At 45.0% G+C, this 72,089-nt stretch overlaps 3 protein-coding genes and 1 pseudogene across 7 annotated transcripts; 3 read left to right on the top strand and 1 right to left on the bottom strand.

Moving 5' to 3' along the window:
* The first annotated feature begins 18,482 nt into the window (after positions 1-18,482).
* Positions 18,483-21,173, top strand: LOC136546123 (putative F-box protein At2g02030). 4 transcript variants are annotated; one of them, XM_066538097.1, is made up of 4 exons: positions 18,483-18,763; positions 18,906-18,952; positions 19,045-19,109; positions 19,231-21,173. In XM_066538097.1, the coding sequence occupies exon 4, from the start codon at positions 19,267-19,269 to the stop codon at positions 20,377-20,379; it is 1,113 nt and encodes a 370-aa protein (XP_066394194.1). In that variant the 5' UTR covers positions 18,483-18,763; positions 18,906-18,952; positions 19,045-19,109; positions 19,231-19,266; the 3' UTR covers positions 20,380-21,173. The 4 variants fall into 4 exon arrangements, with proteins under 4 accessions (XP_066394194.1, XP_066394197.1, XP_066394193.1 ...); XM_066538100.1 differs by having other exon boundaries at positions 18,483-18,767; XM_066538096.1 differs by having other exon boundaries at positions 19,198-21,172.
* A 9,828-nt stretch (positions 21,174-31,001) lies between these two features.
* Positions 31,002-34,373, top strand: LOC136546121 (uncharacterized). Of its 2 annotated transcripts, none has more exons than XM_066538095.1 (6): positions 31,002-31,343; positions 31,629-31,771; positions 32,143-32,274; positions 32,847-33,032; positions 33,319-33,443; positions 33,920-34,373. In XM_066538095.1, exons 1-6 carry the CDS (start codon positions 31,148-31,150, stop codon positions 34,143-34,145), a joined length of 1,008 nt encoding a protein of 335 aa, XP_066394192.1. In that variant the 5' UTR covers positions 31,002-31,147; the 3' UTR covers positions 34,146-34,373. The 2 variants fall into 2 exon arrangements, with proteins under 2 accessions (XP_066394192.1, XP_066394191.1); XM_066538094.1 differs by having other exon boundaries at positions 32,134-32,274.
* A 174-nt stretch (positions 34,374-34,547) lies between these two features.
* LOC136546120 (ASC1-like protein 1) lies at positions 34,548-37,670 on the bottom strand. Its single transcript, XM_066538092.1, has 6 exons — positions 37,248-37,670; positions 35,961-36,187; positions 35,718-35,873; positions 35,429-35,614; positions 35,094-35,278; positions 34,548-34,995 (listed from the first exon to the last, which is right to left on the bottom strand). The coding sequence occupies exons 1-6, from the start codon at positions 37,401-37,403 to the stop codon at positions 34,964-34,966; spliced, it is 942 nt and encodes a 313-aa protein (XP_066394189.1). The 5' UTR covers positions 37,404-37,670; the 3' UTR covers positions 34,548-34,963.
* Positions 37,671-54,104: 16,434 nt separating this feature from the next.
* Positions 54,105-59,911, top strand: LOC136544044 (uncharacterized; annotated as a pseudogene).
* Positions 59,912-72,089: the final 12,178 nt, after the last annotated feature.

The raw sequence follows: 72,089 nt of genomic DNA, 5'->3' as shown, positions 1-72,089 counted from the left end.
AAGAACCCAAGCAGTGTTGTAGGCGCCGATATTTTCCCCTACAGTGTTGTGGGCACCGTCAACTCTCATACCAGACAAATACAGTAAGGCTCTCCCACGTGCCTCTGAGGCATCAACAGTGTTGTGGGCATCGGTATTTACCATACCAAGTGAACAAGGTAAAACCCCTTGCATGCCTCTATGTATCAACAGTGTGGCAGGCACCGACATCTGCCATACCTAAAGAAGACGACACAACCTCCCACGTGCATTTGACACTAAACAGTATTGTGGGTGTCTACCATCATCTTGTACCCACCGGTGTGGGCAGTAAGACTTAGCAGCATACGTACTCTCTCCCTCTCACTTGTAAGGCCATCCCCTTCATCTATAAAAGGGAATACACTCTCTTCCAACAGATAGATCGATCAGTTCACCTACATTGATTCACCCTCTATAACTTTAGACACTCCAAAGTTATATCGAGCACACGCTCGAACACTTAGCACATAGCGGGGCTCCCGTCACTCTTGGCCCTTCAAACCAGAGTCTGACCAGACCTCTTGTACCCCCCATCTTTCTCCCTTCTATTTGTAACCCCACTGCAAACTTAGAGCACCTGGGCTCAGGAATAAAGTCACCAACCGACTCAAACTAGACGTAGGGCATGTTGCCTGAACCAGTATAAACCCTATATCATTGAGTGCTAGGCCACCTCTGATAACAACGTATGGCAAGACTACAAATATTTACGTGTTGGTCACTTTCTGCATCGACAGTTGGCGCCGTCCGTGGGAAGACGCTGTACGTTCAACACTTTTTGGTCATCGGATGGCCCACTTTTCCACCACCTTCGCCATGGCGGGCTCAAGCGATACGACTCGCTTTAGCTCACTAGAGTTTCCCGTACTCCCACCTGTTGGGATGTGGGTCCCACCTATCTTTGAGCCATTCTAGGCCTTCCTCTTTGGAAGCCTCGACTTCATCGCCGACCAGGTCGGCGTACTACACCTCCACGAGGAGGCAACCATCTCAGTGCTCGTCGGAGGGGCGCCCTCCGTCGACTCTAGGACACCCAACGACTTCAACGACGAGGCACATGCACTTCATTTTGAGCAAACGCTCTGCTCAAACCCCGCTGTGAGTAATGTACATGCTGTTATTTACTCACTATTTGCTATCTTCTGCCAATTATCCAGAGGGACCCCGTTGTCCCCACCGTGACCACCATGCGACCGGCTCCCCTAAGGCCTAGCATCCCCCATGGATGCGTATGCCCAGGGGCTCCAAAGGATGCCGGCACCGCCCCCTCTCACGTACGTATTCGTGGGGATGGTGAGCTATGCTCCCACCTGTTTCCTCGACCTCATGGATGACGATGTTGAGAGTGACGGCTCTAGCATCAGTGATGTGGCATGAAGCCACCGTCTGTTCTAGGAGTGCGCTATGGCGGATGCTCTGGGATAGCTGTCGGTGGTAGCAGATTCCTTGCAGACTCACACCCCTTCGGACCCTTGTGCGGGGACCCTCACAGTCACACGAGAGCACGACGAGGAGCTACAATAGCGACGGCAGAACCAGCCGCCACCTGCACCAGCACGCTCGGCGCACCACACTACACCCCATGCACATAAACCAGCGAGCGACGCTTGGGGTCGCGCTTGCCAGCTCCAGTGCAACATCATGGATGGGGGAATGATCCCCCACAATTCGCTCGGGCTGACCAGAATATCACCGCTGCGGCAATGCTTCTATGCAGCCTTCCTAAGCCGAATCACCCCTAGGAACAGGTGACCCACTAGAACCTCTGTGCACTGGTGGAAACCACCGCTGTTCAACAAGAGGAGAGCTCTGCATCATGACACCGACTCGCGGCCTATCTCCCCACAAGGGGAGTGGGGATACACCAGACAAATCACTCCACCCACTCACTGCTACAGCCGCCGAGCATGGCACAGGAGGGCGCATCTGCTCCTTGGTTTGACCTAGCACCCGCTCCGCACCGACCACCTGTACGTGAGCGGCTCGATCCGAACCAAGACGCTTGTAGCGTCATTAGCAACCGGCGTCAGTCCTGATAGGATGATGACATCCATTAGCGGTAGTGATGGTAGGTGACATAGACCCCGACCGAACCATCGTGAGGAGTGGTGAAACACACCCAGACATGGTCGCTGACCGGACGACCGGAGTCCCAGCTCGGATGGCCCTGGACCACGGGCCTTTGCCCGACGCATCTAGAGAGCGCCGCTCCCACCATGCTTCAATGGAGGCTAAGGCAAAGGCAAGGCCAAGCATGAGGATCAGGACAAGGGCCCCTCCACGCAGAGGGGCAAAAAGAACAGAAAAGATCACTGCCGACCGGCCAACTCCGCGTTGGTCACCACGACTGATCACATGAGCAAGTCGCCCCAGTAGGGCCTTCTAGACCACTTCAATGAGCTTATGGAGAGCCCATGCACCATCCATGCCTACCCCGTCAAACACCTCTACAAGGACTGCAAGCTTCTCAAGCGCCTTCTGCGATAGGCCAGTGGGCAGAAGGAAGAAAAAGGCGAAGAAGCAGCGACCAAGAAAGGGGGCATAGCAGGCAAGGATCTGGATGACTGAAGGTTGAGGTGATCTGACCGGATGCCTATCGACTAAAGGACGACAATGATAACGTTCTCACCAATGCTTGGAATAGCTATGTCATTTCTTCCCCTAAAAATTCAGTCTTACCATTGTTTACTTAATGTTTGCTCCTATAAAAGCGTCCCGACCCGAACACTTTTGGCCTGGGTCGCTTGGGGGCTCCATGGGGGTGCACTACCACCTCTCTTTTCATTTACTATCATATGGTAAAACTCCTTCCTACCTGAGCAAAAGGGTAGTTCGTTCCTTTAAATTACCTTACGTAGCTTTGCTTTAAATATTCCGACCGATCGCACCCCACCTCTACCTACGGTTACGAGCAACTGAGCCTCGCGGGCCATGCTTGGGCTCCTAAGGTTGCAGCCTATGGGACGAATAGGCAAGTGTGAAAAAGAAAGAATAGAAAACAAAATTATGCTAAGGTAAAACTAAGAAACGAATGGGACAAGCTTCCTCGAACGGAGTGATTCCATCACATAAAACGAAACTAATTGTATTCATTGAGTACACAAGAACATTTACATGGGGGCTCCCCCACAAACATAACTTTTTACATCTGCTAAACTACTTATACTTTACAAGCTATTGGGGCTACCTGGCGGCATCTGTTGTTGGTGCGACCGGCAAAGGCATGGGCTGCTCGCTCCCCGGCTGGATGACATTCGGCTCTATCACAGGCAGGGCGACGTTCATCTCCATCCTAGGCTCCATGCCATCCGCAGGTTGGGTGACGTCCTCCTGACACATGCTTCCAACCATGTCCACTGGCGAGCATCCATCACCCACTGCGCGGAGACTTGCTCGACCAACAACTTTGCGTGTGGCAGCAAGCTCTCCCTGAGTGACTAGATGTTCTTCGTGCTATAGCCGTCGGTATACCCATTGCAGATGGCGGTAAAGTCTAGGTCAGGGTGGTACATCACCACTGAAGTCAACACTCCCGACGCTCTGTAGAACAGCCTATGGGTGATGAGGGCCCGGACGTCATCTAGAACCTCTAGCAGCCGGATGGCGGGCGTACTAGTACTTGTTGCCGACCCAAAGATCTCTGAGACGATGAGCTGGGCAACATTGTGTATCTAGTCAAGTTCACCCTCAAGAGCACGTTGTTCTTCAAGGGACTTAGCCAGCGCCTCCGCATTCCATCCAAACGTCGCCTTGGCCATCTCCAGGTCCCGCTCCAACGATTCCACCTTTCCAGCCAGCTCTGGAAAAAGGATGACAAGCTCAAAATCAAGCTAAAGGAAGAAACCAACAAGTCAAAAGTAGAAAAAGTACTTACCGAGGCGAGTGTTCTCGAGGATAGAGAGTCACTCCACCTGTCGGGTCACCTGCTCACGTAGCCAAGCATTCACCTCCTCTGTCCCCATCGCCTAGCCCTAAAGCGCGAGCACTTCCTGGTCTGCCTCCGACCGGGCCTTTCTCTCTAACTCCAGGGCATTCTGCTCTGACTCCAGGGTCTCCAGGGATCTTTGGAGCGCCGCCTCGGTGTCCGCCAGGGACTTCCATAGCTCCACCTTGGTCTTTGCCTAGCGGACCTTGGCCGCCTCAAGGCCCCTCTCGGTGGCGGTCGCCCAAGCCTCATTCACCTCTGTCGCTCGGTCTCGGGACTCATGGTGGGTGGACTCTAGCTCATGCTCGAGCTTGCCCATCCGGGCATGCTCCTCCTAGAGGAAAAGGGACTTATGGCATGACATCCCCTCCAAGCCCTCCAAAGCAAGGAGCTAACACACTGAAGCAACCAGCAGGGAACCAACAAATCAAGGACAAATCACAGAGGACTTAACTCTATGACATGGGGCAAGTTGACCATAACCATCCGATGGAAGGACTTGACCTGCTCTAAGACCTCCTCAAGCCTCACCCTAGTTTGGGTGAGATCAAACTCCATCAATACTCCACTCTCTGTCAGGAAGTGCCAGAGTGCCACCTCCTCCTCATCACGGAGGATGAACCGAGCCTTCCTCGGGTCACCAGGGTAGGGCCCCACCATATTATGGCTCACCTCGAACCCACTGGGAGGCCTAGCCAATGATCCAACCACCGCCAGCTCCCACGATGGAGCCGGTGGCTCCACCACGTCATCTGCTTCAACGTCGAAGGGGATCTCCACCACCTCGTCTTCGCAGGCCACCGGCTGATGTTCCAGTTCTAGTCTGGCCGCATCTCCTAACACCTTCGGCTCCGACCAGGAGCGTGAATCGTGCGGCCCTTCACCCGGTGAGGCAGGGAACCTGATCTCCCTCTCCTCTTCCATCGTAGCTGGAGGAGGAAGGGCCGCAAGGGTTACCTCTGACGTGACCTCCGCCGTCACCACCGGGATCACCGCCGATGCCGACGCCATCGCTGTTGCTATACTAGCGACCAATCCGAGGGGCGCCACCCCCAAAAGGGAAGGATCCGCCGCCGCCACCCTGCTCTCCCCGCCGCTCACCACGGTGCGCTATAAGGTGGGCCTCCAAACCTCCTGCACAGGAGTTGGGTGTGATGCTCAGCCCCGTCAGCATCTGGCCATTGTCGAAAACACACAGGCCAGTCATACTCCAAAAAAACTCAACAGCAAGATCGAAAAGAAACAAAAAAGGCATACTGGGATGTAAGCGGTACGAGTCTGAAGCCTTGACCCGATGACAATGGGCCCATAGGGCGAGGACCGCTCCTAGGCTGTGACCCATGCCCCCTCGCTTCAACTAGGGGAGTCGACCAAACCGGCTCCTACACAACCTATGAAACACCATGACCTTCGGCTCAAGGCACGCTGACTAGAGCAGCTAGTGGGGCATCCTCCTGTTGCAGGTCGCATGCTGGCGTTGGCCCCAACAACATGCGGGTACGAGCCTGCTCCTCCAATCATCAGGCTTGTCCCGTCGCGTCCACAATAGGTGAGGACAAGGCCGGCGATGCCGCCGAAGGGTGTGGTGACCGTGTCCGCTTCACCTCCCATTCACCAATGGCGTCCAAGCTCACAACACGCTTCCTCAGTGTGGGAACATCGTCGCACCTCTCTACCCCCTGCTCAACGCCAGCTGGCGCAGCCATAGGATTACGATGCTCCACCGAGGTCGCAACGACCTCCTGGCTTTCCTCCTCCTTGGAGAAAATCATGTCATCCCCCACCTCTATGGGGTCCTCTGACTTGAGATCTGACTTGATGTCACTCCTATTTTCCCTAGCCTTCTCACGCCGAGCGATCTCCTTCTCCTTCTCATACTTCCGCCGAGCCTCCTCGGCTTTCTTCTTCTTCTTGGCATCTGCAGCCTCCTTCTAGGCGACCTGTCGAGCTGCGCCCACCGGCCCCTTCGGAAGGTGCGGCCAGGACTTGTAAGCTTCAAGTCCCTACAAAACAGGCAACTCAAAATAAAAAAACAGGAAAGCAAAGGGGAAAAGAACACATAGTAAAGAAACGGGAGCATACCAGTTTGGACACCATCATGGCATTGAGAGGTGCAGGCTTTCCATCGACCTTCTCTTTGGGCTTCAGCAGCAGCACCCGGTCAGGGCAACTCTAGACCTCATCATTTGGTAACTCCTCTAGCAACACACGGTCAGGGTCTGTCGGGCCATTGTACTTCCACATCGGTCACGTCCTCTCCACCAGCGGAGCAACCCGACGGTGAAAGAGGGTGTGGAACACCCACACCCCATCAAGGCCGCACCGCATGAGCTTCTGGAGCTCTGCCTTGATGATCTCCACCTTCTTCTTCTACCAACTGGTGGGGCCCCATGACCAGTTATCCATTCTCTCTGGCCTCCTGCCGATGAAAGGATGGAATGATGCCTCCACTGGGTTCCTAATGTAGAACCATTTTCCATGCCACCCCTGATTAGAATCACAGGGGGTATACACGGGGTACGAGCCCCTTGTGCTCGGTTTCTTCTGTAGCTCAAAGCCCCCCATCGGCGCGACCTCAGGTGGATTCCCCACCGACAAAGTTTGCCCAGAGAACATCCGTCGAAAGAAATCCACGTGTGGCTCCATCTCAAGGAAGGCCTCGCACATGGTGACAAAGTCGACGATATGCAGCACCCTAGTCGGATTGAGGTGCTGCAGCTCCAAACCCTAATCATTGAGGAGCCCATGCAGGAACCAGTGCGCGGGGTATCCTAACCCATGCTCATGGAAGGCAAGGAAGGAAACAGCCTCATCGGCCTGAGGTTGCGGGAAATCCTCCCTCATAGGAGCCCTCCAGTGCGCCACCTCCTTCGGTAGCAGAAGCCCCATCTCGGTGAAGGCCTCCAGCACCAACTCCCTCACAACGAATGACCTCTAGCCCAACATTTCACTCCGGATTCGTGAATGGATTTGTGAGTTTTCCCCTCTCCCTCGCTCTCCCCTTTTTCTCTCCCAGGAACCACCATGGCACTTAGACACCCTTGGCAAGAAGGAAGAAAGAGAAGAGATGGCAGATGAGGAATAGGCGAAGGAACGGGGTGAAAGCCCTCTCCCTTCTCCTACTTAAAGAAAGGGGCACAATAGTTGGGAAAGGCGTGGTGATCGTGGAAAGGCAAAACGACAGGGGCAAAAAACACTCTCCCTTCCACATTTAATGCAGATGGGATACGATGGGACGTGCCCTAACCGATAAGATAGACCCTGCCTGACGGAACGGCGCCTAGTCAGATGGGACGTGGCCTAGTATGGCCCACCACTACCGCACACCGGGCACGAGAAACAAGGCGCCACTACACGCAGGCGGCCCTCTACCTTCCCAGGTGGGACTTGGAAAGGCCCAAGCGATGGGATCTCCGCTAGGAGAGACCAACGGGCTTCCTGAGTCGATCGGATGGCTCCTCAAACCCCATCACTCGAGTCATCAAGGTAACATTACCGACCCCCACTCTTTCTTTATATAAATCATTCATACATCCATACATGCATTCATTCCATACACCCACGCCCCCCCTAACGATTCTACCCCAAATCGCCTGGGGGCTCGGGGGCTAAAGCATTGCATATGCAGTCAAATGCATCACAACGGTCCGTGTTGCATCATAAAGCGGCAGTTGCCTTATTCAACATGAGCAATGACCGATCGAGGTTCAAAGGCCAGCCCATCAAGGGCTCGAGGCCGCCTCGCATCAAATAGAGCCAGGGGAGAAAATGCATATGAGACCTGTGCGACCCTCGCCAAGTGTCATCTCAACCTTCTCGTTTGATCCTAAACACAGCCAAACACATAGAATCTCCATCGAGGGGAGGCCAGTAGGCCACCCGGGTCGGTCTCCAGAATGACCCAGGCATCTACCGGGTTGCAGGTTAAGGAGCAGTGGAATGTCACAAGAGGGCTATGCCGACCCCATCATGAACAACAAACCTAGATTTCACTCAATCAAACCCATTAGCGAGCTCATCAAGCACATCACTCGAGCCCGAGCGATCGAGGCAAGCGACGTTAGCTCAGCCCCTCCGGTTGTGAGAAACCGAGGATAGGGTAACGCACAAAACTCAAAACTGACCCCTACCAAAGGCCAACAGGGCTCAGGGGCTCAAGACACCAAAAATGCCTCGGCTACACCTAAGACCATGACTCTGACTCGCCCAGACCCCTCGGCACGCTCGACGCCTGGATCCACGAGTCTGTTTCGATCCCTCGGCTGCGCCCGATGCCAGGATCCATGAGCTATGCCTCGCATGATCCCTAAACTAACTGCCTCGACTGCGTGAGCTACACCGATGCTAGGATCTACGAGCTCCACCTTGTCGAATCCCTAAACTAACTGCCTTAGCTACGTGGGCTGCACCGACGCCAGGATCCATGAGCTCCGCCTCGCCCGATCCCTAAACTAACTACCTCAACTACGTGGGCTGCACCGACGCTAGGATCCATGAGCTCCATCTCGCCTGATCCCTAAAACTAACTGCCTCAGCTACGTGGGCTGCACCGACGCTAGGATCCACAAGCTTTGTCTTGCCCGACCCCTAAACTAACTGCCTCGGCTATGCACGACACCTTGGTTCATGACTTTGTCTCGACTAAAATGCATGCACACACGCCCACTAACAAAATACCCCCTAGATGATTCTACCTGAATCACCCGAGAGCTCGGGGGCTACAGCCGTGGGTGCGCTCACGCGCACCCGCCGTCAAGATAAAAATTCCCTAGACGATTCTACCCAAATCGCCCAGGGGCTCGGGGGCTCCTATCGGGTTCATAAACACGAGGGCCCTTATGGACTGGCTTCCCAGCAAAGGCTCGCCCTAGCAGACAACATTGTGAAACCAACACGCAACTCTTGGGCCGGCCCAAGTACCTAAAACGATAGGCCAGAAGGGCGATCCAATCTTCGACCGAAGGCCTGGCCGAGGAGGAACGATGTCCGCTTCTAACTTTGGCCTGCCTCTCCAACCAGAGCGCTCTCTTCAATCTCTAGCCCACCTCCGGATGGCCTCTCCGACTGGAAGGCCTGGCCAAAACACCACTTCCGACTTCGACCCGCTTCTCCGACCAAGAATGTGCCAAACCTCTGCTTACAGCTCCTCTCTGACTGGCGCAATCAGAGACGACTTGGACCAACCGACCAGGGACGCCCACTCAGTAAGGACCAGGAAACAAACAGAGAAAGTAAGGCATGGCACATAAGTCAAACCGCAATATCAGGGACCATACCCTGTGCACCTGCTAGACAGAACCCTGCGACCTCCCTAGCATGACAAACCCCAAGCAGTGTTGTAGGCATCAACATTTTCCCCTACAGTGTTGTGGGTGCCGTCAACTCCCATACCAGACAAATACGGTAAGGCTCCCCCATGTGCCTCCAAGGCATCAATAGTGTTGTGGGCGCCGGTATTTACCGTAGCAGGCGAACATGGTAAAACCCCTTGCATGCCTCTATGTATCAATAGGGTGGCAGGCACCGACATCTGCCATACCTAAAGAAGACGACGCAACCTCCCATGTGCATCTGACACTAAATAGCATTGTGGGCACCTACCATCATCTTTTACCCGCTAGCGTGGGCAGCAAGACTTAGCAGCATATGTACTCTCTCCCTCTCACTTGTAAGGCCATCCTCTTCATCTATAAAAGGGAATGCGCTCACTTCCAATAGATAGATCGATCAGTTCACCTACATTGATTCACCCTCTGTAACTTTAGACACTCTAAAGTTATATCGAGCACACACTCGAACACTTAGCACATAGCGGGGCTCCCGTCACTCTCGGCCCTTTAGACCAGAGTCCGACTGGACCTCTTGTACCCCCCATCTTTCTCCCTTCCATTTGTAACCCCACTGCAAACTTCGAGCAACTAGGCTTAGGAATAAAGTCACCGACCAACTCAAACTGGACGTAGGGCACGTTGCTTGAACCAGTATAAACCCTGTGTCATTGAGTGCTAGGCCACCTCTGATCACAACGTACGACAAAACTATAAATATTTACATGTTGGTCACTTTCTGCACCGACAGGGTTCATGTGTTCTGACCCTTCCATTTGTTAAGACCGTAGGACCCAAGGTGTTGGAGAGAAACTCTTATTATGCTGGTAAGTAAGACTGCCATAGCCGCTGGGGCGTAGGTCTCTTGTAGTCCGACCAGCCTTGCTCAGTCATTCATTTCAGTAGACCTTGCCACTAGGCTTAACGTGAGGAAGAGGTCGGGTGTGGAGACTATTTTAGAAAGGGTGTATTTATACCCTTATCAGCCCCCGAGTGAGATCCAACCCCTTACCGTTGCTGGTGTCAAGTGTCACTAAAGATCGAGGAGAGGATAGCAAAATTAGTAGGAGAAAGCGTCTCTTGTTTTCGTGCGTACCCCCTCCCTAGGATCTGAGCCATCGTTTTGCGACCGCACGTTCGGTCTCCTTATGAGTCCAATCTTTCCTCAAGCCCCTACGCATAGCAAGGGTCCGATCGAGGGTCAGCTCATCTTTGTGATCGTCACCCTGTCCGTGGTTTCCATAACAGGAGGGGTTGAGCTAACATCACTTGCATCGATGGCTCAAGTGACGCGCTTGGTGAGCTCGCTAACGGGCATGTTCGAGTGGAATCCGGGTCCGTCTTTTGTGACGGGGTCGGCATAGCCCTCATATGACATTCCACTGCTCCTTAACCCACCTCCTAGCAAATGGCCGAGCTATTCTAGAGGGCAACTCAGGTGGCCCGATGGCCTCACCTTAATGGGGATTCTATGAGCTTGGCTCGAGGTTAGGATTGAACTAGAAGGTCGAGATGACCCTATCCACCTCTAAGCGGGTCAGGCAAAGGCTGCTGGGGCTCATCTATGTTTTCTCCCCTGGCTCTATTCAACGCGAGGCGGCCTCGGGTCCTTCACGGGCCGGCCTTCGAACCTTGGTCTCCCGATTTTGGGTCAGGCAACTCGAGCCCCCGAGCCCTATGGGGGTCAGTAAGGGTCGGCCAGATTTCATGCGTCACCCTGTCCTTGTTTTCCACAACTAGAGGGGCTGAGCTAATGACACTTGCCTCGATGGCTCGAGTGTCGCGCTCGATGAGCTCGCTAATGAGCACGTTCGAGTGGAATCCGGGTCCGTCATTTGCTGACAGGGTCAGCATAGCCCTCATGTGGCATTCCATTGCTTCTTAACCTACCTCCCGGCAGATGCCCTTAGCCATTCGATTGGCTTGGGTGGACCGCTGGCCTCTCCTCGATGGAGATTCTGTGGGCTTAGCTCGAGGTTAGGATCGAACGAGAAAGGTCTAGATGTCCCTATCCACTTCTAAGCAGGGTCGGGCAAGGCCACTAGGGCTCATCTAAGTTTTTTCCCCTGGCTCTGTTTGACGTGAGGTGGCCTCAAGCCCTTTGCGGGCTGGCCTTCGAACCTCGGTCGATCGTCACTCATGTCGAATGAGACGAGTACCTCTTCGTGACACAATGCGAAGCGTTGTGATGCAATAACTATATATGCAATGCTTGGATGTATGAGATGAATGTATGGATGAATGTATGAATGAATGTATGAATGCATGCATGAGAATGGATGAATGAATGTTAATGTATTGGAAAAGTAAAGTGGGGGTTGGTAAAGTTACCTCGATGGCTCAGGTGACGGGTTCGAGGAGCTCTTAACAAAATATCCTCATGCAGGGTCCGGGTCCGTCGTTCATGATGGCGTTGGCGTAACTGGCATGGACCATCCTATTTTTCCCTACCCATCTCTTGGCAATGGCCCAAGTCGTTCGATTGACTTGGGTGACATGCGGGCCTCTCCTCGATGGAGATTCCACAGGTAGGCCCCTCCAAACCCTTTTGGGGGAGAAGGAGGCTAAAGCTCAAGGTGTGCGGACAAAAACTCTGATTACGCTAGTGAGCAGAAACACCGTAGCTGCTGGGGCGTAGGTTTCTAGTGGTCTGACCAGTTTTTCTCAGAGTTTGTTTTCGCACACCTTGCTTCTAGTTTTTTAACGTGAGAAGGGGTCAGGCAAAAAGAATGTCTGGCAAATAGATATTCTTGCCAGCCCTTGAGCGAGTCTCGACCCCTTGCCGTTGCTAGGGTTGAGAGCTCGATAGCGAAATTAATGTGCGTAAAGTAAGGGTGACTCGCTGGCACAGGAATTACCTCGATGGCACGCGTGATGGGTTCAGGGAGCGCTTACCGGATATGTTTGAGCGGAATCCGGGCCCATCGTTCGCAATGGGGTCAGCATAACCTGTGTGGGGCATCCTACTGCTCCCTGCCCATCCCTTGGTAGCGGCTAAGCCGTCTGGTTGACTTGTATTGCCCCGTTGGGATAGGACTTACCTGCGGAGATAGGGGATGAGAACATCTCGTGCAAGATTTTAGGCAGATAAGCCAGGCGGCGAACTTGTAATAAATGGACAAGCTCTTAAATTTTGTTATAGCTAAATAGTTTTTTAGCCCTTCTCACCTTTTTATATATGGTCGTATTGCTCAAATGTGCCAACCACTAAGTATATCACCTTGTGCACGCGTGTTAGCATATTTTCACAAATATTTTCAAGGGTGTTAGCTTTCTGCTAGATCCTAAATGCATATGCAATGAGTTAGAGCATCTAGTGGCACTTTCATAACCGCATTTCTATATGAGTTTCACCCCTCTTAATAGTATGACTATCGATCCTAAATGTGATCACACTCGCTAAGTGTCTCGATCACTAAACCGAAAAGCTCCTATAAATTTCACCTTTGCCTTGAGCTTTTTGTTTTTCTCTTTCTTCTTTTCCAAGTCCAAGTACTTGATCATTATCATGGCATCACCATTATCATGTCATGATCTTCATTTGCTTTAGCACTTGGAATGTGCCACCTATCTCATAATCACTTTGATAAACTAGGTTAGCACTTAGGGTTTCATCAATTCACCAAAACCAAAGTAGAGCTTTTAGTGGTACACTTCCTTGATGAAACTAGCCGCCAAAAACTTCACGATCTCCTTGCCAATGGCTTTGTGTTTCCCCTCGTCAAAGCAACATAGGTGCTATTTCAACGGCTTGGAGCCCAGCTTGATCTTCAAGGTATGCTCAACGACTTCTCTCAGAATGCCTGGCATGTCCGAGGGTTTCCACACAAAGATGTCTTTGTTGGCATGGAGGAAGTCGACGAGTGCTCTTTCCTATTCGAAGGAAAGGGTGGTGCGAATGCGTACCACTTTGCTTTTTGAGCCGCTAGGGTCTCTGAGGACCTCCTTAGCGCCCTCCCTTGGCTTGAAAGACCTAGCCAACCTTTGGTGGTCGGGTGTTTCTTTGGCGACCTCCTTCCTAATGGTTGCAAGTTCCTTGGAGGCGATGATTGTCGTGGCGTGATCACGGCATTCGACCTCGCACTCGTAGGCGCGCTGAAATGAGGTGCCGATGGTGATGACCCTGCCTAGGCCAGCATCTTCAGCTTTAGGTAGGTGTAGTTGGGAATGGCCATAAACTTCGCGTAGCATGGACGTCCTAGGATGGCGTGGTAGGTTCCATGGAACCCCACCACCTCAAAGGTGAGGGTCTCCATCCTATAATTGGATGGATCCCCAAAGGTGATGGGCAGATTGATCTACTGAGTGGCACGGCCTGCTTTCTAGGCACGATGCCGTGGAAAGGCGCTTCGATCGATCAGATGTGGGATTGGCTGATGCCCATGGCATCGAGCGTCTCGGCGTACATGATGTTGAGGTCGCTACCTCCATCCATCAGTACCTTAGAGAGCTGCTTCGTGCCGATGATCGAGTTGACCATGAGCGGATACCTCCCCAGTTATAGGATGATCTCTGGGTGGTTGGTCTGATCAAAGGTTATGACGGACTATGACCACCGAAGGAAGGTAGGCTCGGCCATATAGACCTCGTGGCACGCGAGCTTCTGGCGACGATTGGAGTCATAGGCTGCTGACCCTCCAAAGATCATGAGGCAGCATCCGGCGTTAGAAAGTCATCGTCTGTCCCCTTGGCGATGTCCACGGTCGGCTTGGGGTCCTTCCCATGCTCCCTCCTGTTGAAGCCTCCGGACAAGAACCACTTCATGAGACTGCAGTCCTTGTATAGATGCTTGATAGGGAAGGAATGGTTCAGGCATGGCCCTTCGAGTAGCTTCTCAAAGTTGACCGAAGTACCCTCCGTGGGCTTCTAGCCCCCCTTACGGTCGGCAGTGGCCATGGCTACTTGTTCTTCTTCTTGATGGGACGGTTGGAGGCGCCTTCACCGGCGTCCTCGTCCTGCTTCTCCTTGCCTTTTAGGCGGTCAAAGATCGCTTTGACCGCCTCCTTGCCCAAGGCATGGCTGGTGGCCATATCAAGGAGCCCCTTGGTGGTTCATGGGCCCTTACGTCCCAGCTTGTGAACCAGGGACTCGTAGGTGGTCCCAGACAAGAAAGCTCCTATAACGTCGACGTCGATGGCGTTAGGTAGCTCGTTGCACTGCTGGGAGAAGCGTCGGATGTACCCACGAAGGGTTTCTCCGGTCTTCTATCAGTAGTTCTTGAGATCCCATGGGTTCCCAGGGCGCTTGTACGTGCTCTAGAAGTTCCCCACGAAGATCTCTTTTAGGTCCACCCAACTTTAGATTCTGTTGGGCGGAAGGTGTTCCAACCATGTTCGTGCTGAATCAGCTAGGAACAATGGAAGGTTGTCGATAATGAAATCATCATTATCCGCTCCACCAGCTTGGCAGGCAAGCCGATAATCCTTGAGACATAGTCTGGGGTTTGTTTCCTAGAGTACTTTAGGATGTTGGTTGGTGGTCAGTACATTGGCAGGAAGGCGGCGTTGAGGATGTGTCGTTTGAAGGCCTGAGGCCCCAACAGGCTGGGGCTTGGGTTTCGGTCCTCGCCGCTGTCATAGCGTCCGCCACAATGAGGGTGATAGCCGTGGCTAGCTCTCTCTCTTAGATTGTCCGGGTATGTCTACGAGCATCGAGGGTGTCGCGTGCATCATGGTTGTGGCCGAGACACTCATGCACCAGGACCACGGTGCACTGCCTGCCGCCTTGTGGCGCCTGGTGGACTGACACGTCTTTGTCAGGTCACTCTAAGGGCATGTGCTGGCTGGCATCGAGCTCGCGTCATCGAGCTCTCGGCCTGCTGCGCGGCCACACACTCGAGCAGCGTGCGAATCTCACGGTGGGAGCGACGATCCTCGGGCATCGTGGGCCCCGGAAGCCCACGGAGCAAGGCCGCCATAGCAGCAATGTTCTGGCTCGCCCGGGCAAAGTGTGGGAGGTCTTCATCGTCCGCGATGATCCACCGGTTCATGTCATGGGCCATGGTGCGCGCGCCCATTGTGTCTGTGGCGCTCGATCTCCTAATCGAGCTCCACACGTTCTTGCTCGAGCTAGAGTCATGCTTCCTCGAGCTCTAGGTGCCGGGCCTTCAGCTGCTCCACCCGCAGGCAGGGTGGGGCCCCTGTCTCCCCCTCGACCTCGTCATCGAGGTCGTTCATCGGGGTAGCCTCTTCTTTGTGGATGCTTTCGACGTGTCCCTCAGGAGTACTCATCATTAAACAATCGTGAGAGGAGTGATGGCTCCCCTGCTAGAGTTAGAGTTGGAGGGTGACTCCAATTCTCCTACGAGGAGGTCATGGAAAGACTCCATGACATATTTGGTCATCCCCACGAACTCATCGTTCACGAGGGACGGAGGCATGTGTAGTGCCACAAGGTGGCCATTGGTCTCTGCGACATTGCGGAGACCGAACGGGAGCGCTATCGGGGCACTCTGGACGAGGTATTCTAGAGAGAGCGGCTCCCCTCCAGCAAGTTGTGCCATGACGTTGGCGAACGAGAAGGTGAAGTGGCATAGGTCTTCCCGGGACGGTCGGGGTCCTAGGAAGGCGCTGAGCTGGCGCTCCAACCTCTCGTAGTCGAAGTTGAGGAGCTGGTGGCTCCTGAGGGTGCGGGCCTCTGGTGCGTGCAGCTGTAGATCCTCAAGTGCCTCGGTGATCGCGTCGAGGCCGGAGGAGTGGAGAGGTAGGATGGCGGCGGGAGCCATCACCAACTTGATACGCCTGATGTTGTTCCTGATGTGAGTCCCTAGGTATGGCCCGTCACGGCCACGGGTTACATCGGGGCGTGCCGGTCACCTTCCTGGTGTCAGAGCTTTGACCCAGGCCCATACGCTTGGACCTGGAGTGGTTGGCGGCGGTATGGGTCTTTGTCGGGCGAGACGGAGCCCCTGGCCTCGGGGTCGGGCAAGGCGGAGTTCCTCCCCAGAGGCCGGGCGAGGCGGAGCCCAAACCCAAGGGTCGGGCGAGGCGGAGCCAGCCCTTAGAGGTTAGGCGAGGCGGAGCCCGCGGCCTTGGTGTCGGGCGAGACGGGGGGCCTGCCCCCAGAGGTCGGGCGAGGCGGAGTCCGCCCTCAGGGGTCGGGTGAGGCGGAGCCAGCGACCTCGGTGTCGGGCGAGGCGGAGCCCGCGGCCTCGGTGTCGGGCGAGGCGAAGCCACCCTTAGGGGTCGGGCGAGGCGGAGCCCGCGACCTCGGTGTCGGGCGCGGCGGTGCCACCCTCAGGGGTCGGGCGAGGCGGAGCCCGCGACCCCGGTGTCGGGCGAGGTGGAGCCAACCTCAGGGGTCGGACGAGGTGGAGCCCGCGGCCCCGGTATCGGGCGAGGCGGAACTAACCCTCAGGGGTTGGGCGAGGCGGAGTTCGCGCACCTGGGGGTCGGTTGGAGCTGTAGTCGCGCTCTTGACTGCTCGGATAAATTAATATCGATGATTATTAGCTTCTCCTCTTCGGATACTCTGGTATCGGTCCTCGATACTTAGCCCAATACAACCTTGCGGCCCACATGCCGTCTAACAGGTCCTTTCAAGTGAAAGCTCAAATCAATAAGTGATGAGTTTTGCTGTTAGACAGTTCATGATCCTGTATGCAGCCTGTATCTGGTCGACACCGTGCTGCCATATAATCGTGCATTTCTGGAAAGAGAAGTCACACATCCATTTCCCCCCAAACAATTGTGGTGGTGGAAACGAACCGACCCAAAAAGGTTCTGCAAGGGATGCGGTGCGAGGCTGTAGCTCTGGATCCATTGGGCGCCCCGTCCGTTTGAGGCTGTGCGGCCACTCCAACCCTTGCAGTTGCAGCTCGTCTCCGTTTCTCACGAAAGGGACAGGACCCGGGCCCCTGTGAAAGCGTTGTGAGCGGCGGTGCCAGCCGAGCCGATTCGTGTGTGATGGATGGCCCAGCGCAACTTGTGTGCTGCCTTGCGATGTTGTCACGTTGCTTCGGTGTCGGCATTTGGTGGTGACTAGGAGTAGCTGTAGATAGATCCTATGCCTATTCGCATTCGCCGTCGCCCCACATGGACGTCGGTGTCCCTAGCAAAGTTGCAGGAGCAACCTGGGAGTGAGGAGGTGACAGCTGTGGCACCGGCTGTTGCCTGTTGGTGTTGGACTGTTGGTCCATGTAACGGGCCTTTTTGGTCCGATGTATGTGAAAAAAGTGTAGTAAAATTTGATGAAATCTGCGTGGCCAAATAAGTTAAGGGTTTTTGGTTGGAAGCCTAGGTCAGAGAAGCTAAATGAAAGAGGATAATATATTTTTCTTATCCAATGTAGAGGTAAGTGGATAGTTTTTTTTTCATAAAATGCTTATAAGTTATATAAATAATATATATAACTCATTTAAAAAAAAAACTAGACCAGGTTACTAACTGGAGAAGACGTGTGCTGCCTCGCGGAGTATAATGTAACTTCAACACCTTTGATTTAATAAATAATACAAGGATAAAATATTTTCTCAATAAGCAATATAAAAAGAGTCATAATCTAGGTTCCAAAATGAACTTTAAAACTGATGAATGGTAAACGATCATTTCCCTGCCCTGGCGAACTTTGTTTGTGGGCAGTAAAAACAGTACATCAGCTACGATAAAAGAATCAGTACAGAAGCAGTGAATTAATACAAAATCAGCACAATTCATCGTTACATGCTCAGGCAACCTTCACAGCCATCCAAGAGTATACTCTATTCATTCAAAAAGTATATATAGGATTTATACTGGTCAAACTTTTTAAGTTTAGCTAAATTTATAAAATAAATTAGCAATATTTGTATCTTAAAATAAGTTTATATATTATAAAAAATACGTTAATTAGTTCATCTAATAATACTAAATACGCATTATGAATACCAATATTTTATTATATATTTATCAAAATTGAAAATGTTTTGATTTCGTCCTCCTGGGTCCCATACTACGAGGAAAAACCTGTCACGGTCAGCCGAGCACAGCACGTCGGCATCACGGCTATGGCGCTGTCGCGACGCCCCTCTCCGAGTCTCCGAGACGTCGTCACGGCGACAGGACCTCTCCTTCTCTCGCTACGGCGACGACAACGACGCAGCGGGTCCGGACCCAAGCGCGCACCCACAGGCCACAGACCCCACATCCGTCCGCCAGCCTCGCGATTCGTGTCCCACGCCACGCTCCCTCCTCCTCTCCGTCTCCTCTCCTACCGCGTCGACACGGCGATACCCCCGCGGCAGTCGGCACCCACCCCACCCAAATTTCCGTTTCTCGTTCTCTCCCCCCACCCCGACCCTTTCCAAAACCAACCGAACCGAAGCCGGCTAACGCGACCGAGGAGGCGGAAACGGGTGGAGGAAAAGGGCAAAGTCGCCTCCCGCCGCCAGCCGCCGCCGATTGGTCGGTGAGCCCGATGCGCTGTCCCGCTCGGCGCCGTCGTGTTCCTCCGCGTTGATCTCCGCCTCGCGCGACGCCCGATTCGAGAGGAATCGCTTCGGTTTGGCCGGCCGGTAGGTTCGTCGGTTGGGATTCTTCTCATTTGTTTTCATACTTGCCAACAAGAACTCGACACCGAGTCGCCCGCACCTACCATGTGCTGCTGAGTTCGTTGGGGCCGTGTGGAGCCGCTGTTAATTTCGCTGCTCCTGGCAGGGGGTGCGGGGGTTCAGGAGGCGCGGGGTCTGGCGGCTGCAATGCAGGTTCGCATCTCGTGCCGGCGTTTCATCGCTTCGGTTCGTTTGTTTTTCGGCTTGCTGCGCTGAAATTGTGCGATTTGTTTCCTTGATTCAAGGACTACTAGGGCCGGGGCATCCTGCGAGGTGGCTGTGGCTGTCTCCTGTCTGGGCTGTATGATAGGTATGGGATTCTTTTAGTTCCCATAAGGGCCATAGTTCCTTGCGGATTTCTATTGTTTCTGTATGAAGTACTGATTTTTTTTGTGCAGAAACTGAAATCTTGCGCGGTTGTGCCGTCTCAGCTAGCTGCGGACTTGTCTTGGCCTAGCGGGGAATTGATGGAGCACAAGAAAGCTAGAGCAGTGGAGGATCCTGCCCGGTTGATTTGCGATGATGCCCTCACTGAGGTCTTCCGCAGGCTTCCTGCCCGTGCGCTTGCGGCTTGCAGACTGGTGTGCAAGTCATGGATGTCCGTGCTCACAGATCCACACTTCATCCATGAGCACCTAAGCCGCGGCCAGCAGAAGCTGCTGCTCTTTGCGAACGACCGGGCAAATGACAGGTCGCTCGCCATGGTGCTCGCTGACGACAACAAGTCCATGTACCAGCTGTCGAGGCCCGCGGCGTCTCGCTGCGTCTTTGTGCACAATTCTTGCAATGGCCTGCTGTGCCTAGGTGACAGCACAGGAGCTGTGGAGGTTCTGAACCCGACCACTGGTGAATCTTTAATGTTGCCGATGCCAATGTACACGGCAGGGAGCAGCCAGTTCTCATCCTGTAATTGGCACTGCTTGGGGTTTTGCCCACAAAAAAGGGAACACAAGGTTGTGCATTTCTATCCAGGAGCTCACATTGATTCGTTCAAGGTACAATGTGAGATATACACAATTGGATCTGGTGTCTGGAGACAAGTTGGGAGCTTTCATGGGCCTCCGACAGACAGAGGGGTGCATGTTAATGGGATGGTGTACTATCTGACAAAGTTCCGCTACATCGCTTCATCACGTATCAATTGCTTGAATCTTGAGAGTGAAAAATTTGATGTGTTGATGCTTCCTCCACGCATATCTTATGGAGGCCATTGCTCTTTGACAGAGCTTGAGGGAAGGCTATGCTTGTTGATTGTGGATGGTGCACTGGAAGGCCCGCCTCGTACAATGGACATCCTGATGCTCAATAGCCATGATAAGCAGGACTGGACTCCCAGATACCACTTCTCCTTGCCTTGGTTGATGCCTTCCTGTTATTTTACTCCAAAACACACACTCTTCCACGACGGAAAGATTTGGGTGCAGTTGTTGGCTAGGAGTCTATACTGTTTTGACCCAAGTTCAAGTTCAGAAGAACTAACGACAGCCTGGCCAGAGCTCGACTTTTCGTTTAGCACACATACTTTCATTGAGAGCATAGTTCCACTGCGTAAAGACCACTACTTCAAGCAGATACAATGACAGACTGACAGTGGTGTTCTGCCCCTTGCTTTCAAAGTGGTTTTCAGTTTACATCATTACATTGTCTTATTATTTCTTTTTTTCTTATATGAAGGACCAAGCTGTTACATGTTAGCCAGATGGTGTGCTTTTCTGGATTCTAATTAGTGATAATAATTGCAATTTCTAAACATCTTAACTACTCATTCTTCTACATTCTAATTGATCTGGTCATTCCTCTTTATGCTGAGAAGTTGATAGGCCAAGTTCAGAGGAGCATTTCATTAGTTCTTATTTCATAGCTTAGGTGATTATTGATGTAAACACTGAACCTGTTTTTATACTGCCTCCAAAAAGTTTCTTGTACTCTGGTGGTTTGTAAATTAAAAATTTTATGAATACCGTGTGATGTTTTCTGCTACACTTCAACAATTCGTTGATAACAAATTTTCTAGCTGTGCCTATTAAAAAGTCTATGAATACCGCACATCTGATGAAATTAGTATTTGCATGGAAATATTTCCATTCTAGGTAGATGAAGTCCAATACCCGTAAATAGTATCTGAAGAATTGTTGGCTGGCTGCATCATTTGCTGTGATGCACTTATATAGTTACTTCATTGGAGTATTCTTTACAAACATGGAAAATTTTTCTTTTCCGTAATCGCTGTAGGTTTGTTCTCGTTTTCCTTATGAGCTTTTGATTACTTCCTTGAGTCAGATGTGCCTGGCTTTCCAAATTTTGCTGCCCCAGATATCTTATTTAAAATAGTTAGTATGGAGCACTGCCATTTATTCTGTTTTTCATGTTCTAGTGTTGAAGGAAAATACTTTTGTAGTTTTGGTCATATTCGGGGATAAAGTGGCTAAGAAGCTTGAAAAAGGTATTTCTGAACCACAACTCCACAAGGTATCTGATTATGCACCGATCCATATTAGCTGGTGCTGCTTCCACTAGGATGTGAACTGCTAGCACTCTGTTCGTTTGGCTGTGGTTTGTCGTAAACGATCGTAAATTTTTAACCGGAACAGTATTTTTCTCTCATACAAATCAGCCAGCAGTACTTCTTCACGAACCAGCAACGATACAGCAAACTGAACATGCTGTAGGTTGCTCTAGTTAAAGGCCTGCTTTAGATTTGTACTCTTTGAGTCAATTATATCTCTGTAATATGGTAATATTTCTATTTGTCATGGTCCAATCCAGCCGGGCTACGGAGGTGTTGGACCCAAGACGGGCCAATTGGGCCTAGCGTGAACTTCAGCGCGCTGTACATCCCACCTAGATTGTAGAATTAGGAAGAGTTTAGCGTGCTGCACATCCCACGAATTAGGAGGAGTACAGAAGTTGGGATTGCTTGTAAGTCAAGTTGTCTAGAGGTATCCTTTTAATTAAGCAAGAATAGTTTGGGGGTAAAACCATTTATTTCATTGTCTCCCTGCTCACATGTGCTCGCTGCCCTAGCGCCGCCGCCGCCGCCGCCTCTGTCGCTGCCGTCTGCGCCCTCGCGGCTCTCCACCACGCGTCGGGTTGTCCCCTCCACTTGCTAAGAACCGCTCGTGTTCTAAAGCAATTCCTCCTTTCAATCCCTCCTTTCTCTCCCCAATTCTTCCCCCAAGTTTTCCCTAAAAAGTTGTACATATTGTCCTCTGCGCGCCAACCCTGCTGCCGCTGCTGCTGCTTTTCCCCCTCCATTAGGCGCGGCCAGCCCTAGGGCAGCCGGTCTTTTCCCTCTAATCTCCCTCAAAATCCACCAATTCTGCCTCTAATCAAGGGGAAGTCAACCCCCCCCCCCCCCCCCCCCCCCCCCACACACACACACACACACACACACACACCACACACACACCCAATCCACCGAGATTAGGAGGGTGACACTATTACTCTTTCAGAAGTAGAAAGTCTTCTTTTTACTTTGTTTGCACAAATATCCTGAACCTTTCTGCTCTCGTTGTGAATAAACCAAAACTAAAGCTCGGTTTTGGAAGGGTGTCAATCTGGTTTGTACTTTTAGAAGATTTTAATGGTTACAATAATAATGAATCAATGGCAAGAAATTATGCACATTGCTTCTTCTCTTGACTTACAGCCTGTTCGTTTGGGTGTGGCTTGTCGTAAACGATCGTAAATTTTCAGCCGGAATAGTATTTTTCTCTCACACAAACCGGTCAGCAGTACTTCTTCACGAACCAACAACAATACAAACCAGCCAACCGAACAGGATGATGGTGGTGAGGATTGTTCAAAATGGCAATTTTCTTGTGATATGTATATCTCGTTGTTGTATAGTGTATAAAACTTTCAATGGTAGAATCACACTAATGAATGCTTATAACAGGATGTCGATGTTCTGTTCAAAATAGTAGTTTACTTGTGATCTGTCTATCTCAGTGTTGTATAATGTATAAAACTTTTAATTGTAGAATTGCACTCATGAATGCTTACAAACAGAAATTTCTTGCGATAGTAAGGAACTAGAAGTTTGTCTGCTATTCCTCGTTGCTTATTGGTAGGCTAATTAGTTTTGAGCCAAAAGTTTCTCCGTGACAACTGCTGCGGTCGTCAAAAGCATGCACGTAATTTCTACTTTCACACTACAATCTGGAGATAGACAGGTATAAGGATGGCCAAGAAGACGACTATCCTGACGCCCAATTTCGGCCTCTCTCAGCAATGTGTGCTTTTAACCTGAGTATTAGTGTGCTCAATTGTTGATCCTCCACTTTTGTTAACTACATTAGTCCTTTTATGAGCCAATAGCACGATATTGACTCATTTGAGGTAAAGATATTTGGATTTGTGTTTGATGGATCGTTACTTGCGTATGAAATTTGAATTGCAAGGAACTCAGGACCATTACAAGTCTTCGTACATGGCTGTTGTCAACTGTTGATCCTCCGCTTATGAACAAATAACTTGTTTGAGGTAAAGATATTTGGATTTGTGTTTGATGGACAGTTATTTGCGTGATGAAATTTGAATTGCAAGGAACTCATTAGTAGCCATTAGCCAGGATAGTTGACTTCGCATATACCAAGCAGATTGTGCAATGCTTGCAGGAATAAAGTAGAAGCAAGCCTACTCAGAGCTGTTCTCATTTGTAAAATCCAAAACCACCACACTTGCAACTAGAAAAGATTGCCCTGATTTGTCATTCCTCTTTCACCTGCCTTTGCCAAATCAAGCGTTTGCTCAGCTGGAGCAGATCAACTCAGATTTTCAGAACTAGACACTAACTGAAGAACTAGACACTTGGAGCTGCATCAGGCAATCAAGTAATTTTTCAGTCTCCAAGGTATACAAGCATTTGAGTGGTCATGCCACGGTCCATCCTGCTTTTTAAAGGATTTGGAAAAGCTCTTATCAAAACAAGCACAAAGTCTTCCTTTGGCTATTGCTTAAGGACAGATTAAGCACCAGAGAGCTGTTAAGAAGAAAAAACATGGAACTGCAGGACTACAACTGTGTTCTATGCAATGGTCTAATAGGAGAATCCCTGAGTCATCTCTTCATTCAGTCCTTTTGTGACATCCTGTTGGAACTAGTTGCAGATTGAGATAGATCAACAGATGGACTTCCTTCAGAACTTGGAAATGTTCAAAAGACAACTTCAAGTGCCTTTCTTCATAGAGATCATAATAATTATGTGTTGGACAATTTGGAAAGCAAGAAAGCCTTCAATCCAAGACTCAAAGAGAGAATTCAAAAAAGAGTTTGCGCTGCTCCTATTGCGTGCCAAAAAGAAGTACTCCCCCTCAATAGGATTATGGTTAAAAAATCTAGCATAATCTCATTAGCTTGGTTTATCTTTTTTTTACATCTTTTTTTTGTCTCTTAAGCGCCCCCTCTTCCTTTGTAACTCTATGTTTTAACTGATGTGAAGTGAAATATAAATGGAACAAATGATTGAGAGAACTATCTTTCATTGATCTGTAAAAGGGATTATATACAATCTGAAGGGGTGTCTCCAAGTGTTACAACCGTTCACCAAAGGACAGACCCTTTGGTGACGAGATTAACTGTTATGCCTAATCACATAATTAACTGATAATCCTAATCCTAAACCGTCCGTACAAACGGGATGAGATCACCATAGAAAGGTGTCTGTTGGGAACAGACGTCGTTTCATAACACTCCGCCTTGATTGAATTTTTCTTGTGATCAATGCAGCTGTAAGCTGAGATTCCTCAAAAAAAACCCCTTGAGAAAAATATGAGGAACATGTATGTATAGATATGCCATAAAAACTCCTTTAAACCTTATTTAAAAAAATAAGGAGAAAATAGCATATATGTATGTGATTTAAATAAACCACTATGTCATTGGTATCCCATTAAAAACCTCAGTGGGGAAAAAATATTAGAGATACGACATATAGATTACTTCCTCAAAAACCTTTTCAGGAAAAAAATATGAAGAGCAACATAAAGTGATATGCCGCTAAAACTTCTGTAAAAATCCAGTAGAAAAATTAGGAGAAAATATGACGACATATTATTGGTATTGCCTCTTAGATAACTCACATGACAAACCCTTTTAGAGAAGAACTATGGATGAGTTGTGAGGGCAATATGTGTCTTTGATATTTCTCACAAAAACCCCGGTGGGAAAAATGGAAAATATGACACATGCTTATGTTAATATTACCTCATTAGAAACTTTAACAAGAAACCTTATATAAAAGTAAAACTTATGAAAGAAAATAGTATAATATGATGCTGGTATAGGTGGCATCTAGGAGATGTCTCCTCCTGATTCTTACAAATCTTGAAATCGTCGCATATCAATTTTATGTACCAATTTTTGAAACGCAGAAGTTGGTAAGGACTTAGTAAATAATCAACGAGATTATCATGTGATTTAATTTGCAAGATGTTTATTTCTCTGCTTTCTTGTAATTCATGGGGATAAAACAGCTTAGGAGCAATGTGCTTAGTGATATTGCTCTTTATGTAACATGTTTGTATCTATGTAACACAAGCGAAATTATCTTCATAGATAATTGTAGCCGATTCAATTGAACCAATGCCACATGACTATTGTATGTAGTTAATCATTATGCAAAGCCATACACATTCTTGTGATGCCTCGTATAGAGCAATAATTTTAGAATGATTAGTAGAGGTCGCTGTCAGAGTCTGCTTAGAAGACTTCCATGAAATAGCTGTACCTCCATGCAGGAATACAAATCCTGTTTGGGATTTTTCGTTATGAGGATCAGATAAGTAACCAGCATCCGTATAACCAATCGTACTGGGATAATGATTTTTCTTAAGAATAAACCAAGATCCTTTGTGCCATTAAGGTATCCGAGGATACACTTCGCTCCCATCCAGTGATGGCGAGTTGGATCTGCACTATGCCTAGCTAGTAAGTTCAATGCAAATGCGATATCAGGCCTGGTGCAATTTGCAAGATACATAAGAGCGCCAATAACACTAAGATATGGGATTTCTGTTCTCAACATCTTTTCCTAATATCTCGTGGTCTAAATTGATCTTTTCCTATTTCTAAAGAATGAACAACCATCCGGGTTTTATTAGGGTATGATTTATCTATATTGAATTTCTCAAATATTTTTTAGATATAGGCGGATTGATGTACTAAAATCCCTGAAGGACGGTGCTCAAGTTGTAAGCCTAGGCAATATTTGGTCTTACCCGAACCCTTCATCTCGAATTCCATCTTTATATGATTGCGTGCTTCTTTTATATCCTTTTCTACTGCCAATGATATTTAAATCATCAACATATACGTATATAATGCAAAATCCTGTTGGAGATTTCTTAATGAAAACACATGGGCAATCATCATTATTAGTGTATCCTTTCTTTAGAAGGAATTCACTCAGTCAGTTGTACCACATTCGACCCGACTGCTTTAAGCTATATAATGACTTTTGAAGTTTGACACAATACATGCTGCAATTTGTGTTTGGATTCGGAATTTGGATTCCATCGGGAACCTTCATGTATATGTCGGAATCAAGTGACCCATATAGATATGCTGTCACCATATCCATCAACTGCATAGATAGATGATTTTGAACTGCCAATGATAGTAAGTATCAGAAAGTAATTTTACTCATTACCGGAGAATAGGTTTCATTGTAATCAATGTCGGGTCTCTGCGTGAACCCTTGTGCTACTAGCCTCGCTTTATATCCCACCACCTCATTGTTCTCATTCCGTTTTCAGACGAAAACCCATTTAAAGCCTACAGGAAAGACTTTGAAAGGTGTAGGTATTGTAGATATGAATACCCCTCTTCTAGTGAGCGGGGCTATCTTAGCTTGAATTGCTTCTTTCCATTGAGTCCAGTCCGAGAGCTTTTTGCACTCTGCCATAGTCTTGGGATCTGGATCATTGAGGAATATTTCTTCAATTGCTACGGAGAAGTACATGTCGATAACATTAGTCTTACGATCGTATGATTCTCCAAAATCGATATAATTGATGGAAATTTCTTTCACCCCATTAATTGACTCGTCATTTCCTAAAATTATGGAGTTAGGATGTTCCGATGTCCCAGGATTAGAATTTGGATGCACCATTGATCCAAGTTATGGATTTGATCCTAGTGTTGGATTTTTATCTACTATTGGGTGTCTACCAACTTGAGGTTGGCTTGGACTTACTAATTTGGAAGATTTAGCCCTCGATATCCTCAGACACTTACTTAGAGCATTATCCTTAGGAGTGGCCATACTTCTCCCTCTCTTCTTTGGAAGTGGGAGTTGAATGGTTTTTATTGGCACCTCCACTCTTTTGGGCACATTACAAGCAAGATCAGAGGATTTAGTGACACCCTTATAATCAGTAAATGCTTCTAGCAGGTTATTTGTAATATGTTGCAAGTTTATGATTTTCTAAACTTGTTCAGTCTCTTGAGTACGTGGATCTGAGGAGGAAATGCCTTAGTGAAAGCCCTAGCTTGGTTTTGGATAATTGATGAAACCTAGGACTAACCTTTGATCTAAGTAAGTGAATTAGATAAGGTGGTCCATTCGATGTGATTGAACAAGATGAGGTCCATGGAGTTGAAGGTGGACATGAAATGATGATGATCAAGCTCAACTTGAAAAAAAGAAAGAGAAAAACAAAAACCGAGATGATCAAGATAAATGTATATGATAGGTTTTTGTTTTGCACTCAAGACACCATAGAGGGTGTGAGTGACTTAGGATCGATAGCCGTACTATAAAGAGGGGAAATCTTTGATTAAACGGTTTATCGAGTGCCACTAGGTGATATGATTCTTGCATATGCATTTATGTACCTAGTGTGCTAACCTTGACCCTTGTAAAATGCTTTGAAAAATGCTAACACACGTGCATACAAGTTCTACACTTTGTGGTTAGCAAGTTAGAAGTAAGGGTGAAGCGGTTGTGGACTTAGAAAAAGAAAAAGAGGAGACTGTCCATGACCAGACGCTGGCCACGGGGTGACCAGACGCTGGCCGCGGCACGTCCGGTCAGTACGCAGGGCGCCCCTCCTTGGCTCTAACGGCTCTATTCATTTGGGGACATCTATAAATAGTGTTTGGTCGGCTCCAAGGCAACTCTCTTGGCACTTTGGCATTCCTAACATCCTTATGAGCCTAAGCAAACACCTCCCACTCCTCTCCATTATTGATTCATCATCTTAGTGAGATTGGAAGTGATTCCAAGTGCATTTGATTGAGTAATTGCATCTAGTGGCACTTGGGGATCGTTATGGCTATGGATTTCTTATTTCTCTTGGTGGTTGCCGCCACCTAGATGGCTTGGAGCAGCGGAGGAGGTTTGGCATGAGTTGATGATTGTTCATGGCTGGCTCCGATGATTGTGAGGGATCTTATACCTTTCCTCGCGGATAGCCAAAAGGTAACTCTAGTGGATTGCTCGTGTCATTGAGTTACCTCATTTATGGGTAGGTTCTTGCGGTGTCCAATTGTGTGGACGAGGTTCGTGCAACACCTCTTAGCCACCGAACCACCAAGTGTTGGTCGACACAACGAGGACTAGCGTGCCGACAAGCACGTGAACCTCGGGAGAAAAATCGGTTGTCTTTTGCTCCTTGGTATTCTCCCAGTGATTGAATTGGTATTTATCTTGTGATTAGTTCACTCCTCTACACGACGGTATAATCATCTTACTCATTTATTTATATTCTCGCAAACTAGTTGTAGCAAGCTCTTTAGTGTAGATAGATTTGAGAGCTTGCTTTGTAACTTAAGTTCATCTAGTGGAGCTCTTTAGTGTAGCAAGTTTGAGAGCTTTTAGTGAGTAGCAACTTAGCTCTTATGTGTGTCTAGTGATTATAGCAACTAGAATTATTTGGATAGGTGGGTTGCAACCCTAGTAGAGCTATAACAAAATTATATTACGTCGTTTGTCATACTATCAAATTGCTCTAGTGATTTTGTAGATTTTTAAATAGGCTATTCACCCTCCTCTAGCCATATTAGGACCTTTCACTTGGACATTCTAGTTGATTTCTTGGCATTCGTTTTGGTACTTGAAATCTACCCCTAATGCCGAAAAATAGTCCTCATTAAATATGCAGTCAGCATACCGGGCCGTGAATAAGCCCCCTGTAAGAGGCTCAAGGTATTTGATAATCGATGGATATTGATATCCCACATAGATACCAAGTTTCTTATGTGGACCCATAGAGGTACGCTTAGGTAGTGAGATCGGTACATATATAGCGCAACCGAATTTTCACAGATGGAAAATATTTGGCACATTTTTCACGTACTAATTGCAATGGGGAGACAACGTGATATGTAGTTGGTCGCAATTGAATTAAGTCAGCAGTGTGTAAGACTGCATGACCCCAGCATGAAATTAGTAGGTTGCAATTTTATAATAACGGTCTTGCAATGAGTTTAATTCTCTTAATAAGAGATTCTGCTAAACTATTTTGTGTATGGATATATGGGACACAGTGCTAAACTTGAATTCCTAAAGCCATATAATAATCATTGAAAGCCCTTGAAGAAAATTTAGCAGCATTATCCATTCGTATTGATTGGATTTGATGTTCAGGATTATGGGCTACAAATATCTCCTTGAATACATTCAAGAAATTTTAGTGACTCATTTTGGATTTTAACGTGCGATGGACGTAAAATCAATTTCTCTGTAGCGCATGAAGTGCATATAAAATCTCAAGATTTTAGGAATTTATCAATATTTAACTCATGACCATTAGAATTGCTGATAATTTTTCGCATCATCCCTATAACAAGATGGCCAAGGCGTTCATGCCAGTTTTGAATGCATGTGGTACGGGTTTGATGTATATGTAGTACAATCCGAACGGAAAAGAGAAAATTTTCTCAACAATTCGTTTGTCATATCCGCTATTTTTAGTAACGAAAAGAATTTCCTCATTATTGCCATTATGGGTTTCTAAATGAAAACTATTTTGATGGATATCTCTATAACTTAATAAGACACGCTTTGAATCGGGATATAATAATGCAACAAATGATAACGTGAATAAAATTCCAGTAGGGGCAAGCACCTCCTGTTTCACTCAAAAAAAAAAAAAAAGCACATTAGCTTCAGTTTCAAGGTTCACACAATCACACGTGAACATCCTGGCACGAACCATCCACTTTCTCACCTTGAATTGAATCTCAACGGAAGTTCATGGACTGTGCTACTATTATATTTTTCTAGCAACATCGACTCTGATTATTGATCAAAAGTGGTTGACAAAATGCTTCTACGCTGGCACTTAACGGTTGCTGCATCTACAAGAACTGTACTGTTATCTTTTGTAAAAATAAAAATTGCGAATATCTTGGTGGATGTGCCAACGTTTGACTTGTGATGCTTTTTATGCGCAATGAGTGTCAACAAACTCCAAACGAAATTTCAATTTCAAAAAGAATAATTGAGCACCTTCATTAACGTTTGCGTCTCTAATCTACAAACTCCAAACGAAATTTCAATTTCAAAAAGAATAATTGAGCACCTTCATTAACGTTTGCGTCTCTAATCTCAGCCTGTTCGCTTGTTCGTATACGATCGTGGATTATAAGCTGGAATAATATTTTTTTCTCACATCAAATCAGCCAGCAGTAAATAATCCACGATCGTCTACGGCATGCCGAACAGACCGTATTTTTTTTTGAGGGGGCTAATCTCTATGTTATTGATGGAACGAATCGCGTACATGCTTCAAGCAAAGAGAAACAACACCTCCAGGTCAAATGGCCCATGCTTCAAGCAAAGAGAAACAACACCTCCAGGTCAAACTTGCTAGCTTGGACATGAAGCAAAATTTAGCACCGTGACAAGTTTCACAAAAAGGAGACTTTGAAATTAATGATTTAATTTGAGTTCATCTCATCGGCCCTATTCAGCTTACTTTATAATCCACGCTATCCAGCTTGTTTTTTTTAGTTATAACAGTATTTTTCTTTCACAACAATTTAGCAATAACAGTGTTTTTCGATCAATCAAGTTTTAGTAAGCCAAATGGGGCCGTCATCTGTTGATGTACAACTGTTGTTTTTCTTTTTCGAAACGTGGAGATGTTTTGTGTGTTTGTTTTTTAAACAAAATTTAAACTAATCCAATCGCGTCAAAAGAGTTTAGGCCATTTCTGAAGGACGAAAAGGCACACTGTCCATCACTCCCCCACATAAGAAGCAGGAACCTGGAGTCAGTGTCCGCGTGGACGCGGCTGACTTGCGAGCCCACCGGACCAACCACGCCAGGACTCGGGTGTCGGGGGCGTGCGGCGTCGGAGTTCGCCGGCGGTGAGGAGCCGAAGAGGAAGGGAGCCAAGGATGGGCTGCTCCATCTCGGGGCTCAACGCGCTCTACGACGCGGCCACGGGCGGCGGCGACGTCTGGATCAACGAGCGCCGCTTCCGCGTCCTCCGCCAGATCGGCGAGGGCGGCTTCGCCTTCGTCTACCTCGTCAGGGAGCACCAGCCCGCCTCCGATGCCGCGCTCGCCAGGCGTGACACCGCCCACGTCTCAGGTCCCCCGCGCCCCCCTCGCGAACTCTTGATTTCATCTCAGTGAGCATACTTCTGGTGCGTTGGATTAGTTGGTAAATAAATTTTGCCCGAAAGGGAGGAAAGTAGGATTTGCGGGTGGTTTTATAGTTCACGAATTTCCCATTCCTTGATTTGGCTAATGTATCTCGAAGGTCTTTTCCACCACGGTTAAAAGATGCTGTGATTAAATGAGAATGGGAGGAAGTTCTTCAATTCCACGCCTCTTAATACCAAACTGAAGATGCTTCTGTTGGTGTGTTGTTCAGAGGATGGAACGTATGCCATGAAGAAGGTGCTGATACAGAGCAAGGAGCAGTTGGATCTGGTGAGGGAGGAGATCCGTGTGTCGTCGTTGTTCAATCACCCCAACCTTCTGCCGCTTCTCGATCATGCCATAATAGCTGTCAAGGTAATTTGTTCTGCCTTGTTTTTATGTTTTATATGCAGCTAGGGATGCTATAAACAACTGAATATTGAGATGCCATACTATGTGCAGGGTTTAGGAAAGACATGTTCAATTATTGACTAATTTCATCATGACTGCTAGGCATTATAGAAGTGTCTTTTAAAAAAAAAATCGAGGCCTTCTTTTTGCATCGATACATATGTGAGAGATGTAGCAATAAAAATCGTTACACGTGGATAAAGTCTGCTGTAATGTTGTATGGTCGAATAATTATTATTTTTTGGTTAGGGACTTGATGTTTTTACTCAACTAATGTTTTCAAAGTTTACTCATGTTGAGAAGGTGTGTTGTCTTGATATATTTAGAATCAACAGGGAGATTGGAGCCATGAAGCATACCTACTTTTCCCTGTTCATTTGGATGGCACTTTGTTCGACAATGCTAACATCATGCTGTCCAGAAAGGAATTCTATTCCACAGCTGATGTTCTGCAAATATTCCGGCAGGTCAGTTATTTGAGGAGACCAGAAGGCTATTGTATCATTGTGCAATGTTCTTGGTGATGTCATTACTAATTTTGACATTTAGTTAATGGGTTGCTTTCATGCAACTACAACACTATTTGCTGAGACCAATGTTTAGTTTTTCACTATGAAATAGGTTATCATGCAAGTTCCTGATAATATTTCTAAACTCAAAACTGTTGGCGGGAAAACTACAATGTAAAAGAATCATTAGAGTTGTGCTTTGCCATATTGATTTCTATTGGGCTAATAGTAACTTTGTTGATTATTAGCTTGCATGTTTCATTTTTTCTTGAGTAGAATCTAGCCCATTGGTAGCAACGTGCTGTCTGCTAATGTTAAATTGGGATGTCTCTGGAAGTTGTACAATGTGCAAAGTATTTCTTCGTTCCCATTGGTTCCTTATAGGCTTGTCATGTCAAAGTAAAATTTGCAGCATTGCAGTTATCTTCCTGTAGTGTTACAATGGGATATCATAACTTGCATGGAAAATGGTTACCATTGTTCTTTTTTTATCCTGCTACTTTTATATACTGATGGAAGGCTAATCGCAGATGTGTGAAGGGCTGAAACACATGCACAGCTTTGATCCTCCATACGCCCATAACGATGTTAAGCCTGGTAATGTTCTTATAACCTGGCGTAAAGGACAAGCACCTGTTGCAACTTTAATGGATTTTGGAAGTGCAAGGCCTGCAAGAAAGGAAATCCGTTCTCGTTCTGAGGCATTACAGTTGCAGGTTTGTCAATGTTACCTTCTGTTTTTTCCACATAAGAGATCTCTTTTGATAAATTGCGGTTTTCATTTCTTTTCATAATTCATAATCTTATAGAGGTGTCTCCATAGTCCATTTTTTTTTTCTGTTTGCTACTTGCATAATAATTTAAATGTTTCTGCACCAGAAAACATACTTACTTTAAGTTCTATTGTCCCCCTAGTTTTTTCATAATCTCATAGAGAGTTGATCTTACTTTAATCTTAGTACATTAAAAGCTAAGTATTATTGATCCATATTGTGTCTGTAGGAATGGGCTGCTGAGCATTGCTCTGCGCCTTATCGGGCCCCTGAATTATGGGACTGCCCAAGCCATGCTGATATTGATGAGAGGACAGACATCTGGTCTCTAGGATGCACCCTTTTTGCTATCATGTAAGTCTATCCGTGGTTTGCATGAGAAAATTTGACAAACCTTCATTCAGTTCCCTTGCTTATTGATTGTAATGCTAGTTTAGTTCTCAATAGTTACTGTGGTGCGCATTTGCCTGAACCTCTTGTTCTTGGGAACATAATTTAATTTTAATTATTATGTGTGACTGTTTGTGACAACTCTATAAGGTTCCTTCTGTCCCGTTTGGTTCATTTTCCTTCTCTTCAGCAACACTGATAACATGTTCATAAGTTGTACGAGAAGAGTGACTGTCCCATCAAAAGCTTGAATTGGATATTTATGGACAACTGTCAATCATGTGCTTCTGCGATACTCTTTGGGTGGCTGAAGGGTTCCAGGATGAGTTGTGTCTTCAAGTCAAACTATGTTTCTGTGTGCAGCTATACCATTTTGCAACAGATGAATTAGAGTTTTTAAGTGTTCGATAAATGGCTGATATCACATTAACTATTTCTAGGTACAATGTTTCACCATTTGAGTATGCTCTTGGTGAGTCTGGAGGAAGTCTGCAACTTGCCGTTGTCAACGGGCAATTGAAGTGGCCAGCAGGACCCAAACCTCCTTATCCTGATGAGCTTCGTCAGTTTGTTATCTGGATGCTTCAACCTCAACCCGCAATGCGCCCGCACATTTCCGATGTGGTTCTTCATGTTGACAAGCTCATTGCAAAATACATGCCCTAGACCAGCTTGTAGTTTCGATTGTCTCATTTCTTTGTTATATACTACAGAGTGAATATGATGTAAAATTGGCTCATGCTTGACGTCATTCAGTCCTTGGATAGGTTCAATATTGATTCTTTGTAGAAGTTTCAGGTTATTACATCCGTCTAATGGTTGGGTATCTTTATTACTAAGGGTGTCATGTAAAAATATGTCAATTGAACATCAAAGCTGCTATATGATACTTTATTACTAAGGGTGTCATGTAAAAATGTCAATTGAACATCAAAGCTGCTATATGATATATGTTATTGCCTTTGCACTTGGGCTCCTTCTCTACGCTCTTATTAGAATAATTAGGAGCTTACCTGTGTTGGACAACTAAGGCAGAAAAACAGGGTCGTCCAGAAATAAAAGTACATAATGTTACATTCTTGTTGGGAACTTCTTCCCAGGACTTCCATTTCCATCATAATGGATGATACACCAAATAATCAACTAAGCTTCTGTAGCAAATTACATGATTTGAAATCAAATCAACTGTCTAGTTACAAGAATGGATGAACAAGTGATTATTCTGTATCTTTTACAAATGACAGTTGAGTGAAAAAAAAATACAATGCACTTCTGTTTTCATACAAGCATCCGAGAGCACAGGCGGCTTCAGTGGCAACTCCCAAATGATGGTTGTCATCTTTGATGCTAAAAGAATGATATGATCTAATGAAATCTAATATCTGCATATCTTCTGTAAAAGGAAAACGGGGTTTCAGAAGGTGCGCCTTGCTGTAGGTATCACACAACATAGTTCTTCAGTTAAGCATTTTCAACCTAAAAAGTTAATCTTCATGCTCATCTTCACCTTCAGAATCTGTGCAACAGTATATCGTTTTTAGTAAATAAGATGCTGCTGACATAAAAGATCTAACACCATGAAGGAAAAAGAGACAATGGTCACTCGTCACTGACCCGATCGAACATCATCACCAACATGCCCTTTCGATTGAATCTGTTTAACTAGCATCCGCCATATCAGTACCCACCAATATATGTGAAGAACTAGGAGTGAGAACAGAAGACAGTTGAAAACATAGTAGTATATGGGGCCGTAAAATCGGTGCTTCTCCTTGTCCAGGGTCAGCATTACTTCATAACTGAATAAAAGAAAGAAAAGATAGATCAAATCATCAATGACGGAATATGCCAGTGATTTTAGTGGAGTAACGCTTCTTTAACGTACAGTGAGAAATGGCTAGAAGTAGCACTGGATGCCAGAAAACCTACAAAATATAATTGCTGTTTACCTTGTGCTTCTTAGGATCCAGAAAGGGAATATAACAAGCCGAAGAAGTATCCACGATGCCACAAAAAGAAGAAATGCCACAACTGCTAGCCACTCACAGCTACTGTACTTGGCCATCTTCCCAATCTCTAGGAATATATCACTTGCATCATGAAGGGCTAGAACAACAGAGCCAACACGAGCGAATCTGTTTGATAGGCACAATAACAATACAGCTAGGTCATGATGCTGGTATCAGTTTGCAAAAGAATGGCAAACACCCCTTCCCAGGAATTTTATTAAAAAAATACCTGAAAATGTAGGAAAGAACAATCAGAACGACAGTTGCTACATGGTGGGACATTGATACTCCAAAGTCTGAACGTCTTGTTTCCCAGAACAGGAGAGCGAAAATTGAATATGTGTAAAATCCAGCAGCATACATGTAGACAGCTTTGAGCTTCAGTCTGGAAGAAGGAAAATTTAACGTTGAAGATGGATCTTCTTGGGGGAAAATAAAATTTGAAAGAGGAAGAGAAGACTTGCTTTCTTACTTTATCATTTGATCAGGCCAGATCTGGTCACCAGGGCCTATCCAAAAGTATCTGGTGTTCTTAAACCATGGCTCATTGTATGTTACAGATAGTGAAAGCAGTTCACCAGAAAGAAAATAAACAAACTTCCATGCTGATTCCTTAAATTTATTGATTTTCTTTCTACTATCATCTGTTTCAGCAAGCTTGTCATGTACCTTTCCAAATATAAGTTTTCGTGCTAAAACCTGCAAATATTATGAGAAAGTACTATGAGATTTTGATGCAAGGAAATACTGGTATAGCACAGATATTGCACAACTATTATAGCCATGAATGTATTTAGCTAATTTGAAATATTTTTTTCAGATTTTATAGTTGTCATCTGATATCACAATAAATGTGACACATAGCTAACAGCTAACAAGGCAGGTACTCAGTGAAAAATTAATTCATTTTGGCTTTCTTATTTAATATACCACAACAACATTGATTGTGCAATAGAGGATGTAAAATCAAAACAATGCTTAGACGCCTTCAAAAAAAAAATGTTCGAGGCATGCAAAAGAAGTCATGGTTCAATCTGCAAGTTACTCAATTATTCCTCCTTCATCCTCCCCTCCTACTGATTTCTCAACTATCTTATTTTTTTTATAGATGATAAATATCCTTTTAACAAGTTCCATCCTTGTTCTATAATAAGATTCACAGCCAGATTTTTTACTCACCCCACATTTGGTCAGTAATAACCAGTAAGCAGGAAGTTTCCATAAAAGCACAACACATCGTTAACTTTACAGCAGAAAAATGCTTAAATATGTTAACTTTATGCAAATGGCATTTAAAAATGGGACTCCTAACAACCAAAGGCAGGTGGAACATATCGAAAGGAAGACATCGTTGGTGCAGCAAAGTTAGTCAATATACTACAGGAAAACAAAATCTAACACATTGTGAGCATACCTTTCTCAAACCCACTCCAGCACAAATATAATAACAAAAGGTAGACCATGCAGTACTTTTCAGTTTCTACTACTTAATTGATCCACCAATAATTTGGTAATAACGGTGGCATGTAAGACTTGCACAATTGCAGAAATGAATGCAAAAGCAAATTCTTTTATGATCTGGTTCAATCTAACTGATCCGTGAACAGTTCCAGAACCACCCGTACTAAACCAAGTTGATCCAAATGAATGGCATTCATCCGCACAAATCACAATCCGAGACAGTGAAATGACGCAACCTAGCACAGCAAGGGCATTTCGGATCCAAGAACCTCTAAAATGCAAGAAAGCAGCTGATTACCTCGAAGACGAGTCGGTCGAGGAGGAACCGGACGGCGGGGAAGAAGGCGACGAGTAAGGGGAGCACGGCGAAGTCCCCGTACACCGGGTAGGCCTCTGCCTCCCAGTCCACCGGCGCGGACGAGGAGCCCAGGAACAGCTCCAGGAGCGCCGCCATTGCGGGAGGAGATCCAACCAAGAAGGCCGACTACTTTCTTGGATCAAAACCACTGCTCCAGGGCAACAATAGCGCGAAATGGGCGCAAGATTCGGCGCCGACACGATCCGCTGGCGTGTGTCCCTGAGCCGATCCAAGGAGCCACTGAATGGAGGAAGAGGCGAGTCAACGCGAGAAGCGGTAGCTGGAACTGGAAGGAGGTGAGATTTGGGATAGGAGGAAGGGAACAAGGAGGTCGACTTCTGAACGGAAGCGGATGAACTTGCGCCTTTTTCTGTGGGGGCGGCAAACAAAATAACGCAGCAAATGCGAGGAGGATCTGGATGCCGGGTATGCGACTGTACGAGTGTACAGTAAGATTCTTTTTCTGCCAAAATGCAACTGTAGCGTTTTTCGTTGTTATTTGACAATTAGTGTCCAATCATAGTCTAATTAGACTTAAAAGATTCGTCTTGTGGATTTTGTCTAAACTGTGTAATTAGTTTTATTTTTTATTTATATTTAATGCTTCATGCATGCATCCAAAGATTCGATGTGATGAAGAATCTTGAAAAATTTGGCAAAATGAAGTGGAACTAAACAGGGCCTAAGACGTGGGTGCCCATTAGTATTATTGTAGTATTATTATGCACTGGTGTCCAAGCTTACTATATTTTTTTATATGTGGGAAATGATTAAATGTGGATGTATGAAAAAGTGAAAATCTTGTGTAATGTTTGGTTGGGACTTGGGAGGATTTTAGTGTAGGATAGACCTATTTTTGTGGTGGTTGGTTGAGAGAATGGCAGGAACGAGGGACATCCCACTTGAGCTGTAAAGTTTTCATGACTCCATGTCCCTCTTTTCTGAGCGGTCTCACCCTGTTCGCTTGTTGGTTTCAGTCAGTCAAAACCAGCCAGCCAACAGTATTTTCCTCTCACAACAAATCAGCACCAGCCAGCCCAAACCAGTCCAGAAACCAACCAGCGAACAGGCCAAGAGTCATCCCAAGTGGATGGCTGCCTTGGCGCTTGCGTCGTGAGCTCGCTGGAAAAGAAGATGCGTGATGAAAGAGGAAGGGAAGGAAGAGGAAGTGGAGAGGAGGAAGCGGCCAAGCTTGGCAACAGAGGAGAGGAGGAAGTGGAGCGGCGCACGGTCGAGCATTGGTAGAGGAGGCGCGGCCATGTGGGGCGCAGCACGAAGGCGCAGGCGGCACGTGCGGTCTGCGCCATGCCTCTGCGATGGGGCACTGCCATCCGTCGAGAACGAAGGAACAAGCGCCGCTTGACTTATAAGTACAACTTTTTAGGTAAACAATATTTTTTTCTAACAGCAAATTAGTCAACGATATTTTCAGTCATAGTTTATCAGCCAAACAAACGTGGCAAAAATTAAGAGGAAGAAAACTAAATAAATAAAATGATAAATGAGTCCCACATGTCAATGCGGTCCCACTTCCGAGCAATGGTAGAGGCTATTAAATTAAAATATGTACACATGAATTATTTGGGAAACCAAATGGATTTGGTACGTATGCAGCGATTATTTGCCTTGGTTTTTGCCCTCATGATTCCAAAACAAAGTGTTTGTTTGCCCTAAGTTTGTGTCAGCCTTTAATATCAGAGAATTAAACAGCCAAAAAATAGAACAAGAAAAGGCACCCATGCGAAAAAGGCCAAACTACCCCCACCTATCCTTTCTCCCCATAGAGCCCCAACCCGTTCACTTCACTTTTTCCCCAATCGAGCATATGCGAATTCGCAAAACCCTAACCAGGCAGCAGGGTATCGGCCTATCGATGGGCATGGGCGTCGGGCGTTGCGGGTTGCTAGGCGCAGTGGGCGTCAAGGCGCTATGGGCAGTGAGCAACGGGCGGCCAATATCAGGGGGCTTCAGCAGTCGCAGACTGCTCGAATCTCGGGCCACTGATGGCTCCGCGAGAGCTGCTCGGGCTCGGTGGTCAGCATCTCTAGGCTGCTGGGACTAGCGGGCTACACAAGCTCGGGTTTAGGGACTGGGAGGTGGCCACCACTTCGGTCATGAGCCACCATCCTTGGAAGAGGTCAGGTACTTTTTTAGTCTTTGTGATGTGTACTTTAGTGTGAAATAGCAGTGGTGTTTAAGTTAGTGTGTAGAGTTGTTAACGCGTTGCTATGGTTTGTAGGCCAAATCACAGGGAGGTGAAGAAGGTTGTTAGAGTTTAGTCATTTCTCAGCTTGCTAGATGATGATCCAAAGTCGTGGTGGCAAGGTAGAACTTTGCCAACAAAGGTTGCTGACATGCGTAGCTTTAGGTTGCTACAGTTAGTTGATTTCATAGTGCACATTGCTTGTATGGTTCTAAACAATACTTAACTGAGCCAATGTATATGATGCTTGTATTATGCCCATTCTATTTTTTTCTATAATTTTTAGTGTTGCTAACTATAGTAACAAGCTTTTCCTTTATTCTTGTGAAATGCAAGTGGTACATGAAGGGAAAAGGGGAAGATGGTCAGGAGAGGCCAACAATGAGACAAAGTAAGACACGCATCATTACTTCTCATTACTATTTATTTTGGTAATCCCCTTTCACATATTCTAACTTTACTAACATAATTCTATTGTTTTCATATAAAGTGCAAGTGCTACTAGAAGGGGAAAAGAAAGAAGAGAGGAAGAGGAGGTAGAACTTCTGGGAGGTTTGCTACTTTGTTAGGTTTCAATGCCTGATATGTAGCTCACTACTAGTTGCCTAGTAAACTCACCACTAGCTTCTTAGGCTTGCTAGTTAGCTTCAACACTTACTACTAGGTAATGTGACTTGGACCTGTATGCTAACATGTTCCTACTTTTGTTTGCCTTATCCTTTGAACCTGTATGTTGGCATGTCGACATACTAACTTGACCTTTTATATTGCCATTAATGCTATATATATGATAATAATTTTTGTTTATATGCATTAAAATATTGTCAAAAAATTTATAAGATTTGTTGAGTTTTGAACTAATTGAATTATCTAATCCATACAAATTTTCCAAAACATAATATAAAAATAGGGGTAAAAACACAAAGAGCAAAATAAACAGGGGCAAAATCACATGGGCAAACTTATCCTTTTGTCCAAAAGTTAACAATGTTAAGAGGACTTCACAAAATAGGGGCAAACTCTCCCTTCATTTTGGAATCGCAAGGGTAAAGTCACAAAGTTAAAAAAACAAGGGCAAAATCACCATTTGATATGAAAGTGGGGGTATGAATGCCAAAGCGCCTAAAAATTAAGACATGGCCACTAAATAAGGGTAGAATCTTATTCCCCTACTAAATTTAACATATGACCTTCAAATATTTGGTATAATTTCTTTCATAAATACCTCAACACTGGTAGAGAATAGAGCTTTACTTCCGGTGGGGAACCCCCTCTAGTCCCGGTTCCCCACCCGGGAGCAAGCATCCGGGACTAAAGGGGGGGCCCTTTAGCCCTAGGTCAGGAACCAGGACTAAAGGAGGACCTTTAGTCCCGATGGGTAACACCAACCGGGACTAAAGGTGCCTCCTGACATGCCGCGATGGCCAGCACCTTTAGTCCCGGTTGGTAATACGAACCGGGACTAAAGGTTTTTTTCTTTTCATTTTTTGTTTTCTTTTCAAAATAGGTTTTCGAAGTCATATTGTACGATGCTAATTATACATTTATACGCGCGTATAGTATGTTTCGGTTCAAGCACAATGAACGTATTAAATCACACAATTCAAGCATATATATATATATATATATATATATATATATATATATATATATATATATATATATATATATATATATATATATGCATGCATGCATCATATATATATTTACATGCATGCATGCATATGTGTATTTTACATTATATTATTTCATGTGCATATATTACAAAAAGATTGCATTACAGTTGTTGTGATATGACAAGTTTTCTCTCATCCTCTAGCTTGGCTTTCATGGCAGTGTTGGATCGAAATAGAACTCGTCCTTGGAATCGATGACCTGCTCATTAAAAAATCCGGCTATAGACTCTTGAATTGCTTTGATTTGGTCTTGTCGTATGACCTTTTCCTCCAACCATCGAGTCTATAGGTTTGAATTAAAAGAAAATAAATTAATATATGTACATATATATATATATAAAGATATAGTAACACAATCAATAATAATAATTAAATGAATATATAGTGTATTTTTAACGTACTTTTAGTCTCTCTGTAGGAGTTCTTTGGGAGACCATCTTGATAAACTTGTAAACATAGTAACCACAGTAGTTGTTCCCCTGTTTCTGCCTCAGACACCACTTTACGAGAAAAAGATTTGTCATCCAATCTGGTGATCCGGTGAAAGCTATATGTTTAATTAATAAAGATGATGCGATTTAGGGGACTTACTTTCAAAGGGATTACATTCAGTGGCGCTTTGCATTTTCCCATGTGTTGCTTCTCAATAAAGGTTTTCCAAATACTGCCCAATAAAAAATTTGCCACGTCAACAGATATAGTTAATCATCATGTTTGTGTATATATATAGTTGCTAGAGATACCGAAATTATCTCTGGATAATATCTATCATATCTTGGTAGTCTTGTTGTGGTTTTTTCATCGAGTCATAGATTATCAAGTGACTTTTCCCAGATCGATGTCCACCAATATCCAGTGATTGCTGCATGTGTTTATAGGATATAACGCATAGCACTCATTAATTAACTAGAATCAACATATGAGCCATTAAGGATGATCGACATTATTAACACTCACTTGAAGTTGTAGGGAAAGAGTATATCCTTCTTATGGCGTTGGTTCACTAAGAAGTTCATGAGGTTACTCTCTGACTCAGACTTCCAATTAGTCTTTGGAGTAACTGGGTCTTTGAATACTATATGGGGATCAACAAAACCAATTTCATTGCAGCCTTCCTTTCTGAGCTCTGTCATTGTAAATCTGCATATATATAGTACTTGTTAGGATAATTTATATGCATATACACACATATGATGAGTTTAATAATAGATCGAAAGAATTATTACTTATAGGTAATAGCAGCTAATGATAACTTTGTCCAGAGAGGTCAGGTGGCATAGTTGATGAAATTCTGCAAAGTCAACATACATAACATCATCGCCACGGAACCAATGTTCGTCTCTAATTCTGACACCAACGTAGAAGTGTCCACCGGTAGACGCCTGCATGTACCACTTGTTTAGCAGGTACATTTGTGTCCCTAGATTAGATAAGGCTTGAGGGTTGTATAGACTCTGGCCTAGTACAAATTTTTTCTTCCAAATATCAACCTTTGCCGCACTCTCAATGTTTCCATCACCAAACATCTGGTAAAGGTCGAGACCAGTCTCATCAATAAATTCACCAAGGTGATCCAAATCGACATTCGGAGGTATGTTTGCCTGATACATTAATTCTAAATTCGAACCATATTCATTACCAACAACTAGCGGGGGGATTGATTGGTGCGCTTGTTGTCCGAGTTGGGCAACTCCTTTCCCTGCCTGCTTCTTTTTCTGTGCCGCCTCAATTGACTTGGTGAGAGTGCGGTCATAGTCCGATAACGTTAATTTGGACGGCTTACGAGATTCCTGCTGTTGTTGCTGGTAAGAAGCCACCCTTTTTCTTAGAATATCTGGAGCTACGAAGAAGTACGGTTTCTTCGGGTTTCTCCTTGCTTCTTGATTCTTTTTAAGTTTGTCATAGAATCTAGACATATCTTTTTTATATGCATCAGTTCCTTCTTCTTTCTCTTCAGATATTATTTTGGGAATAGCCCTTGGTTTCACGGTGGCTTTCTTTGCCGGCGGAGACTGGTTCTTCATTTGCGGGGCTGGCCTCTTGCTAGGCTTCTTGGTAGGCGGGGGCGGGGGAGGCATTGGAGACCTCCTTGGAGGTGTTGGCAGTGGCGTTGGAGACCTCCTTGGAGGTGGCGGCTGCAGCGTTGGAGACCTCCTTGGAGATGGTGTGGATGCAGCCTCGCCTTCCAACACAATGTCATCATACAGAGCACTATGATGATCTGGCGATTGAACAATTGGATTTAGGTTGGGGGAGGATCTGCTACAAAAAAAGGAATGACATATTATTATGAGCAGATTATTAATTATTTAAGCCAATACAAATTAATGATGTAGTGTTTTCATCCGCACGTACCTATGGTGAGGTAGTTCAGGAGGAGGTGGAGCCGACATCCTGGGAATGATGATGTAGTGCTTGCGCCATAGAATGAATGTCTTCTCTGCTTCTCCTAGAGTCTTCTCGCCATCACCTCTAGGAAAGTCAAGTGGCAAATCACTAAAACCTTTTTCAGCTTTATCTACCGAGATGGTAGCATATCCTTCTTGGATTATATTCCCATAAATCCTTGGTGTCTTGGTTCGATCGATAGGATTAACAAGACCGATAGCCACCTTGATTGTGGAATTCCCCTTCGAAATGTGTAGCTCACATGATGTACAAGGTTTAGTGACGTCATCCATAGGGAAGCGTAGTCCTGTGTCCCCTTGATTTGGTATCTCCGTGGAAGCGCAGCTGCTTTTCAACTGAACAGATTGGCTAATGTTGATTCCTGGCTCTGATGCCTGCTTGCTTGCACTCACTGCTATTTGCACTTGCCTTCTGATTTCCTCCTGCATTCTCGCTTCAAGGTTTTTTTCCTGCTCCTATGCTTCACGCACCACTTCCTCCAACCTCTGGAGCCACTGTGCCTCTTCTTCCTTCTTTCTCTAGCGGTTTCTGTAGGAAGGTCTATCCTGAGAGAATCCATGCTCCCACGAGACACTTCCTTTGCCTCTAGTTCAGCCACCATGTTCAATAGTCCCGATGGCGTATGTCAGCTCATCCTTCTCTCTGTTGGGCCTGAACGCACCACTAGCATCAGCTCTCTGAGCATAAAACAATTTTTCTGCTGCTTCTTGTAGTCTTGTGCCATAAACGCACTTCCCTGTCTCCTGGTCTAGTGTCCCCCCATGAGCAAAAAACCAATTCTTTGCACGTTCTCCCCACTCGAGTAATTCTGGTATGATACCCTTGGCAAGAAGGCCTGCTTCCATTTTGTTCCACTTCTTAATGGCAGTCGGGTAGCCACCTGATCCTAAGTTATGGTGGTATGTCTTCTGTTGGGCATTACATTGGTTCTTTATCACCCGACTCACACCCTCTTTCGAAGTCTTGTACTGTACAAACTCATCCCAATAGGGCCTCTGCTTTGAGATCGGGCCTGGGACAGTAAAATCTGGTGCTATGTTCTTCTTGACATATGTCGTGTATAGGTGTTTCTTCCAAGTCTGAAATTGGGTGGCCATCTTCTTCATTGCCCAATCCCTAACTCGCTCCTTCAATTCATCACCATCTATTATATCATCATAACCATCTGTTTGGAGCGTGAAATGTACCAAGACATCTTTCCAAATTAACGTCTTGTCATGATCGGAGACAAAACTGATATGAGGAGCATTGGTCTTCTTCTTCCATTCATGGGTACTGATCGGGAGCCGGTCCCGTACAAGGTAACCATAGTGGTGCACGAATTTCATTTTATTCGCCCCCCAGTTCTCCTGTATCCACATTGAATTCCGAGATGATGAAGCGGCCCTCCAATGGCTTTTTGGGACCTCGAACATTTTTACTCTTCGTTGTAGTTGTTGATGTCGATCTAGAGGGCTACAAAACATAAACATTATTTTTAATGTCATGAGCACACATAAGACATATGATAATATATATAGCTAATAATAAAAAATATATACTTGACCAATATGTTGTTGCTCATTTTGTTCAAGAGCTAAGTACTGACTCCCGTCATCTGCATCTTCTTGCACATTATTTTTAGCACCATCATCGCCGGCAACTTGAGTGCCAGTGTTGATCAAATTCATCATCAACTCCTCCTCATCCATGTTTCTCAAGTCAGCCATCTAGCTTCAAAAAACAAAACCAATATATAGTACGTCAAATCTTTGCTTACATGCGTAAAATCTTCCACCGTATAAACCCTAAACCCTAAATGAGTAGGTTTTGATGGGTGAAGGTTGGTTTGTATGATAAGAAGAATCAGGAAGCGAGTAGATTTTGGCAGCGATCCCGCCTGAAACAAAAGGGGGGCATCGCTACGCATTAGGTTTTATTAAACGGAAAATAGCAAGCCTCGCCTGAAAGAAAGGGGGCATCGTTGCATGTCAAGTTTCTGAGAACAATAAACGATGAGCATCGCCTAAAAGAAAAGGGGGGCGTTGCTGCAAACCAAAGTGACAACAAAATCACACTGCATCCTGACTCGTCGAGTAAACAGCTCCAAATAATGTTTACAATGATTGGAACCCTTGAAGAGGTTCACAACAACACGCCAAATTTACAACAAAACCACTTCAAGCACACTCTTCATAGACTGAGCTATATCCTTCATAGACTCAGCTATATCATCCACAACCACCTGCAAACCAACCTTCACCCACCAAAAATGATCGAACGAGGGCGGCGTAACCCTAAACCCTAGGGCGAACGAGGGCGGCGGTGCTCCACCATATAAACCCTAAACCCTAGGGCGAATGAGGGCGGCGGTGCTCCGCCGTATACATAGAAACGCATGGCGCTTATAGATGGCGCGTATACACTGGAATTTTTTTGATATGTTCCTTTGGCGCTTTCTTTCTTATAATAGTTAGCGTGACAGAGAATAATGCCCGTCTGAACGCCGTGTGCGACGTGCCATGAAAATTAGCTAAGTATACGTTTGGGTTTGTGATCGATACACACATTTGTTGATGTATGTACGTATGCAAGTGACAACCAACAATGTTTCGCTACTGTATCAAAGCATGCACGTAGGAATAAAAAAATGTGAACAACATGTACGTACGGTTACCATGATCGTTGCCTAAAACATATGTACGTAGTGTTTCATGCATGGAGATCGATGGTAGGATCGGAGCAAGCACAGCTAGCATACCTCGAGCAGCCAGCGGTGTGGCCACGCATCTGGTCGGGGCGAGGGTACCGGGTGGTGGTGTGGCAGCGCATCTGGCCGAGGTGAGGGTACCAGCGTGGTGTGGCTACGCACGCGCGTCTGGCCAAGAGTACCGGCGGTGTGGCGTGCGCCTTGCGTCTGGCCAAGGCGGTCGGGCAGCAGTTGGCGCCGCGAGGTCGTCGGCGCGCGGGGTGGCATGGGGACCACGGACGCGCGTGAGGCGGTGGCGACGACCGACGTCGGGCGGGGTGGCGGCGTGGCGTCCTCGGTGTGGCGGGCCGAGTGGCGTGGGCGCAGGGGGAGAGGAATCGGCAAAGAACGCAAGAAAGAAGATGGCACTGGTATATATATGCCATATCCCTTTACTCTCGGTGCCATCCCCCCACCGGGAGTATTACTCCCGGTTGGTAACACGCACCGGGAGTAAAGGTTTTTTTGGCGGGCCACAAAACTGTAGGCCACCTTTACTCCCAGGTGGGCTTCCAACCCGGGAGTAAAGGTGGGCTGTAGTTTCGTTTCCCGCGTATTTTAAGCAATAGTCTTATTAAATACAATAGAAATACAATAGTTTTTGTTAAATACATAGTAAATTAAATAAAAGGCATAAAATTATTTTGTTAAAAATATAGATTTTCTTTTTCTTTATTGCACATAGGAAAAATCTATAACCTAACTTTTTTATTTTTTGTTACAATTATAAAACATAATATAACTAATATTTATTATTTCGTTAATGCAAAAATGTAGTGTTTAATTAAAATTATTAAAACTATTGGTTTTGGATATGAAATTTGTTTTCACATCATTTTAACGGTAATATTTTAATTTTTCATCACTCAATATCCTAATTTACCTTTTTGAGAGAGAAATCCCACCAAATCAAACATTGATTTAATTTGAAACATGACATAATAAACATCTGAATTCACAATTATTACATAATATCTCAAACACACACTACATTAAATCACTATATCATCAAGTGGGCACAGCAGTGAACTTCTTCTTTACGTATGTCCCTTGGTTATGATCGCGTCGTAACCATAGAGTGTCCTCATCATTTACCAAGATGCTAGGGTCTTTGTTCACTTTGAATAGCGGAATTTGGTCATCCTTTTCATAATCTTCTGACATGTCTGACTTGTCCTTAATTCCCACGATGACTCTTTTCCCTGAAAGAACTATGTGGCGCTTTAGCTCTTTGGTTGAGTCATTATCGTTTTCCCTCTTTTTGGTTTGGTAGACATATCATTGACATAGAACACCTGATTCACATCCTTGGTAAGGACGAATGGTTCGTCTTTGTACCCAATATTACTAAGGTCTACTATTGTCATTCCATACTCGTTGTCTACTGTTACCCCGCCTCCGATCACCTTGACCCATTGGCACTTGAACAATGGGATCTTCAAAGTAGGTGCATATTCTAGTTCCCATATTTCATCTATGCGTCCATAATATGTCTACTTATTCCCATTTAGGTCTGTGGTATCTATGCGGACATCACTGTTTTGGTTGGTACTCCTTTTATCTTGGGCTACTATGTAGAATATGTTCCCATTTATCTCGTACCCTTTGTATGTGACGATATGCCATGATGGTTGCATAGCCAATAAATACAGTTGCTCATGGATGCTCTCATCACCTTGACATTTTTTTCGCAACCAACCGCCAAAAGTTTCCATGTGCTTATGCATAATCCAAGCTTCAGTCTTCCCTAGAAACTCGGATCGTAATAGATCCTTGTGTGTCTCACTATACGGATCTACCAAAGAGGAGTTCTATAGAACTATGTAGTGCGCTTTATTAAAATAATTATTATCCGTACCAATATATGTTTTCCTCCCTAGTGTCCCCTTTCCACTTAGTCTCCCCTCATGTCTCGATTCAGGAACACCAATCGAGTCAAGGTCGGGAATAAAGTCAACATAGAACTCAATGACCTCTTCTGTTCCATAGCCCTTGGCGATGCTTCCTTCTGGGCGAGCACGGTTGTGAACATATTTCTTCAGGACTCCCATGAATCTCTCTAAGGGGAACATGTTGTGTAGGAACACAGGACCGAGAATGAAAATCTCCTTGACTAGGTGAACTAGGAGGTGTGTCATGATATCAAAGAAGGAAGGAGGGAACACCAACTCAAAGCTGACGAGACATTGAACCACATCATTCTGTAGTTTAGCTAGATCAGTTGGATTAATTGCCTTCTGAGAAATTGCATTGAGGAATGCACATAGCTTCACGGTGGCTAGACGTACATTTGGAGGTAGAATTTCTCTTAATGCAACTAGAAGTAATTACATCATGAGAACGTGACAGTCATGGGACTTTAAGTTACAGAATTTCTTCTCTGGCACATTTATAATACCCTTTATATTCAAGGAGAATCCAGATGGTACCTTGATGTTGTTTAAGCATTCAAACATGATTTCCTTCTCCTCTTTGCTTAGAGTGTAGCTGGCAGGACGTAAGTAATGGCGTCCATCATCTATCTTCTCTGGATGCAGGTTGTCTCTTTCTCTCAAACAACGCAGGTCCTGTCGTGCTTCAAATGTGTCCTTAGGCTTTTCATACACACCCATGAAGCCTAGCAGGTTCACACAAAGATTCTTCGTCAGGTGCATCACATCGATCGAGCTACGGACCTCTAGGACTTGCCAATAGGGTAGGTCCCAAAATATGGACTTCTTCTTCCACATGGGTGCGTCACCATTAGCGTCGCGGAACAGGTTGGCTGCCATGTCCTTTTCCAAAGACGACTTTCACATCATTGACCATATCGAGTACATCCTCACCGGTTCGGTTGTGAGGCTTGGTCAGGTGGTCTGCCTTTCCTTTAAAATGCTTGCCTTTCTTTCTTACGGGGTGATTTGCAGGAAGAAATCAGCGATGGCCAAGGTACACGACCTTTCGACATTTTTTCAAGAATACACCTCTAATATCACTGAAGCAGTGTGTGCATGCATTATATCCCTTGTTTGACTGTCCTGAAAGATTACTTAGAGCAGGCCAATCATTGATTGTTATGAACAACAATGCTCGCAGATCAAAGTGTTCCTATTTGTACTCATCCCACACACGTACACCTTCTTTATTCCACAAAATGAGAAGTTCATCAATAAGTGGTCTTAGGTACACATCGATGTCATTGCCAGGTTGCTTCGGGCCTTGGATGAGCACAGGCATTATAATGAACTTTCGCTTCATGCATAACCAAGGAGGAATGTTGTAGATACTTAGAGTAACATGCCAAGTGCTATGACTACTGTTTTGCTCTCCAAAAGGATTGATACCATCTGTACTTAAAGCAAACCTTAAGTTTCTTGCGTCATTTGCAAACTATGGGAATTCTCTGTCGATTGCTCTCCACTGGGACCCATCAGTAGGGTGTCTCAACATATTGTCTACCTTACGGTCTTCTTTGTGCCATCGCAACAATTTTGCATGTTCTTTGTTTCTGAACAGACGTTTCAAGCGTGGTATTATAGGAGCATACCACATAACCTTGGCAGGGATTTTCTTCCGCGGACGTTCACCCTCAACATCACCAGGGTCATCTCGCCTGATCTTATACCGCGATGCATGGCATACCGGGCATGCATCCAATTTCTCGTACTCTTTGCCACGGTACAGGATGCAGTTATTAGGACATGCATGTATCTTCTCGATTTCTAGCCCCATAGGACAGACAACTTGTTTTGCTTCGTAGGTAGTGGCGGGCAATTCATTGTCCTTCGGAAGCATCTTCTTTTGGATTTTTAGTAACTCTCCAAATCCCTTGTCAGATACACCATTCTTTGCCTTCCATTGCAGCAATTCTAGTGTGGTTCCCAACTTTTTCTGCCCTGCATCACAAGTTGGGTACAACAATTTCTTGTGATCTTCCATTACAACACAAGTTGGGTACAACAACTTTTTGTCCCATTGTTCTTCTTCACCTTCTTCCATTACAACACCGGTTTCTCCGTGCTTCGTCCAACAAATATAGTTTGCATGAAACCTGACTTGAATAAGTGTGAATGAAGAGTCTTTGAGTAAGGATATTCCACCGTATTCTTACATATGGCACATGGGCAGCACATAAAACCATCGCGTTTGTTTGCCTCGGCCGCACGTAACAAAGAATGCACGCCGTCAATGAACTCTTAGGAGCGGTGATCAGCATTGTACATCCAATGCCGGCTCATCTGTATTACATGACATAAATACCATATTAAAACCTAGATCATAATTAATTATTTATACAACATGCGTGCCACCACAAAAGGTACAAATTTATGAAAGCATCGCTACAATGTAGACAATCCCAACTACCACTAAAAGAACTAAAGTTAAAATACATTTCAGGAGCACAAGGATTTCGCGACCAATCTCAACTAAAACAGACAGATCCCCTGATTGTGCAACATCTTTGGGCTTCTTCGGCTGGATCACTGCCTCATTAGCCGCCATATCTGCCTACTGTGCAAGATATTTTTGCACGAGTTCAACATACTCTTCCTCCCAGTAGAAGCCTGAACATCGTCCACTGCCATCCCACTAAAATTAAAACAAAAAATTAGAACTTTAATTACAACCATCATGAAAATAGGTATAAACTAACCATAATCATTAAATACGATAAAATAACTCACATTGCGATCCGGACACTTGTAGAAGATACGATCCTTATTGGGACCCTCCTTCTTCACTCGGTACTCCATCACAATCTTCGTCTCATCATGACACTTGCCGCATGAAATGAGAAGGAGGCCCGGCCTAAGTCGCTTTGGAAACCCATGAGAGGTCGAGGACCCGGAAGCAGTTGCCATCTACTCTCTAAACTCATTTTTAATACACTATAAATTTCTCATTTTATAAACAAATAAAATTAACAAACTATAAAATTATCTATATCTCTAAACAATGATATTTTTAATGGTCATTGTGTTCTCGTCTTTTACTGCGGCAGGTAAGTAATTCACATGATATTTCCGCAAATTAACAGAAGAATGGGAGTGTACACACATAACAATCGATTATCGTTTATATTTATATATATATACTACTGCGACGATATCGGGACGTGTGAATAAATAACCATCCGTACTAGTTGACCTTGCTTACGTGATCATCTCGGCGAGTATTTCTCCACCGGACGGCACCGTACTTGGCCACGGAAGAGCTCCAATTCTACGAGGAAGGGAACACGGTCTTCCACGACCGTTGCCGCTCTTCCTCGTAGAATCAAAGCTCCTCCTTGACATCCGTTATCGCTCGGCAGAGAACATGCTCGCCGAAATGAATACGGTCCGCTAGTTCAACTAGTACGGATTTTCTATAATTTTCTAACTATTTTCTAAGTTTTTCATTTCATTAAAAGTTAAAATAAAAAATACGGTGATTGACAGACTACTGCGACGATATCGGGACATGTGAATAAATAACCATCCGTACTAGTTGAACTTGCTTACGTGATCATCTCGGTGAGCATTTCTCCACCGGACGGCACCGTACTTGGTCAAGGAAGAGCTCCGATTCTACGAGGAAGAGAACACGGTCTTCCACGACCATTGTCGCTCTCTCTCGTAGAATCAAAGCTCCTCCTTGATGTCCGTTACCGCTCGACAGAGAACATGCTCGCCGAGCTGAACACGGTCCGCAAGTTCAACTAGTACGGATTTTCTATAATTTTCTAACTATTTTCTAAGTTTTTCATTTCATAAAAAGTTAAAATAAAAAGTACGGTCGCCGAGATGAACACGGTCCGCAAGTTCAACTAGCTACTTTAACCTTCTTTATGTAAATATGCAAGCTTGAAGTGATTTTGAGCTCAAATTGCTTACAAATGAAAAAAACCACAATAAAGAACCATATATATATAGTGAACAAAATGAGATAAGACAATGGTGAAAAATGAGAGTATGAGATTGGTAACCTTTACAACTGAAGAATCGATGGAGAAATCGAAGAAATCGACGGAGGAATCGAAGAATGGATGGAGGAATAATGGAGGGAGGGAGGAAGCAAGAACACTACTGCAGTGAGCTTCAAAATGTGCTGAGCTCGGGCTCGGGGAGGAAGAAGACGACCGGGATATATAAAGGAGGGACCTTTAGTCCCGGTTGGTGGCTCCAACCGGGACTAAAGGTAACTTTCCAACCCCGGGTGCAGCCACGGCCCGGGAGTAGACCTTTACTCCCGGTTGGAGCCACCAACTGGGAGTAAAAGTATACCTTTAGTCCCGGTTGGTGGCTCCAACCGGGACTAATGGTCCCTGCCACCTCTGTCTGGCGTAGTAGCCATTGGGCAGGGACCTTTAGTCCCGGTTGGAGCCACCAACAAGGACTAAAGGTATCTCTAGTCCCGGACGCAAAAATTCTGGGACTAGAGCCCATTTTGGCCGAGGATCAAAGGTCTGTTCTCTACTAGTGCAACCACCATGCAAGAGAGAGAAAATCAAACCTAATTAAGCCAACAATTTACCACTAAACCTTGAAAATATGTTAGAAATAGCATTTACTTACCTTCAAGAGTCTCTCCTCCAAAGGAATCAAAAGCAAAACCTCCCCCCTAGATTTATAATTTTTGGAAAGTTTCCCAAGCCCTTCCTTTCTTCCTCCTCGAGCTATAGTATCTATCCTGATAGGGAAGATGAAGGGGGTTGTAATATATACTATAGCCATTAGAAGAGGCAGCTCTAATTACAACCACCTCTATAAGTGGCATTTTAGAGGCTTCTGGAAACTGCAACCAGACGCCTCTAAAAATGGCTCCCATTTATAGAGGTGACTGGGATTCCTAGCTGTCTCTATAAATTGTCATTTCTAGAGGTGGCTGTGAAACTTAACCACATCTAAAATTGTATTTGTAGAGGCAATTGGGTTAGTGGGACCCGATGGAGGCCTCTATAGAGGCGGATGAGAATTGAGCCGCCTTTGCCCTAAAACAGGGTCGTTGCTAAAATCAATTCTATAGTAGTGTCTAGCTCCATGTTCTCCAACTCATGTTGACACATGGAATAAAGGACAACTCGCACCGATCAATATGGTGAGCATAAACATTGTGCACATGATGATTTGTGCATACGATGGCCAAAGGCTGTAGAAGAACTTGTGCACAAGATGGCCAAAGGCTGTAGAAGGACCTTTAATCCAACTATTTCCTTTTGATGGAAATTTTAGTAGATTTTAGTTCCTACAAGAATACAAGACTATTTTAAGTGAATCATGGACAAAACAGGGTAGAATAGATAGTCGCAGTGTATACAGTTATTGTAGTATAAACTTCAATTTTTACATACAAACTTGAATTATGCACTAATTGTTCATGATTTATGAATACTCATGTAACAGTGGTGATATTGACTTATACAAAAAAAAAGTTGCAAACATCATGCTCAAAATATTGTTTTCTGGTAATGGTACAACATGTTCAAACTTGAGTTATTACGGTATTATTTTTTGTTTCCGTTATTATAATGTATGAGCATAGATCTAGTCGATCGGTATAAAAAATGAATGAAACAGTACAAGAAACATGGTCTTGGGTACCAGCAAAACCATCGGGGTAAACTGTCGTGAAGACAAGGCAAACAATAGGATTTGGAATCTGCTTTAGACCGCTAGTCAGACCACCGGACTTCGTGACGGCAGCAGGGTGTGCAAGTTTTGAAACTTCAGACCTCGTCAGGACTCTATCCATGCACGTACGCGCGCGCTATATATATATATGGATGGTTCCACTTCGTCGTCTACGACGGTGCGCAGAGGATGTTTGGCGTCCACACAATTGGTCCGCCCTGGACGGCCCTCACCATCAAGAACGGCGACGGCGGCGGCGGCGGCGAGTGGGACGACTGGGACTACGCGGATGTGATCCTCCCCAACTCGGAGTTTCTTGAATCGTCGCCGAACACAAACCCCGTCCTCCATGGCGGCTTGCTCTACGTGTTGTATGATGGCGGGAAGTTGGCGGTGTACGACGAGTCCAGACACCGCAACGACGGCTACTTGGAAATTCTTGATAAGCCAAAGAGCTTCGGTATCGAATGTGAAGACAGATATTTGCTCGAGTCCGACGACGGTGAACTCATGGCCGTTCTCGTCGGCCGCCACGGAACAGCGGTCGACATTGTCAAGCTCAACGAGCAAGAGATGGAGTGGCAGAAGGTGGAGAGCCTGGGCGGGCGAGCCTTGTTCACCGGCACGCTCACCACATTGATGAGGAAGACACTACGTAAAAAATGATTTTTCAGCAACAGAACAAATTTTTTTTATGTCGGCTGGTGATGGAGCCGCCCCTACAGTGATGTGTTTGGATACCCAGACACCATCCGCCCCTACAAATGAAACAACAGGGGCGGCTGGTGATATGAGCCGCTCCTAAAAATAGGGTCTGATTAGTAGGGGCAGCTTAATCACCAGCCGCCTCTACAAATGACCCACATATAAACCAGCTGCAGCACCTTCTTCCTCCTCGGGTCACTCACTCTAACCCGTGAAAAAAGATGGGGGAGGCCTTAGGCAGCTCTAAAAAATTGTTCTACTAAGGGGAAAGGTTTTGGTCTCAAATCCTTTGGTAAAGAGGTTGTAGAAGGTAAGAAAATGATATTCCATACTTTTTTTTGAAGCTTTAATGGTTGGTTAGTGAGTAATTAGAGTTTTGTTTTTCTCTCTCTTCTATGGTGCTTGAGCTACTTATGAAGCAAATTAGACCCAAGTTTTAAATGTACTAAGGTAAATTAAGGAGGGGAACAAGATCATACCCTTATTTGGTCCATGTTTCTTGATTTTAGTGAACAATTGATTAGTTTTATGGATGTTTCATGTGCATGTGGATTTAGAACTAAGGTTTGGTTTTTTTATTAATTTTGTTTTTATAAATTTATGTTTGATAAAATTGGATTAGGGTTTGTATGAAAGATATTGGGTAAAGTATAATTATTGCTAATTGTTGTCTTTGAAATTATTTAGTGTAATCAATAAATATGTATTTTAATTAAATATGGATAAATAGACCATTAATTAATTTTCCTCTACCATGGTGTGTTTGTATGCTTCATGTAATTATATTAGATTTATATTCATATATATATATATATATAAAGTATATACAATTATTCTCAAGTAATTATTAATTTGTTTCATTTTTATATATCTGAATACGTAGTCCTTTAATGTTTGTTTTGTTGTTGTTATAAAAGATGGAGTACAAGAACTCTTGGATGTATGGTTCGTTAAGGTTCAAGGCAGGTTTCCGTGAAGAGGTGGATAAATTTATTGAAGCCGCAAAGAAGCATGCAACGACATTGAAAGAGAATAAGGATACAATTATTTGCTCATGTAAAGATTATAAGAACCGTATGGCATGGACAGATGTGACTATCATCAGATCACATTTGATTATGCGAGGATTTGTTGAGGACTACACAATGTGGATTCATCATGGTGAAACGGTTATTGTTAACGACGAGGATGAGGACGAATACAACGACAAAACCATAGAATCCCTGTCCCAATATTCAGTAGAACTTGATGCACGAATGGATTTTGGGTTTGACAATGAACAAGGTGGTGATGCTGGTGGTTGGGATGATAACGACGAAGGTGGTGCCAATAATAATGGTGGAGCACATGTCGGAGATGAAGATGATTTGGAGGACATGATTCGAGCCCTTAGACCAGAGATTTTACTAAATAGCCCGAAAGGTCTAGAAAATTTGGAAAGGGTGATAAAAGCATCGAAGAAGACTATGTATGGTGTTGAAAAGAGCTATCCGACACATTGGACATTGCTATGTTTTGTGCTTGAGCTGCTCATCCTGAAGGCTAAGTACGACTAGTCACACTGTAGTTTCAATGATCTATTGCATCTCCTATCATGGGTGCTGCTACAACCAAACTCAGTTCCCGTCAACACATACCAAGCGAAGAAGGTCATAAGTCCAGTGACAATAGGGGTTAAAAAATCCATGCATGCCCCCAACCACTGTATACTTTTTCGTGGCGAAACATTCAAGTCACTAGATAAATGTCCCCGGTGTGGGGCCAGCCGGTACAAGAACAATGACCTTTACGGTGAGGACGAACCCTCCATGGGGAAAAAGAGGAATAAGAAGAGTACAAAAAAGGTGGTACAAGAATCTTAGCCCCAAGAGGACACTCCATTAGGCAACGATGCAAAGCAGAGAAGAATTCCTGCCTTGGTAATGTGGTACCTGCCAGTGACTGACCGCTTGAGATGTATCTTCCTAAACCCTAAAGAAGCCGCAGTCATGACATGGTGGGATGAGTGCAAGGTGGATGATGATAAGATTGCACACCTGACTAATTGTAGTCAGTGGCAAAGGTTTGATGAGAAGCATAAAGAATTCAGCGATGATCCAAGGAATGTACGGTTTGGCTTGAGCACCGATGGAATGAATCCCTTCAATGAGAGGATGAGCGACCACAACACATGACCAGTGATCTTGACCATATACAACATCCCAACATGGTTGTGTCAGAAGAGAAAGTACCTTCTCCTCACTATTCTTATTTCTGGCCCTAAACAACCAGGCATTGATATAGACGTGTTTCTTGAGCCTTTGATGCAAGAAATGAAGAGGCTATGGAGGCATGGGGAGCAGACGTACGATGCGTTCCGAAAGGAGGACTTCATATGTAGAGCAATAATATTTGTTACTACCAATGATTACCCCGCGTTGTTTGCTTTGTCTAGACAGATCAAAGAAAAGATGGGATGCTTGGTTTGCTTGGATGGTATTACATGGGTGTACCTGGATGCATCCAAGAAGATAGTTTACCTAAGAAACCGACGCTTCTTAAAGACAAGTCACAAGTACCGCAGCAAATTGTTCTTTAGATTTTATGACAATGCCCTAGAGATTGAACCCCCTCCGGAGAGACGTCATAACGGAGAACACATGTATAGAATGGTGAAAAACATACGCGTCGTCTATGGAAAGAAGAATTCAGATGGAACGAATAGAGATAGAAGCACACCTCCTATCGAAGGCGTACCTTTCAAGAAACAATTGATCTTCTTTCAATATTTGCCTTATTGGCTAGACTTGGAGGTCCCCCATGCCATTGATGCTATGCACGTGCAGAAGAATGTCTTTGAGAGTCTCGTTGCTACCTTGATGGACACAGGCAAGTCAAAGGATGGTCTGAAAGCACGGAAAGACATGGTGCAGCTAAATGTGATGCCACAGCTTCACCCAGTACCTAAGGCTAATGGAAAATACACTCTGCCCGTGGCGTGCTTCAACCTAACACCAGATGAGAAGAGAGCTATATGCACTTTTCTAAGGGGGATCAAAGTCCCAACTGGTTTTCAGCAAATGTGAAAAAGCTAGTGTCGATGAAGGACTTATCAATAACACACTACAAGGCTCATGATTGCTATGTGATGTTGACAATGTTTCTACCTATTGCAATCAGGGCTATAAAGCCAGAGTTCTTGAAAATGGCCATCACCCACATGTGCTACTTCTTTTCGAAAATCTCACAGAAGACGATTGGCAAGCAAGAGCTGGGTGACCTACATGAATTTGTGGTGGAGACACAAAACCAACTGGAGATGTGTTTACCTCCTGCTTTTTTTTATATAATGCCACATCTCATGATTTACATGGTTCATCAAATATAGGCGCTAGGCCCTTGCTACTTGCATGAAATATGGTCCTACGAGCGGTTCATGTCAGTTCTAAGTTGATACGTGCATAATTGAGCATACCCAGAAGGCTCCATGATAGAGGGTTACAGTACTAAAGAAGTCATTGAGTGCTGTCAAGAGTACCTAAAAGTACAGAAAGGGATTGGTAAACCCGATTCTCATCACAAGGGTAGGCTAGCTGGGAAGGGCACTAGTGGTAGAAAAGTGTTCATCGACCATGATTACAAAGAGATGAGTCGGGCACATTACAGTGTCTTGCAGAGTACACAACTGATGCAACCGTACATCGATGAACACTTGGCTATCATTATGGTAGAGAGAAATGACCGTTCGGATGATTGGGTCATGAAACAACACAAGCAATGACTAACTACATGGTTGAAGGACCAAAACATACCGCCTAGAGAAACCGTAGACTCTATTACCATCAGTAGGTTGGAGGAGGGGCCATCGAGACAAGTGACATCTTGGAATGCTTATGACATCAATGGGTATACGTACTATACCCACGCAAAGGACAGTTTATATGTGAACTAAAATAGCGGCGTTCGAATAGAGGCTCTCGATGGATTAGGGCGAAAGATCCAATACTTTGGCATCATTGAAGAGATATGGGAACTTGACTATGAAAGGGATATAACGGTGTCCCTGTTTCGATGCCGCTGGATCAAACAACACCAACTGAACGAGATCAGATTGAGAGTCCTAGACCTCGAGAATCTAGGCTACCAAGATGACCCTTGGGTGCTCGCTTCACGTGTTGCATAGGTTTTATATATGTTCTATGATGAGTAACACTGGTGCCTATAGAAGACACCCCTTAAAGGTAAGTTTGAACCTCTTCACCCGTAGTATAAAAACTTTGTACATGGTATGAAATACTAAACCGAAACTTGTTCTCTTGTAGTGGAGAGAAGAGAAAGGAATGAAAAGAGACCCATACAAGGATGACAAACTCTTAAAGCTCATCGGTGACCTTTGCAACTTCATATTGGACCAGATTATACACGTAAGAGGCACCTACCATGACCGAGAGTCTGAGTTAGGTACAAATCCTCAGCACCAACACCTTCGTGAGACTGAAAGGCTAGCTCTAGGACGTCGATAACAATGTGTATGGAATTTGTATATTTAATGATGGATTGTATATATTCTTGTTAATTGGATTTGTAATTGTAGTTTATAGAATACTCTTGTGCTTGTAGTCGCGGTCGCGGGGCGTTCGGTAACGTGAATGCGGTTAGGAACGTTGGTCGCGGGGCGTTTGGCAACGCGAACGCTAGTCGCGCGGCATTCGGCAACGTGAACGCTAGTCGCGGGGCGTTCGGCAACGCGAACGCGGTTCTGAACGTTGGTCGCGGGACGTTCGGCAACGCGATTTTGAATTGTAAATTTAAATTTTTTGTGGGAAAACGTACTGTAGGGGTGGTTGTAGATTGAACCGCCCATACAAATACCTGTTTGTAGGGGCGGCTGGTACTAATCGATTTGTAGTGGCGGCTGGTAATACGAGCCGCCCCTACAAATCGATTTGTATGGGCGGCTGAAAACCGCCCCTACAAATACATGATTTGTAGAGACAGTTCGGTAGGGGCGGCTGACCAAATCGCCCCTACAAATGGTTATGAGCCACCCCTAGCAGTGAGACTAAAGTCAAATGGATGCAGAATAGGGTCTTCTTCCCGAGACTCTATGAATGGCCCGAGACTGTCCATGTTGACATTGTTGATCGCAACGGCGAGCTGGCTTTTGTACCTACCTCTACTGGAGCGAACGCAAAGCCAGCCATAGATGGCGCTAACATGTGGTCTCATGAAATAGGGTCAAGGAACCAACAGAGTTTTGGGACACAGAAAGGGTGAATTATAGTATTTGGGTTGATTTCAATACATACTGAATAAATGCTCCAGCAAATGTTGGTGTAGTTTAATTTAATTATTAGCTAGATATAGATATATAATACTTATATATATATATATATAAATATATATATAAATAATTGAGTTATAGTGTTGCTGCTAGAAATACCGGTGGAGAGATATATATCAGAAAAATTCGGTCACAGTGTGCTTTGGTTGATTTGAATTTCGATTACTCGAATAAGAAGGTTCGATCTATTATGAACATCAAATGATTTTTTTGTGATTATTATTATTATTTAATTTGCCAGTGGGGTGTTGTTTGGAAATCTAGTTTATGAACTAATTTTGCATATGATTCAAGGTTTAAAATAGCGGGCTATTCAAATAGCGGCATCTTTTTTCCAGAAGAATAAAAGATATTACCAGTGTAAAGCATTGAGCCGATGGATCTAACGAGAAAGGATATAACATGCGAACAAATCGACTATCTAGTACAAATGGATCTACAAACGCTCTGAATCTAATCTGTTACTATCAACAGTGAGGTTCGACCGGATCGATGACAGCTATGATGATAATAACAAACTAAAACCGAAGAATCCATAAAACTGTCTACACATTGACATGTTTTCTGAAAGACATGCTATATGTGTGAAAGCACAAATGAATCGGCTGAAATAGCCGATCTAGGTAGAAAAGGGACTACAACATGTGAACAATCGACTATTTAACATGAACAGATCTATGAACTCATCAAACCTAACCTATTATCTTTAACGGTGGAGTTCGACAGGATCGATGGCAGCCATGATAAAGACAATAAATCAACCCTTTAAAGTAAATAGATCTATTCACATTTAACAAAATCATGGAGACTGTCAATACGGGACCCACGGGATACCCCACAAAGAAGGAAGAAGATCTAGTCTAACTAGGACTTCTTTCCCTGTAATCTTAGTAGTAGTATTCTGTAATCCTACTAGGAACCTCATTGTAAACCGACTAGGACTCTGGCCTCCTGACTATATAAAGGAGGGCAGAGTTCCTAAAAACACAGGGCAACATAACGCAACACAAAACTTGACAATCAATCCAATGCAAAGGCTAATGCCGACTAGACGTAGGGCTATTACTCTATCACGGTCGAGGGCCCAAACCAGGATAAATCGACTGTCTTTTGCGTTTATCGTCGAGTTCTGCATACGCCGAAGCCCGAACAAACTGCCCCGGGTACCCCTGTGGCAGGCTATCGGTGGTGAAACATAACGATAGCCTACCACGAGGGTACCTGAGGCAGTTTGTTCAGGCTTCGGCATATGCAGAACTCAACGGTAAACGCAAGAGACAGTCGATTTATCCTAGTTCGGGCCCTCGACCATGATCGAGTAATAGCCCTACGTCCAGTCAGCGTTAGCCTTTGCGTTGGATTGATTGTCAAGTGTTGTGTTGTCTCCAACTCTCTTCTCCAGGAACTCCGCCCTCCTTTATATAGTCAGGAGGCCAGAGTCCTAGTCGGTTTACAATGAGAGTTCCTAGTAGGATTAAAGAATAATACTACTACTAAGATTACATAGAAAGAATCCTAGTTAGACTAGATCTTCTCCCTTCCTTGAGGGGTATCCCATGGGTCCCGCATCGACAAGCCCCCGAGCACTTCATGGTTGAGCTCTGGAAGCCTCGCCTTGTTCCTTCAGGTCTTGCTGAGTAGGAACAAGCGTCGTCCGAGTGCTTTCTTGAGCGAAACCGTGTTGCACTTCTTGGGATCTTCGAGTGGTGTGTGCTTTTTTGAAGAAAAAGTACTCCTATCTTGGTGTAGCCCCCGAGCCTCTTGCTATTTGGAACAAAAAGTTAGAGGGTCTTGAATCTTATGTTGTTTGAAAACTCCTATCTTGAAGAAGTCTTCTGAGTGATGTGCGCTTTTTGGAAGAAAAAGTGCACTCACTGAGTGTAGCCCCCGAGCCTCTTGCTATTTGGAATAAAAAGTTGGAGGGTCTTGAATCTGAGTTGTTCAAAGAACTAAAAACCTCTTCTGAGGATATATAGGATCTTGTAGACATTCTCAAGGGTGTATCCAAGTAACCCGTGAACTGCAGTAGGCTATCCATATACCATTGCAAGTCAACATAGTTACGCCATCGAGTACTTTCCATAATTAGCTTGCGTGCTTGATGTCTTCTTGCATGCTGCTGTATGTCATGCCTCTTCCTTTGTTTCACCTGAGTAATGAAAGTACGTATAAATATGCACGTGCATCCTCATATTCGTGCTCATCTTGCTAACGCAAAATCTTCTCGTTCGACCATGTTCCAATCCGAGTAAGGCAACCTAGATAATCCGTCAAAAGGCTTCGGGTGGGCAGTCCCCTCACCGGAGACCCCGTATCACCCCATAAACTACTCAGTCCATGGGAAGGTCCTTTTATTATAAAAAATCACCGGACTAGGCACGTACAAGTTGATAACTGAAGATGGAAAAGAAGTCAACAATACATGGCACATCAGCCAACTAAGAAGATTCTACGCATGAAAAAAACTCAAGGAAGAATATATATACAAGCAATAAGAGATCAACGTTCATGATCAATAAAGATGGTATTCCCCGATGACATATGTCTTATTATGGCTTTCCCCCAGTTGTTTTCACTAAGCATGCAAACATTCATGATCAATAAATATGGTGTTCCTCGACAACATATGTCTTATTACGACTTTTCCCGAGTTCTTTTCACTAAACACACCGGATGAGAGCAAAAAAGTTGAAAAGATGCTTGAGCCCGCCGATGAGGGTAGCTAATAAGCTAACACCCGAACCAAAAAAGCAAAATGGCTGGAATTATGCCTGAGCATACTGGCTGAGAGCAAAAGAGCAAAAAAGATGCTTGAGCCTGCCGATGAGGGTAGCTAATAAGCTAACACCCGAACCAAAAAGCAAAATAGCTTAAATTATGCCTGAGCATACCGGCTGAGAGCAAAAGAGCTGAAAATATGCTTGAGCCTGCCGATGAGGGTAGCTAATAAGCTAACACCCGAACCAAAAAGCAAAATGGCTAGAATTATGCCTGAGCATACCGGCTGAGAGCAAAAGAGCTGAAAAGATGCTTGAGGCCGCCAATGAGGGTAGCTAATAAGCTAACACCGATCCAAAAAGCAAAATGGCTGAAATTATGCCTGAGCATACCGACTGAGAGCAAAAGAGCTAAAAAGATGCTTGAGCCCGCCGATGAGGGTAGCTAATAAGCTAACACCCGAACCGATCCTAAGATGTTTTTACAACCAGGGAAAGAGCCAGATGCTGGCCACATCTCGAGTTAAGCAAAAAGCTAAAAAGAAGCTGAAGATGCTTGAGATCGCTGGTCCTAAGTCTTTTTAGTACTAACAAGAACAAAAAGGTTGTAAAGACAAAGATCTACTTATACCGAGTTGTTTACACGGCATAGACGAAAGCCAGACAAGCACTCAATAAATCAAAAAAGTTTGTCAAGACAACGATCTACAAATAAGCTAACACCCAAACCAATCCTAAGATGTTTTTACAACCAGGGAAAGAGCCAGATGCTGGCCACATCTCGAGTTAAGCAAAAAGCTAAAAAGAAGAAGCTAAAGATGCTTGAGATCGCTGGTCCTAAGTCTTTTTAGTACTAACAAGAACAAAAAAGTTGTAAAGACAATCTACTTATACCGAGTTGTTTACATGGCGCAGACGAAAGCCAGACAAGCACTCAACAAATCAAAAAGTTTGTCAAGACAACGATCTACAAATACCAAGTTGTAAGGCAATTAAATCTCAAGCCCTTGCCAATTTTGTTGCCGAGTGGACAGAAATTCAACAACCTATGTCAAATACCATCCTTGACCATTGGAAGATGTACTTTGATGGATCACTCAAGTTAGGCGGAGCCGGTGCAGGCATTCTCTTCATCTCTCCCAACGGAAAACAACTAAAATATGTCCTTAAGATATTATGGCAAGCTACAAACAATGAAGCAGAATACGAAGCCCTCATCCACGGGCTCCGAGTGGCAATTACCCTTGGAATCAAGCGATTACTCGTATATGGTGATTCGGTAGTGGTCGTCAACCAAGTCAACAAAGATTGGGACTACACCAAAGAAAACATGGGCGCCTACTGTGCTGAAATACGAAAACTCGAAAAATATTTTCAAGGATTGGAAATTCTACATGTCCTACGTGATTCTAATATTGCGACAGACGTCCTCACCAAGCTCGGATCGAACAGGGTGAAGGTCCCACTTGGTGTATTCATAGAGGAGTTATTAGCTCCTTCTATCAAACAACCCAGTGAGATAACCCCTAAACTCCCAGCTAAAAGCAACCAGATTTTGGTAATCACCACCACATGGACTAAGGTTTTTATCAATTACATCAAAGAGAATAAATTGCCAGCAGATAAAGCGGAGGCTACCCGAGTTGTTCGTAGAAGCAAGAACTATGTCCTAGTAGGGGACAAACTATACAGAAGAGCCGCATCTTTAGGAGTACTCCTAAAATGCGTCTCATTTGAAAAAAGCAAAGAGATCTTAGAAGAAATACACTCAGGTTGCTGTGGAAATCATGCCGCTTCAAGAACACTAGTCAGCAAGGCATTCCGCACTGGATTCTACTGGCCAACTACTTTAAAAGACGCAGAAGAACTCGTTAGAAAATGCAAAGGTTGTCAAATGTTCGTAAGACAAGCTCATGTACCAGCTCACAATCACATCTACATCCCACCCGCTTGGCCTTTCTCCTGCTAGGGGCTGGATCAAGTAGGACCTCTCAAGAAAGCAAAGGGCGGTTTCGAGTATATCTTTGTAGCAATTGACAAGTTCACCAAGTGGATTGAATACAAACCACTCACAAAATACAACGCAGCCAAAGCAGTCGAGTTCATCCAAGACATTATGCACTATTTTGGCATGCCCAATCGAATCATCATAGATTTGGGTTCTCCCTTTACAGCTACAGAATTCCAAAGTTGGGCATAGGATTACAGCTTCAGCATAGATTACGCATCAGTCGCACATCCAGAAGCCAACGAACAGGTAGAAAGGGCTAATGGACTCATACTAGCTGTATTAAAACCAAGATTATATGAAGAACTAGTGGACTATAGATCCAAATGGATTAAAGAATTACCCAAAGTAGTATGGGGCTATGAACTCAAATAAGCAGAGCCACCGGATATTCACCTTTCTTCCTAGTTTATGGATCGGAAGCCGTACTGCCTGCCGACTTGACCTGGACGTCACCAAGGATAGAACAATATGATGAAGGAGAAGTAGAACACACCCGAAGATTAAAAATCGACAGTACAGAAGAAGTCAGAGTAAACGCTACCCTTCAATCAGCAAGATACCTCCAAGGTTTAAGATGCCACTTCAACAAGAATACCCAGCCTCGATCACTCCAAATCGGAGACCTAGTACTAAGAATGATACAAAAAACTGATGAATGCCATAAACTACTCAGTCCATGGGAAGGTCCTTTTATTATCACAAAAGTCACCGGACCAGGCACGTACAAGTTGATAACTGAAGATGGAAAAGAAGTCAATAATACATGGCACATCAACCAACTAAGAAGATTTTACGCACGAAAACAACACAAGGAAGAATATATATACAAGCCACTAGAGATCAACATTAATGATCAATAAAGAGGGTATTCCTCGACAACGTACGTCTTATTATGGCTTTCCCCCAGTTGTTTTCACTAAGCATGTAAATGTTCATGATCAATAAAGATGATCTTCCTCGACAACATATGTCTTATTATGACTTTTCCCGAGTTGTATTCACTAAACACACCGGCTAAGAGCAAAAGACCTGAAAAGATGCTTGAGCCCACCGATGAGGGTAGCTTATAAGCTAACACTCAAACCAAAAGGCAAAACGGCTGAAATTATGCCTGAGCATACCGGCTGAGAGCAAAAGAGCTAAAAAGATGCTTGAGCTCGCCGATGAGGGTAGCTAATAAGCTAACACCCAAACCAAAAAGCAAAACGGCTGAAATTATGCCTGAGCATACTGGCTGAGAGCAAAAGAGCTAAAAAGATGCTTGAGCCCGCCGATGAGGGTAGCTGATAAGCTAACACCCGAACCAAAAAAGCAAAACAGCTAAAATTATGCCTGAGCATACCGGCTGAGAGCAAAAGAGCTGAAAAGATGCTTGAGCCCGCCGATGAGGGTATCTAATAAGCTAACACCCGAACCAAAAAGCAAAATGACTAAAATTATGCCTGAGCATACCGGCTGAGAGGAAAAGAGCTGAAAAGATGCTTGAGCCTGCCGATGAGGGTAGCTAATAAGCTAACACCCGATCCAAAAAGCAAAATGGCTGAAATTATGCCTAAGCATACAGGCTGAGAGCAAAAGAGCTGAAAAGATGCTTGAGCCCGCTGATGAGGGTAGCTAATAAGCTAACACCCGATCCAAAAAGCAAAATGGCTGAAATTTTGCCTGAACATACCGGCTGGGAGCAAAAGAGCTGAAAAGATTCTTGAGCCCGCTGATGAGGGTAGCTAATAAGCTAACACTTGAACCAATCCTAAGATGTTTTTACAACCAGGAAAAGAGCCAGATGCTGGCCACATCTCGAGTTAAGCAAAAAGCTAAAAAGAAGAAACTGAAGGTGCTTGAGATCGCTGGTCCTAAGTCTTTTCAGTACTAACAAGAACAAAAAGGTTGTAAAGACAAAGATCTACTTACCCCGAGTTGTTTACACGGCAGCCAGACGAGCACTCAACAAATCAAGAAAGTTTGTCAAGACAATGATCTACAAATACCGAGTTGTTTAGATGGCGCAGACGAAAGCCAGACAAGCACTCGACAAATCAAGAAAGTTTGTCAAGACAACGATCTACAAATATCGAGTAGTTTAAACAGCGCAGACGAAAGCATGACAAGCACTTGACAAAATCAAAGACATCTAGGCAAAGAAGACATCAATGAAAAATAAAGGATCTTCATTCAAAAAGTAGTATAATATCCTATTACAGAGCCTGGAATACAAAGGTCAATTACATCAAGCATCGTCATCAGGAGAAGAAATATCAATATTAAGATTATCTACGATCCTCCTGGCTAAATTTTTGACCTCAGGCTCCACCTTTTCAACAGCATCCAGATATTCTTGACTCTTAGCTTCTTCTACAATCTTGGACAAAGGCATCTCCAGAGCAAGAACCCAGACCTAGGGAAGAACATGTCTGGTACATAGTTGGGCGCACCTCTTCATGAACTCCTGGAAACAGGTCAGAACTTGGGGAATAAACTAAGCCCAAGATTGACCATCATTTGCTAGAGTTCGGAGAAGATTGGCTGCTGACCAAAATGATTTCCACAAAGCATTCTAGCTCACAGTAGCCATCACCAACTTGCCATTCAAGGCTTCAATAGTTTTTTGGACCTGCACAAGATCCTTATCAGCTCCACGCCTAATCAACTTGGCAAGCGTGAGTTCTTCAGCACGAGTAATTATCTCTTCAGCCCTGTTGTGACTATTGCAAACAAGTGTCTTCATTTCCTCAATACCCTCCAAGAGCTTCTGCTTTTCAACTCGGAGAGCTAGACCAGGCACCAAAACAAGTCAGCAGAAAGAGAAATTTGAATACAAGAGGAAACAAAAAGAACCCACAATACCATTGCACTCATTCTTCATGGCCTCCACATTCTTCAAGGCCTCCTGGACAGCTGCATCCCTCTACTTTTCCACCTCAACCACCCGGGCACAGAGAGCCTATTCCTCCCTATGGTGCGTTTGACACTCAGTCTCCATCTCAGCCCGACAGAGGTCAAGCTCTATTTTTAGGGCACTAACCTCAGAAGATAACTTTTTCTCGGTTTCAGATGAGAAAAAGAAGCCGGTATGATCCTGAGAAAAAGACTGAACAAAGGAGAGAGAGAAAAACAAGACATAAGAACAGAAGAAAGATGAACATCCAAAGAAAGAACTTTAGAAAAAATTTACCTGGAGTTTTTCCCCAAAAGAAGTCATGAAGGTTCCCTAGGCAACGGTCAGCTCTGACAACCGATGAGTGGCATCGAATTGTTGCACCACATCATCATCCAAACGCTAAACGCCACTAGCAAGAGGAGCAGAGGGAGAAGCCGGCTGAGGCAAAGAAGACAAGACCAGGGCCGTACCCTAGGAAGCCCTGGCTACCTCCTCAGATGGCTCCACCACCATGGCCACGGTCACCTCCGGAGCCAGCAAATCAGCAGTTGCGTGATCACCAGAGAACCCTATCCCCCTCATAGCCACCTCGCCGACCGCACATTCCAAGTCCTGAGACTTAGAACACAGGGGCGCACCAGAGGACTAACAAGAAGTCGATTGAGGGTTAAGGGAAGGTGAGGGTCTGCAAGATGATAAGGAAACTCGATGATAAGAATATGGATCAAAAAAAAGGAAAACAAAAGCAAAAAAATAGAATGAGGATTCACTCACTCAGCTATCTTCTTCTTCATAAAACCAACAGAAGACCTTAGAGGGGGAACTATAGCAGCAAAAATATTACCACCACCTTGCGATAGGAGTGGCATGGTCAGTACCAGAACCCCAGAAGAACTCGAGGTCGATGACCTCTTACTACAAAAGAACAAGGTCAAAGTCAGAACAAAAAGAGGTGTTGAACAACAGAAAAACAAGAAAACAACTCACCGATGCGTAACAAGGGCCGCATGATCATCCTCATCTTCCTCACTCTCAAACACGGCAACCACAGCACCATCTGAAGAAGAAGAAAAGTACTCGGTTAAAGAAAAAACAAACAACAAAAAGATAAAACATATTAATATGCTCACCTAGGAGCACGATACCTATAACTTGAGTACCTGGACGAGTACTCAATTGGTGAGACTTCTTGGTAGCGGACAAACCAGAAGAAGAACAATCTGCTTGCCCCCTTTTTTCGATATTGCGGGGAGCTCGAGGAACTAGATGAGAAACATACTCTACATATGTGTTAAGAACTGCGGAAGAAACACCAAGAAACATCGTGGTGGTTTGAAACTTACTGGTTAAAGATGCCCCAACAAGATTCTCCCCAGTCTCCATAATGGTAGGGCAGTCATCAAGGGGAATCGGATCAACAAAGTTGCGCCCCAATTCCTATAAAAGAGTCAAACAACCAGACAAGAAAGATTAAGCAAAAAGTGAAGACGGCAAAGGAAATATGAAAAGTACCCACATAAGGAAAGACAACTCACAGCAGGAGGTGGGTTGTTAGCACAATACTCAGGGATAGTATGTGGGACAATGCTTACTCCCTTCAACATCTTCTAAAGGCGCTCGAGCACCTCCTCACCAGTCAACTCAAGGGCAGGGACCATACGAGAAGGATCCTCCACCCCAGAGTATTCAAAACCATAATTCTCTCGCTCCTTCAGAGTTTGAACATGGCGGCAAAGAAAACTAGAAATGATCCCAAAGCCGGTCAAGCCTTGTTGTTTCAGAGCACATATCCTCTCAAGAAACGGCTTGATCGCCTGGGGCTCATCCACCGCCAGGGGATTCTTTTCCCATCGGTCATTAACCATGGGACCAGAACCAGAATGAACAGCAAGAGGAGGAATCATATTGGCGGCATAAAACCAGTCGACACGCTAATCCCTCACAGAATCAACCAAGTCATAATCAAAGAATTTACTCTTACGACCCCGGTGAAACTAAATCCTGTAGCCACCAAGAACATGGGTGTCATCACTGCAGGGTTGGGGCTTTAGATGGAAGAAGTAATGAAAGAGAGAAAGAGAAGGAGGAATTCCAAGAAAAGTTTCACAAAGATGAACAAAAATAGAAAGATGAAGGACAACATTGGGAATAAGATGGTTCAAGGTAATCCCAAAATAACTGAGAAAGCGATGAAGAAAAGCAGAGGTAGGAAGGTAGAGCCCAGCATGGATAAAGGAGACAAAAAGAACAATCTCACCAGGGCCTAGAGTCAGGACCCGATGCTGGCCTGGAGCTCTCCATTCAACAATCTCCTTGTCTTGGATCAGGCAATCACTGACAAGCTCGCGCAACTGATCCTCAGTTGTAGTCGGAGCCGGCCAGACCTTCTGAGCAGCCCTCATGGCCATGAATTCTTGATTTTCAATCACGGAAAGTGATGCCTCCTCGTCTACAAAGGTTGCCTAAGACATGCTCGCTGATTTCTTCCTACCCATATACCAGCGAAAGTAATAAGGCACTAAGAAAAGATGATGCTCAGGTGGTGGCGCTTAGATGACGGCGACAATGGCGACGGTGGAGTGAGGACTAGGGTTTCAAGGCAAAAGTAGGGCAGCAAAGAAAAAGAAGAAAGAAGGCCTTTAAATAGATTTTTACAGCAATAAAAATATGGCCCACTAGGCCCGTTTAAACACGGCATGAGAACACAACAGTCCATTTCCCAACACAACTGACACAGCTAAAATGATGGACGTCACACTTCTACACAAGGGTATAGTTCAACAGGCAGATTTTAGACTTATCCATCCAACACCACGGTAGAGTTATCATATTGCTACAAAAAGAACTCATCAACCATGAAGCAATGAAGGGTTACCTCACAAGGAACAAAAGAACTCAGTTCTTATAGAAAGAACTCAGGAAATCTCATAAACAACCATGACATCAGCAGAAAAAAGAATGACAACTCAGAAGACAAGATTCTTTCCATTATAGATGGCTTCAAAAAATACAAGATTACACATCTTACAAGACCAACGAACTCAGTACTATGACAAGCAAGGTAGCAAAAAGGAACCCGAACACAAATAGGCTCTGGAACGACTATGTGTTCCAAATTGCTACCCGGTAGAACAAATCGCACTTGGCTACACTATTTTCTTCAAAGGACGGACGCAGTACATCCGAGGTGGAAGTTAGCAGCATGGTGGGACAACATGGACTAGGGAAGGCCAGCAGGCATCTGTCTACCCAAGTCCGATGTGACACCAGATCAGGCGTTGATCTACACCGGACAGTCGTAGGGTAGGCAAGGGGGATCTACCTAGAACTGCTGGATGAAGGAACGTATCCCACATCACAAGACTTCCTCCAACTACCGCCACGTACCTCCTGGTACAATGTCGATGCGAGATTAGTCTACCTCTAATCTCTATCACAAGACTCCCTCTAGCAATGACAAGATATACAAGAACTACAAGATACGCCTAGGGGCTGCTCTACTTTAGAAACTATCATATTCATGACTATAGAGATTTCTGACCACGTAACAAAATGCTTGATGAATCAAAACAGCACACCAGGAGGGTATTTATAGACCAAAGAAGCGGTGCACATAGACCAGGAGCACCAACGGAACAAACCTAACAAAGGACACAGTGAAAAGACAAAATTCAATGAAAGAGGACTCAGGCGTGAAGGAACAATACTCAAGGATGAGCATATTCGAAAGGATATACCAACACTGTACAACTCATGAACAAACAACATTTACACTCAACCACCACCATACAACTGCATCTGACAACAGTAGACTACCAGAGAATATGCCAATACCTGGCATCCGAGTTCTTTCGGAATAAAAGAACCCAGATAAATGCTCGGGGGCTGCAATAAGAGAGGTTTTCAGTTCTTTGAACAACTCAGATTCAAGACCCTCCAACTCTTTTTCCAAATAGCAAGAGGCTCGGGGGCTACACTCAGTGAGTGCACTTTTTTCTTTGAAAAAGCACATGTCACCAAGAAGACTTCTTCAAGATAGACCACTTCAAGGCCTCAAGACAAAAATGAACCCAGACCGAGCTATATCCAAGTTTTTTATAAAGAACCCGGGTATATGATCGGGAGCCCTTCGACGAAGAATTAGAGCAATTTCGAGACAAGACCCTCCGGCTCCTTGTTCCAAATGGCAAGAGGCTCGGGGGCTACACCCAGATGGATGTACCTTTTTCTTCAAAAAAGCGCATACCACTTGAAGATCCTAAGAAGCGCTACATAGTTTCACTCAGGAAAGCACTCGGACGACACTTGTTCCTGCTAGGCAAGACCAGAAGGGACAAGATGAGGCTTCTAGAGCTCAACCATGAAGTGCTCGGGGGCTTGTCGATACGGGACCCATGGGATACCCCATAGGGAAGGGAGAAGATCTAGTCTAACTAGGATTCTTTCCATGTAATCTTAGTAGTAGTATTATTCTGTAATCCTACTAGGAACTCTCATTGTAAACCGACTAGGACTCTAGCCTCCTGACTATATAAAGGAG

Source organism: Miscanthus floridulus, chromosome 3 (assembly GCF_019320115.1).
Source record: "Miscanthus floridulus cultivar M001 chromosome 3, ASM1932011v1, whole genome shotgun sequence".
Lineage (NCBI taxonomy): Eukaryota > Viridiplantae > Streptophyta > Magnoliopsida > Poales > Poaceae > Miscanthus > Miscanthus floridulus.
Note: the sequence above shows the minus strand (reverse complement) of the source record. Positions and strands in the feature narration are given on the sequence as shown.

Coding starts and splice junctions, on each gene's coding strand:
- LOC136546123 (XM_066538097.1), top strand. CDS start 19,267: ATGGAGCACAAGAAAGCTAGAGCAGTGGAGGATCCTGCCCGGTTGATT.
- LOC136546120 (XM_066538092.1), bottom strand. CDS start 37,403: ATGGCGGCGCTCCTGGAGCTGTTCCTGGGCTCCTCGTCCGCGCCGGTG. Junction 35,615..35,717: donor GTTCTTTCCTACATTTTCAG/GTATTTTTTTAA, acceptor CCTATCAAACAG/ATTCGCTCGTGTTGGCTCTG. Junction 35,279..35,428: donor TGGATCCTAAGAAGCACAAG/GTAAACAGCAAT, acceptor TCTTTTATTCAG/TTATGAAGTAATGCTGACCC.
- LOC136546121 (XM_066538094.1), top strand. CDS start 31,148: ATGGGCTGCTCCATCTCGGGGCTCAACGCGCTCTACGACGCGGCCACG. Junction 31,772..32,133: donor ATGCCATAATAGCTGTCAAG/GTAATTTGTTCT, acceptor TGATATATTTAG/AATCAACAGGGAGATTGGAG. Junction 33,033..33,318: donor CTGAGGCATTACAGTTGCAG/GTTTGTCAATGT, acceptor TTGTGTCTGTAG/GAATGGGCTGCTGAGCATTG.